The sequence below is a fragment of the Panicum virgatum genome, chromosome 8K (assembly GCF_016808335.1).
Source record: "Panicum virgatum strain AP13 chromosome 8K, P.virgatum_v5, whole genome shotgun sequence".
NCBI classification, from domain to species: domain Eukaryota; kingdom Viridiplantae; phylum Streptophyta; class Magnoliopsida; order Poales; family Poaceae; genus Panicum; species Panicum virgatum.
The window spans coordinates 17,806,489-17,878,577 of NC_053143.1; the positions used below are offsets into that span (position 1 = coordinate 17,806,489).

Genomic DNA, 72,089 nt, shown 5'->3' on the forward strand with positions numbered 1-72,089 from the left:
ACTATTGCAACCCTCTAGTTGATCATATTGTTGCAGAATAAAAGGAGAATCCTGATTTGAACAAATATAAACTCGGTGTACCTTGTAGTCTCCTTTACAAGTATACTTGCCAATAAAATGATATGTACATCTATATAACCATGGCAATTCGGCGCATACAAATTTCTCTATCAAAATATTTAGAGCACATAGAGTATCAAATTCTATATAACCCAGAGTATTTAAAAAAGACGATACTTTCATTTCACCCTTTTTAGAGGCAATGGGAAGCAATTTCTTATTTCCACCACTATCACACAACTCTTCTTTATCACATAGATCAATAAAACATTCATCATCTAACAAAGAAAAATCAATAGACAAATTCAGCACATCAAGAGAGCTCTTACCTGAAACATTGATATGTTCCTGTTCTGTTTCATACACATTGTTGTCCTCTTCTTTATATACAGGCTGCAAGTTGTTAGTTCCAACAAGAGGCAAGACAAAATTATCTTGTAACAATTCAGTTTTTTAGATGAAAATGTTGCAACATTTGAGATAGCATATTCTCTCCTAAACGGTTCACTCTTTCTTCTCTCAGCCCTTTCAAGATCAGCATCTAAAATTTCAGCAGCGTTCATAGCCTTAAGAATAATTTTGGTGCCATTGTATTTAAAAGAGCATTTATTGACAACTATATTATGGAAAACATTGTTTATATCATTCCAAGGTTGACCAAACAACAAATGACATGCTTGCATAGGTATTATGTCAAATTCTGCACTATCCTTATAAGTACCAATAAAAAATTCAATGCTTGCAATTTTATCTACCATTATATTGTGGTAAGAATTTACCGATTGGATGTAGTACGGATATGGGTGTGGCTGTGTAGTCAAGCCAAGCTTCTCGACCAACTCTAAACTTGCAATGTTATGGCTGCTATCATGGTCAATGATCACACGGCAATGTTGATTACTCACAACAAAGTGAGTCTGGAATAAATTATTGCACTGATTTTTCTCTGCCTTCTCCATTTTAAACTAAACACTTGTTGGGCTACATTACTCATGTTGTCCTGCAAAAGGTTAGTAATGAATTACCCCTATCAGCTACTATGAAAGTGGATAGTGGAAACTCTCAAATAAGCAAATAGCAAATTCTTCACAAGCTCTTATAAGGTTCTTACTAGCAAAGCAAAGGATACCTGGAAGGCGTAGTCCGCGATTGCAAGGGTCAAAAACCTGTGCTGTCCAGAAGTAGTATGTGGAGCTTGGGAGGCCAAATATATGTAGCAAGGAATATCAATAAATCAATTCAAAAATTGCAAAACTGAAAATTAGTCCCAAGCTATAGTATATGTCGCCGGCCTAAACTCGTCTCGGATCTAGTTTAAGCAAGCAACAATACAACTCTGCACATGGACACAAAGGATGCAAGCATTTCTGAGTTTCTTTCTTTCTTTCTTTTATTTTCCTTTCTTTTTTTTCTTTTGGTGCGGTTTTTTTTATTTTTTTTAGCACCTCTTTGCCTTTTTCTTTTGATTGTATTTTTTTTCAACTAGAAGTGCCCCAAGAAGTATTTTAGAACTCAAGTACTCGAGATGTACTTGCACAACTCAAAAGCATTGGCGGCCAGGAAACATCTATGCACCCATAATTCCTTGACTTAAACAAATAATCTTGATCAATTCTCTAGCACAAATTCTAGTCAGTTATGGAAATTCTTGTTCTAGAATCAACTGAACGCAGGAATTAAGAGAACTTGCCCGTACAAAGCAAACAACGATGTAGAAACTTCTCTATCCTCAATTAGTTTACTTTTTCCTCGGCTCTTTCAATCGTGCATGTAACTGATACACCTGTTTGCAGTAACAAGGGAATGCACGATCTGCTCCAAATAGGAAAAATAATGGTGGTAGCGCACACAATCACCAGCCTTGCAAAGATTTTGCTCCCAACCTTGAAAACGTGTCGCATAGAGAAAAACCAATCTATGATGCACCAAGTCAAGAAGGCCAAACATGACACTAGAGATCTAGAAGAAGACCTAGACAAGACGAACACAATGACACCGTGAGGGACTAAAATTCAGAGAAGCAATATGAACTAAAAAATTCTGGGGCACAAAGGGGTTATAGGATATATATATATATATATATATATATATATTGGTTTTCGTGGACGGCGGGAAGAAGGCGAAAACAAAAAATAACTAGGGTAAGGACGAACCTGACGGTAAACCTCTCTCTAAATACCAACTAATGTGAACAAGGGTTCTCGATCTTCTGTTATGAGGATAACTATCGATTTGGTGGAGCCGCGATACACGTTGATCCGGCCTCCAAACAGCACAATTCGAAACCCCGTAATCGCAGCACCATGTCTCCTCAGGTTATTGACCGGTGTTGCACAGTCGACCTCGCCAAGAAGGCTAATTCTTGCCTGCGAATCGAAGAACACAAGCAAGAACAAGAAAGATTGCAACCAAATTTTCAGATGATAGATTAATCTCACGAGTTGGGGTCTCACAAACCGACACAGCAGCGAAACTGTTCTTGACAGATTAATCTAATCAAAATCCAAACTCTAACTAGGGCGACGGCTACTAAATATAGAGGGTAGGTATGACCTCAACCATCTGGTCGCGTCCCTAATGGACCCAATGACAATACATGCCCCAACAACACAAAAGACGGTGGCGCAGCACCCTGACAGATTCTGGACATCCAATTGTTTCAATGATTCCTGTTGACTCAGATATCATTTGGACGTGGGACCGGTGCCATTACAAGATCTATGAAATTATCTTTCCAACTATATGTGGATCATCGAAATCGGACTCCGTACGTGGCCTGGGCGTCCAATCTAAGGCAGACTGCTCCTGGACCACGAGGTGGACTCGAAGTTGACTTGGTTTGGGCCTCCACCTTGACTTGGGCGCCCTTGCTGGTCTTCTAAGGTGGTGGCCAAGGGAAAGAACGTCCTTGGCATCTTTGAAGTTATCTCCACATATGTGGGGCATGCTCCAACATGGGTCTGGTCCCATGTGTGAATAAAAAGACCGCGACAACATTGTAATAACACATTTGTACCTACAAACAAATAATGATAGGTACATGTGGAACCAAGTGAATTATACAAGAAATCATTATGCAAATATAAGAACGAACTCACCTTATAATCAATGTTCGTATCCGAATGTGTCGTATCCTCATCACCTCCCCTCCATCCCGCACGGCGCGGCCTGCAGCAGCGGTGGGGCGTGGCCTGCAGCGGTGGCGGAGCGTCCTATGGCAGCGGCGGCAGCCCGGCATGCGGCGGGACGGAGCCCGCAGCAGTGGCTTGCAGCAGTGGCGGCACAGGTTGGTCGGGCAGCAGCGGCGATGGGCTTGGCCGGCCCGTCGATAGACTCAGCAGGCTCGTCGACGGGCTTTTCTTTTTTTTATTTGATTAACCGAGGCGGGCAGCAATCCGCCTCAGAAAATAGGTCATTTATCGTGACCTTTGATCCGAGGTGATTGCAAAAAATGCATTGGTTAATCGTTTTTGCCCGTCTCGATAAAGATTATTGTAGTAGTGCATGTTACATAATATACAGTTACTACCCAGCTTTTAACCATTATAAAGTATCTATTGTGTAACAAAACTCGCAGACATAGCTAAGCTTTATAAATGTGAAGGCAACTGACTTGAATGGCTGTCCGTACGAGCAGCTGGCAGCATACCATTGTGTCCTCTAATTACAAGAACTTGATTTGCCACCCTGGTCACTGTATAAAAAAAAACGAGGGGAAGTAGAATTTTTAAGCATACAATTGCAGGATGAAATTATACTCAAAAGATAGGAAATAGCGATGCAAGAGCATCTTCAACAGGCTCACCATCTGTATTTGGATCGGTAAAAAAAAGAGAGAAAGGGCAGAAACCGGCACCCAAGAGGCTTGCCATCTACCTCCGCTCGGAATCCATTCCCCCTTTCTAGGCATATTTGTCGATGTCTCGCACTCGTAATCTTGGCCTCCCCCTCCCGCAGAGCCTCCTTTCCCGCACTGCTCGCCCCCTCCCGCCGGTGCGCCGTCAAGACCCGCAGCCCCCTCCCGCCGGCATGCCGTCCATGCCCCCTCCCGCCGATGCGCCGTCGAGCTGGCGCAGCTCCTGCCGGCGGCGCCGACGAGCCAGCGCCATGAGCCCGTGCCCCCTCCCGCCGCCCGATGCCGAGGGCTAGGTGCTGCGCGGGTGTGTGTCTCCCTTAAATTTTGGTGCTCCAGGGGAAGCGAGGCAAGGGAGCTAGCTCTGCTCGGAGCCATGGCTGCCAGACCTCAGTGGGAGGCAAAGGAGAGGGGCGCCAGTGCTGCTTGTGGAGGAAAGCAGAGGGGAGGGGAGCTGGGCTGCCACCACTGCCGCTGGCATGGATAGAGAAGAGGAAGAGAGTGGAGGTGAGCTTGGTGGATTTGAGGAAGAAGGGGTGGATAGCTAAGAATTTGGGAAATAAAATTGTATGCAGGAGGGCACTGCACCTATATATCACGCGCACTGCAAATTACCAATCTATCACCTGAAGCATGCGCGTGGGCTGCAGAATAAACATTTGGCCCACTAATTAGTTTAGTGGCATGCAGCCGTAGCTTGCAGCTTTTAGCCCAAGCATATATAATTTTGGGAAACTGTGCACATGCAAGTTTGCCAAACTGATAAGACTAGTGTAGGTTATGTTTTCTCTTGTAATTTATTTCTTTGCTAATGCTTAGTTGGATATTTTCCATCCTTACTTTTATTTCTCTATTTTCTTTTTTACTTTTTTCTTTCCTTCCAATTGTTATTTTCCTTTCCCTTTTTCCTTAGTGGTATTTATATTTTTTATTTATTTCCCTTCCTTTCTTTTTTATTTTAGATCTCATATAGAATTCTTTTGGTTCAAGTTTGTATTTTTCGTATTTCATATTATACATCTTTATACTGTAGAATATTCATACCTAGTGTATACTAATTTGTTCCTATTATAGATATATTATCTGGTGATGTAAATTGATTTCTGACTTATACATAGGTAATTGCTTGTTTGTTTCGGATAATTCTTTTTCCTAATTGCTTGTTTCGTTTCTTCTCGTTTGTTTTATTTTCCTTCCTATTTTTTCGTTTTAATTTCTACTTCAGTAATTCTTTTGTTGATATTTTTTCTTTGTTTTCTTAAATTTGGCATGATAGATTCTAAGACGTGTATTGCATGTACAAAATTTTTTGAAGTCAACACCCAATTCGACTATCACTTTCACTTGAAATATCAACAGCTTCTTCTCAACTCTATAGATTTTCTTTGAAGATACTTCGGTTTATAAGTAGTATATGAGATAACTTGTGCTCAACATTTTCAAATTTTTTCCATAGCCTCCACTTATAAAATCATGATAGCATAACAAATCTTGTATTTTTCAGAGTAAGTTTGCTTTTTATAGAATTTAAAAATTATTGGGGCACATGGTTCATGGCATGGCTCATGAGCAAGATCTTCAAATTTTGTATCCATTTTTTAGATTAGAGCTCAAATGGGAAAAAATGATGTGAACAACATTTTTTTGCTTCATTAATACTCTATGCACAATTATTGCAGTTCAAAATTGACTTATTCTCTAATATTCCTTTTCACAAAATAGAAATGTTAAATATAGCAAAATGACCGAGAAATTTACCATAACTTAATGTAGAGTCCCACGTACAATATAGAGATAAACAAAAAAGTTTCAAACGGAGAACTAATTTTTTAAAGTCAAATTTGCCGTGTGCTTAACAAAAACACACGGCAAAGAAGACTCTTTTGCCGTGTGTATATGTTTACCGTGTGCTTTATTGCTCGGCATACGGCAAAGATGGTGCTATGCCGTGTGTCCATTTGTTTGCTGTGTGCTAAACACTTGGCACACGGCAAACATCCTGTTTGCCGTGTGCCTGTATATTTGCCGTGTCCTACATGGTAGGCACACGGCAAAGAGTCTGTTTGCCGTGTGCCCGACAAAGTGCACACGGTAAAGCTTCTCGCACACGGTAAAGGTGGCGTCTCTCGTAGTGTTGACGCAAGAAATACAGCGGTGCATTCAGAATTTATTTTGGATATTCGCAGTGGGATTTATGAATTTTTCTTATTTCAAACTTGTTTGGATGTGGGTGATTTAATTGTTTTGTCTTTTCTGTATGCATGCACGTCTTCTTTCTCTCTCCGTGCACTAAAAATAAATAGTGGGCCGTACCTAACATACAACTTATTGAGCTGGAAAATGACCCACCACGCGCCATGCAAAGCTGCTTCTTCAGGCGATGGTGATACATTCTGTCCCCTCCAGTGATATACAACCGCGCGCACCCCTCCCTGCAGCACCACCTCAGATTCTTGCCGCGTGGCCCTTTGTGAGATCAGACAGGAGAAGGCAATCAGACGGGCTGCTCGGCTCAGGAGGGCAGTCTTCTCCGTGCGTGACGGCTCAGGCTCGTCAGGCTCAGCCGCGCCGCTCTCTAGCTGGTCCCCTTCCACGTTTCCTCTCCCAGATCCCAGCCCCAAGCCTCCGCCGCCACCGCCGCCGCCACGAAGATATCGCCGGGCCCGCGCTGACCTTGTCGAGCTCTCTCCTCCTGCGATGGGAAAAGGCCCCCAACCTGTATGTCTGATTGTCTGGAACCTCTACTGCCATGGCCGCACCTCCGATGCCGCCGGCATGCTCTACGCCGTCGAGGGCTCCGGCTCCCCCGGCAACATCGTTGCCTTTTACAGACTTGTGGCGGGATGCTGATGGAGTGACGGTACAGCCATTTCGACGCCGCGTGCGGGCTCGTCAAAGCAAGGTGCCTCTTGCTTTATCTGTGTCTTGTATGTTATCTGTCTCATTCATTCAAAATCTTTGAGATTTTGCAAGTATCGCACTAAGCTTTCGCAAGATAATGTCATGTTTGCCGCCAAGACAGTTGTAATGACCAGTTGACCACCCAGAGAAGGAGATGGTTCGTCAGGTCAATTACATTATGGCCAGCACTAAGCAGTAAGCAACTCATCTTTTCGTTTGAAGAGCTAAGGAACATTTGGAGTGTAACTGTTTCCCTGCTTGCAATTGCAGGTTGCCCAGCGTCACTTTCAATAGAAGCACCTTGCAGACTGTAAGCAAGGAATGAGCTCGACTGCGTAGAATGCTAAAGAACTCCAGAACTGATAAGCTTCGACGCCCATGAATGCGATTGCAGCTCGAAAGTATTGTAGTGATCAAATTGTAGAATGTATATGCCGATAGATTTCTATTGAATGGACCAAGTGTCAATGTATACCTGTAATCGGTAGTATTTTTTTATCTAAAGTACATATGGTCTGATGTGGTCGCAAATATGCAATATGATCGATTTGTTACAAAACTTCAGATTGTTTCATGGTCCCAACTGTCACAGTGAAAATTGAAATAAACTTCAGTGTAACACAGCTAGATTACATGTTTTCTTGATTTGGAATTATATCAAAATTTAATTTCTTAACAGCTGGCTGCAATGTGGCAGCTCGATCAACTCCAAGCAAGAGATCTGTATAGCCTCCTTGGATGTAAGCAGCTCCCATGGTAGAAGAACTGTCATACATATTAAAGTGCGGCATCTTGACATTACATCCTTCTTGGATCAACGGAGCAGCCATAGAAGAAGATTGCACATAGACATCATTTGCAAAGTTTGGCATTGTACTGTTACCACCAAAGCTACTAGCATTAAAATCCTGTGTCAAAAAAATTGAAATTGTTCATAAACATTGCATATCAACAAATAAAATATGAAAGGTGAATATAGTCCAAGTATGGCTTACAATAAATTGATCTGTATCAGCACCTTCATATCTATTTTCTGCTGTATTCTTTGAATTTTTTCCTATAAATCAAACAAATTAAGTTAACTTTACAAGCATAGAATGGGGAAAAAAGTAGTCTGGTTTAGTAGGATCAATACCTTTCTTTTTACCACTTTTCTTTTTCTTCTCTATTTTCTTATCTAGGGAGATGGTTCCTCGTTTACTCTTTGGGCTTTTCACCACCTGAGGAACTCTAAATGATATTTTGCCATTTAATGTGTCTGCAGCACAGTCAACCAAAACTAGAGGAATCTCACTAGCTTTTTCCTCAATCTTGCTTACAGAAATATCTGCTTCCAAATCTAACTTATCTATGGCTTTCTCCAAATCATCAAGTTCTTTTGACAGTGAACACTTCAATGCAACAGATGTCGCCTTTCATGAAATACATGCAGCATGCGTTTTCAAACTCTCTTTCTCAGTTCCCAGCTTCTCAATATAAAATCATCTCTTTGCATATTTTGTCCATCTACTCAATATATATTGTGGTGACAAAATATAAACATCATTGATATTGAAAACTTTGAGGGCATGCTTGCACAATATACCTATACGATGTGGATGCCACATTTCATCAAATTGTATTAGGAACCATATTATTGCCATTTAAAAATATGTATACATACCTATGGATTCATACTTTCTGCAAGCACATGTGATGGCCATATCTGCTTTGTTGAATACAACTATTGCTCCATAATAAGAGTGCATATGCATACCTGTATATGTCAAGATTGACCCCTCATTTTGTAATAATTTACAAGAGAATGAAAATTGTTCCTTAAATTCCTCCTCAAACTATGAATACAGCCGTCTTGTATATGACTCAGCTGCAGTCTTCATTAGAGGTAAATTTGGGTCGTAAGTACTTGGATTTTTTTCGACATGATTTAAAATCTTCATTGAACTCATTTTTCACTAATACTACGTGAAACCTTCTCACATTCTACAAGGTGCTCTTTAAGTCCAAGTTTCCTACGAAATCTTTTCTTGAATACATTGTTCATACCTTCGCTCCTTTGAGTCGAATTCATATTAGCTGTAAATGAGTCACGGTAGACAGCAGCCCACTTTTTTCTCAAATCGTATAAGTTTTTCATCTACTCATTATACTCAAGGTTGTACTCATGCAACAATTCAAGCCACTTCTTGTTGAAGTAAAACTCCGATATGTCTTCATAAACACATCTCTTAAAATCAGGTAGAAACTTCTCTGCATGCTTTTGAATTACATGTCCGAGATGTTTAGCTGCATTGACATAAATATTCCACAAACATAGGTGATGGCTTGTATTTCGGAAAACATAAGCAATTGCTCCTGCCATGGCGGCATCTTGATCAGTGAAAATTGTGCTTGGATGCTTGCATGCCATTGCTGTTAGAAAGATTTCAAAGAGCCAAACAAATGATTCAATAGTTTCATTAAACAGCAGTGCAGCTCCAAAAATAATTGTCTGCTTGTGATGATTAGTTCCAAGGAGTGGAGCAAAAGGCATTTCAAACTTACACGACATCACCAAAGCATGCGTAATCCGTGATGGATTGACCATCTGCCCAAAAGAAATTAGCGATCCTACCATCTTCCTGATCTATTTGAATAAAAGAATGATGGGTCTTCTAGTTGCTTATTTTTCAGGTACTCCAGCAGTGTTTGCGCGTCATTGGATTCTAAGTACTTCTTGCGTTGACGACCAATCACATTATTGCAATCCATCCTCGAGAATGGCACTTTGTCAGCTCCTCCATAAAATTCCTTCATAAACTCATAAACCTGTGCTGGTTGCATCCCGCCTTCCCTTAATAGACCAATTAGTTGCATGTCGGCCTCTGTAACATTTTGTTGGGACCTCAGCTTATGCCTTTTATTTGGACTAACATGGTAATGATCACTACTAGAAAACGGCACATTCGTCCCTACATGTTAGTACCGGGCGCACTTTGGCCCGGTACTAAAGGTCAATTTAGTACCGGGAGGTACGCATAGTGTCCTGAGAGTCGAATAGTACCGGCTGAAACCACTACTGACGTCAAGAAATAACGATTTAGTACCGGCTGGTAGCTCTAGCCGGTACTAAATAGCACCCACAAAATTTAATACCGGGTAGAGACACCGTCCGGTACAAAAAGTATTCTATTTGTACCGGACATAACCTCCGTCCGGTACTAACCATGCCAGCAAAAAAAATCTTCCGTCATCCTTAAAATATCCACTCCACCACTCACCAGGCCGAGTCTCATCCTCATCCTCTCCTCTCCACTCCGTCGTCCTCTCCACTCAGTCCTCTCATCCTCTCTCTCTCTCTCTCTCCCTCTCCTCTCCTCTCCTTAGGCAGGCCGCAGGCGGCATCCCGGCGGCGCGCGGGGCCAAGGCTGGCGGCACGTGAGGGCCTGGCCGGCCTCCCGGCGGCGCGCGGGGGCCTGGCCAGCCTCCCGGCGGCGCACGGGGCCAAGGCCTCCCGGCGGCGCTCGGGGGCCAGGCCGGCGTCCCGGCGGCGCGCGGAGCCAAGCCAGCCTCACGGCGGCGCGCGGGGGCTGGCCGGCCTCCCAGCGGCGCGCGGAGCTGCCTGCTCTGCCTCCGATGATTGTGATTGTATTCTGTGAAATTTGTGATTGTGAGATGTATTCTTCTGAAATTTGTTATTGTGAGATGTATTTTTCTGATTGTAAAAGGTATTCTTGTGATTGTGATGACTGGTGTGGAAATATATTCTTGTGCTTGTGATGTGATTTTTTGATTGTAATGACTGTGTGGTGGAAAAGGAAAAAGAAGGAAAATGAGAAAAGAAAATGAAAACGAAAACGAAAAAAAGGAGGGAAAGGAAACCTACACGTTTGGACACAAAAGATCTTTTAGTACCGGGCAACTTGACCGGTACTAAATGGCATGTCATTTAGTACCGGCCAAGCGATACCGGTCGGCTGCCCGGTATTAATAGGGGGTTGCAGACGGTACAAATGGCAATATTTCTAGCAGTGGATTGTGATCAAGTACAACCTTTTGCACTGTCAAAATCCCCTCCCTGCTAACACTAAACTGAACACGAGCATTGCAGCCTGTTCTTGTGCCCTTTGATATTATGACTTGCTTTGTTGATTGCCTTGGCTACTGCAAACCATATATTTCAGATATATTGTATTATCTGCTCGACGCTTTGCATCGCTCTTTCTAATACTGAACCCAACTTTGTCCGCATATGTATTATACATATCAAAAGCTTTCTTCTCTGATTCAAAATCACACAAGAAACAATTTATGATGTCTAATGCTTATACAAAAAGTTTTGAAGTGAAATCCCAATTCGACCATCATTTTGACTTTAAATCTTAACGAATCCTTCTCAACTCTAGGGTTCTTCTTTGGAGATGCTTCGTTTTGTAAGCAACGTATGTGACAACTTGTGCAAAACCTTATCAATTTTTTTACCAAAGCCTCCATATCTGATATCATGATATCATGACAAATCTCAAAATTTTCAAACTTTGTTTGCTTTTTATAGAATTTAAAAATAATTAGGCCACACGTTCGTTCGTGGTCATGTTTCGTGAACAAGATGTTCGAAATCTCCTTTCATTTCCTAGATAAGGTCTTACATAGTCACATTGGACTTAGTAACATGAATATTATTTTTCCATTCATTATATTCCATTATACAAATCGCTTGCTGTTAAATTTAACTTGTCCCCAAAATTTTTTTTAATAAAATAAATTAACTAAATATAGCAAACAAACCAAGAAATATACAAAATTTTAAAATGGAGTACCATGTATAGTATGGGGACAGGGAAAAAAGTTTGGAGGGCAAAAGGGAAATATTTTTTTTAAGTTTGCCGAGGGCTAAAATATACACTTGGCAAAGTTGTGTTTTTGCCGAGTGTGTAAAAAAACACTTGGCAAATAGTATCTTTGCCGAGTGTCACTAATGGGCACTCGGTATACACTAACGGCAGGCGCTGAGCTAGACGGCGTGCGGCGGCCATTGCACATGGCAGGCACGTGCCATGCTTTGCCAAGTGCATTTCTGGTGGCACTCAAACATAGGGGCTGTTTGGATGGAGGCCACAACTCGCCATGCTACAGTGCCATGGCGGGTGTGGCGCTCACAAACCCCGCCACAGAGCTATGGTGTGGTGAGGTGTGGCCTCGATCCAATCGCGCCCATAGTCTTTGTCGAGTGTCTACAGCTTCCTGCACTCGACAAACGTAGTCGTTGCTGAGTGTATATTGTTGCCGTGCATTTTTTTGGATACACTTGACAAATAAATTATTTGCCGAGTGCCCGAAAGAAAGCTCTTGGCAAATACCTAGGCATACGGCAAATAACCAATTTTTGGTATTGTTAGCCTTGGGCCTTCGGCTGAGGATTGAAAAAAAAATAAACATACATATAAGTACAAAGGGGCGCAGTATGGGCCCTACTGGGCTAGGCCCTAGGTCATCGCCCATTTCACCCAAGCCTGATCCTCGATCGTGGCGGCAGCTATGGAGATGGTACAATGGGAGACGACGAGATTTAGGATGACTTCAATCAATTATATTATTGGATGAAATCATAAAGGAAAATACCAAAATACCCGTAGCATTATTTTTATGAGTGGTTTCTGGCCCACAAAATATTAGGCTTTGGTCCACATCTTAGGGGGTGCGTTTAGCAGAACTCCCAAAGTTGATTATTTGCTGAATCCAGCAGGAGTTCTGCCGAACAGTTTTTCAGAGAGAAGCGATTCTCTGCTGATTCTGTGAAATGAACTAAGAGACTGGGAGCCGAAAAAAATAATTTCTCCTGATTCTGTGAAGTGATTCCCTATCGTGATTTTAAGAGTTTATGCTGGAGAATCACCTTCAACCACAGAATCACTTCTCTAAGAATCAGCTCTAATAGAGAATCAGAATTAGATGGAGCTCTACCAAATGGATCCTTAGGGCTCGCTTAATCTAGTCTGGTTAGGATCTGGAGCCAGACTAGTTCAAGCCTGTCGCCACTAATACATTTGATTCATGTTTGGTTGCATGTACAAGTAAAGCCTGATTTCATTTTGCTGTGTTTGGTTTGCTTGCATTTGCGAGTGGTATCACCCCATCTATGTAAGCGGTGAGCCTTCCATCCTCTCACCTCCTCTCTTCTCTGTACCCGCTCCAGCTCTTCTCGTCACATCTGCGTGCAGCATGCAGCTCCGCCGCCTCGTGTGTGAGCTCCGAGCGGGCGGGATGCAGGAGCCCTGCCGGCGGTGCGGGTGAGCAAGGGCAGCGCACGTCGCCGGCCGTGCGTGCGCGACCATATGCGTGCAGGTAAGCTCCACCGCGCGAGCGAGCTCCGCCGCCGCACGATTGCGGGAGCTCCGCAGCCCCGGTACGGGCGAGCTCGCTCCGGCGGCCGCGCACATCGCTGGCAAGCTCCATGGACACCGTCGGGCGGAGGTAACGAGCGACGAGAGAAGAGGAAGGTGAGCGCACAGTCACCGCGGAACGGGAACGTAGGGGCCGTTCCCGTACCGGAACGTGGGAACATTTTCGTTCCTGCAGTGTAAAAATGCATCTCAAATGTCGTTCCCCGTTCCTCGGGAACGCGCGGCGTGTGGGGCGGCCGGCGGAAGAGCTATGTGGCGGGCGCGTCGGCGGCCCCCGAAGGTGATGGCATGGCAGGGTGAGCCTTCCGTGGCTGCAGTTCCGGCGGCAGTGGCGCCACCTGTGGCGCGTGCCAAGAACAGCAGCACGCGGCGGCTGCCCATCATGGAACCACAACCACCGCCGCTCAACGCCGGCCATGAGCGGGGGCTCAGGTACGGTGGGAGCTGTCATGGCGGCAGGTGAGCTTGGCCTTGTTCGTGGAGATGGTTGTACAGTTGGCTGGCAATGAAAAGAGAGATTCTAATTTAGATTATTTACATGCCATGTAACGTTAGCAGTCAGTATGTTCATATTGACGAGATTGCAAAAACTGGCCGTTTTCGTTGATGAATCAGTGAATTGTTTTGATGGGTGTCACTTCGTGGGATAGTAGTTTCATTTATATTCAGACTCGGCCGCTCTAATTGTCGGATTTGTAGAGTCAATCAAGAAACGAAGCAAATCAATCTGGTCTGGCACTAGTCATCGATCATTGATCCCTCTTGAGTTCCTTTTTACTCCGTTGCGCGCACAAATTATGCTGTGAAGTCACAAGAAAGAAGGAAAGTGCCCTTATTTTGCACTAGCAAAAAGTTGTTGGATTACGTATCGCAAATTTCTGCTGTTGAGTAACCAACATCACACAGTGCATAGATCAACCGGGATTTCATTCATCTTTCCTTTTTCCATATGACAACAAGTCCTAGATCTATAAACGAGAACAGAGAGGAAAAAAGAAAACAAACAGGAAGAAGAGAGAGGACCCTCGCTGGTGGAGCTCGAAACGCTTGCCATCCGCAGCCACAGGCGCCGCCGCAGCCATGCTCGCCTGCAGTCACACGCCGCGCGCCACCGCGCATCCGCAGCCGCAGCGGGAGCCCCGCTGCTGCGCGGCTTCGCCCCGCCGCAGCCCGCACCGGCGGGGAGGAGGAGGAGGGAAAGGAGGCCGGAGATGGGGATGGGAGGGAGGAGAGGGGAGAGGAGCTTGGAGGGAGCGGTGGGGAGAGGATAAGACCCGGTGGGGAAGGAGGAATAAAATCTAAGGATGGGAGAGAGAGGGTGCGGAGAATGAAAAAAAAGGCAGCGAAGGCATCACCGCCGGGTCGTATTACGATTCGGCGGTGATCCTCACATATCACCGTCGGTTCGTATTATGACCTTGCGTGGGCGTCACCACCGGTTCGTAATAGAAAAAGCGTTTGTAGCCTAGTGATTATAAGAGTCTCAGGAGCATCTCAGATTCTAGGTTCGACTTCGTGTTGGAGTAAATATTCTAGGATTTACCGGTATTGTGCTTTTAGTGGTAGGCGACATTTCCATCGACAGTGAGACGTCTGTGGTGACTTCGTCAATATCAAGGATTTGCCATCAGTTTTCAAAGATGCTCATATAGGTAGGATTTGCGTACGTGCGTAATAAGAGTGAGCGTGCGTACGTTATGAATGTCTAACTTGTACTGTATAATCCAAAAAAGTGGAGCACCAAGATACTATAGAGGGGTAATAGATAACGCAGTTTGCAGTCACGAGGACGGCACAATTGCATGCCGAGGTACTCACGATCCTATCCATCGGTCTCTCGCCTTTTTTTTTCTTCGGGCCACATGTTCCAGGAGCAGCTCTATCGCTGGCTATTGGGCCAAGCTCTTTCGGGACCCACCTTTCAGCGATGCAGAGATAGCAGAGGGGTCGGAGCGTGAATTGAAACAGTGAGAAGCGTCGTAGACTTCCGGTCAAGGACTCCGTTGGACTCGTGAAGAATGAAAGAAAAATGCTAACTGACCGGTGGACCATGGATTTAGTAGCCCCACTGTCAGTCGCTTGGGTGAAGGAGCAGGAACGATGGCTGGGCCGTACGGGCTCGGGGCAGGAGCACCAGCTGCGGCTCCAAGGGCTAAGGATGAATTAGGATAGGATAAGAATGAAATCAGATCCGGATACCATCTTTTACTATATTTTAATTTAAATACAAATACGGATATGAATCTTAGCGGATACGAATACAAAATGAATAGTTCGAATTCGGATTCAGATCCGGATATCTTGTCAATTTGAAACATAGTGTCATCACATGTATCAATTTACTTTGTCAAGAATTGTATAGTAGATTGGAATCATTGTATAAGTAGAGAGTAAAGGATTAGAAGATAGCTAATAAAAAATAACATACTTATCTACGCATAGCTTTTATAATTAAATATATCAAACAAATTTTAAATGTAAAGTAAATAAGTATTAAATACTTAATAATTAGTATATATATATAAATGATTTCACCATCCAATAAATAAGTAATTTGACACATATAAAATAATTTTTGCATTAAATAATTAAATTAAAATAAATAAACTTAATTTTTATATCATTAATAATATTAGAAATAATATTAGTAGTATCTAGCTTTTAAATAATTTAAATGGTGTACATCATTAAATAATTAGTTATATAGATAAGTTTAAAATGGTTTCACTAGTCACTTTTTTTGCGGACACGGATATGGTCGGATATTCCATATTTATTTCGGATACAAATATGAAATCAGATGGAGAAAAAAATCTGAAAATCGGATTCGGATACATCTATATGACATCTATATTGAAATCGAATACAAATACGAATATTCATAGTGTGTATCCGAATTATCTACCGGACCGGACCCCTCCTCATTCGGAACCACCGAAAAATTGCAACACCCCGAGCTTGCAGGCAGCGGGTGGGGTGGGGACTGGGGCCACTAGCATCCCCGGCTGCACTGCACTGCAGGGTCGCGTTGGTGCTACGCAGGCAGCTTTGACTGGGCCCTGCCTTGGGCGACGCGGGCATGCGCCCGTGCCGGACCGGACGGGGAAAATGATTGGACTCCTCGGCGCCCTGCTCCATCTACCGAGTACGGCTGCTCAGAAAATCTCTTCTCTACTTCTATACTCCTAAATCTATCTATATATCTATATACTCCTAAAAAGCCCGAAATGGCGACTCGTCCGTCGCTTCCCCCGCTTCGTCGTTCTGCCGCTCGGTACTGGAGCCGTCCGATGGATTGTTACGGCGCAAACAACGGCGGCCCGTAACAATCGCAGCTCGTGATGCCACGGGGAAATCGTCATTCTGCCGGTATCGAACGGGAGCCGTCCATTTTGGACGTCAGACGGAACGAACGATGCGCATTAGCCCCTCTCTCAGGTGCCGTTCTCCGGTGGTTTCGCCTCGACGCCGGCTCCTGTCAAGCTCGAGTGCCTTATGGTAGCCTCGGCTACCACGGCCAAAAAACAGCTTATTCGTCTCTACACGTTAGTATAGGTCGCACTTTGATCCGATACTAACGAATCAATTAAGTACCGGGCGGGACGCACAGTGCCCCTGGGAGCCGGTTAGTACCGGCTAGAACCCCGAGCGGTGCAACGGCTAGCGCGAGCCGGTACTAAATGGTGCCGAGCTCATTTAGTACTGGCCAGAGGCTCCAGCCGGTAAAAAATGTGGAGCTTTAGTACCGGCTTGAGCCACCAGCCGATACTAATGCTCTTACTATAAATCAGCGCCCCTTCTTCCTATCTAAGCCCGAGCCAGCATTTGACCGAGCTCGGGCTTTTCTTCTCCATGGCGACATAAAGAGGCGTTTAAGTTTTGTGGGGTACTCACTCTTCTAAGTGCGCGAAGGGTTTGCAACTTCACCCTCTCTACATTGATGGTCTTCATGATTTGTTTCATGCTCCATAGTTAGAGAAATTTGTGATTTTTAGAAATAGTGAGAATGAGCAAGATTTCTTTGATTTATACATGGATTTGAGATGTATAGAACTCATTACTTGAATTTGGAGAAGGTCTATTGGATAGGTTCAATGTGGGTAATTTGTAGTAATTTTTTTCAATTATTTTTAAGTGGCATGGTTAGTTTGGTAGTTGTTATGCATTTAGTTACACTATTTTGACACTCTAATGATGTATTTATTCAGGCTCATATGGAAACCATCGAGAAGTTTAAAAAATCTTTATTTTCGGATCATGGATATGTCGTTAACCTTGATCCTGCGGTACTAACATTGCTATTCAGGGTAATATCGATATCCACGATGTGGTGCGGTATATATGAGGACGTGATGCAGGAGTTGTACTTCTTGGTCCCAATAATGAAATCCTCACCTTTGAGCGAGTTGAGAATGACATTATTCGGACCAAAGCCATACTACTTCATCAGGTCCTATTGTACTGTACTGTGTCGTGGATATCTATGCTAGCCCCGAATGCCAGTGTCATTACCACCGGGTCAAGGTTAACGTCATAGACATATTTTAAAACAAATATTTTTTTCTTCTCGATGATTTTAGAGAAAGTGAGCCTGAAACAAAGCTGCGAACATTGATTGCGCATCCCTTATGGCGTGGAACGACGTGTTCGCCTTGAAACTGAAGAGTGTCAAAATAATTAAGATTTACGATTTATGTTTTCATTTTAATTCAAATAATTTGTTCAGTTTTTTATATTTATTTGATAAGTGTACTAAAATTAGTTTTGTTTCTTAATGAGACATATAGACATATAATTGACCTGTTATTAATATTATTTCTTAGAAATGCCTTTGCAACATGATGCCTTTGAGCGTCGAGCTGCGGCTCGAGCGGCAATATGCAATCAATTGGAGCGCACCGGTCTTTCGCTTGAGTTCCACCCTGCAGAGCATGTTGGTCTTATTAGCGGTCATATTCATTGTTTGATTAAGAAAGCTTTTCATATATTCTCACTTGGCAAAGAAAGTCGTAAATTTCATCGTGAATTTGATGTCGAGTTGCATGGTACTGATGATAATCGTGAGTTGATGGCTCGATATAATGCAAGACGAGAAGCGTCGGGATGGCGGAATATGACCGTTCCGTGTCAAGACCTCGCGAGACAGTTTACGAGGCATTGGTCAAAAGATGTCATGATGAGTAGTTTGTATTAGCTAGCTAGCATGTAGTTTAATCTATATTTTAACTTAAACCTTCTAATTTATCATGTTGTGTAATTTAAGCATGTTATGTAATTTTAATTCGCAGAAATGGTGCATGCTTCGTTATGTAAATTAATTTGGACCTTTTAATGTTTAATTTGCAGAAATGGTGCATGCTTCATTATGTAAATTTTATAGTGTGAAATTTGCTAAATCATTGTAAATCGATGGACTGACAATGGATGTATGGCGACAAGTGCACCATGGCATGGATTAATGTTCTAAAGTTTTGTCTTGATGCGGCGGAGGCCCACAAGTCATCGAAAGGTTTTATGTGCTATCCATGCCGCCTTTGTCAAAAGAAGAAAGAATACTCTAACAAACACACTCTACACATCCACATTTATGAAAAGGGTTTCATGAATAGCTATACGCTTTGGACCAAGCACGGTGAACTTGGAGTTCTGATGCAAGAAGGTGAAGGAGATGATGATGACGACAACAACATTGCAGATTGGGCTCATTTATATGAAGCAGGTGCTTTTGAAGATGAATTAATGGACAAGGCTGAAGAAAATTATGCAGAAGATCAACCACTTGACGAACTAGGTTAGTTTTTAGTCAATTGACAGAGAGACAGTGAAACTTTGAAGGAGTCAAAGAAGTTAGATATGATGTTTGATGAGGATATAACAAGTATGTATACGGCCAAACATGGTGAATGGTGTGAAGATGAAGGAGACCAACAAGATTTTTTAAGTCGAGAAGAAGGCCCAAAGCTTATCCGGTTCGAGTCCTCAACGTGGAGGCCCAAAACAACTCAAGTTCGAGTCCACCTCGGAGTCCAGGAGCAGCCCGCACTAAAAATGACACCCAGGTCGCATACGGAGTCCGTTTTGGATGTTCTTTATATGAATGGAAAGATAATTTCAAGGAGTTTACAATGGCTCCAGTTTCAGGCCCAAATTCATTAGGAGTCAACGGGAATCGTCAAAATAATATGACGTCCAGAATCTGCTAGGGCGCTGCGCCGCCGTCTTTTGGGCTGTTGTCCCATGTATCGTGTCGGGCCAAATGGCCCCACTGGTGGACGCCCCCTTGGCTACCACCGGCAACCCTAGGATGTCCCTTAGGGTATAAACTCAGTAGGCTCCGCCTAGAATGATCGGGTTTTGTTTAGTCTTGAGTTTTCCTTCGAGGAACAGACATTGCATCGTTGTATCTGTAGCGACAAGTCCTTATACATTGATCCAGGGCCCCGTTCTTGATCTCCTCCACTGTGTCGATTAGTCCTTTGGAATTGAGTTATTGAACCCCTCTTGTGATTCGCTTCATCCATACTTGCAATATCAGATTGCGTGTTTACATCTTCTTGCTTGTGTCCTTCGATTCGCTTGCAGGAAAAGCCTTCTCGGCGAGATCAATCAAGTTGTGCTTGGTTGATAACCAACGGAGCAGTGGTGTAATGGTTGCTTGACTTCGAATCGTGCTGATTAGAAGCCGGATCGCCAACGTCACACACTCTACCAATCGAATTTACCTCTACCTCTCGGAAGATCGAGGATCACAAAAAACTATTGTACCCAAATTGCAAGCAGGGGCTTAAAAAGTTGGGTACCACACTGGAAATGCTGCAATAGAATGCAGCCAATCGTGTTATCGATAAGGGATTTGAGGAGCTACTAGGTATTGTAAGGAACATACTTCCAGAGGGGAACGAACTGCCCTCTACAATATATGAAGCAAAAAGGTTGTTTGCACTCTTAGATTAGATGTACAGAAAATTCACGCATGTCCTAACGATTGTATTCTCTATCGCAGTGATGAATATGAGAAATTGGATGCTTGTCCTGTCTGCGATGCAAAACAGTATAAGATCAGGCAAAATGATTCTGGTGATGTCGACGGGGAGCCCGCCAAGAAAAAAGTTTCCGCTAAGGTGATGTGGTATTTTCCAGTAATACCATGTTTGAAGCGCTTTTTCAGAAACAAATCCCATGCTAAGTTGATGCGGAAGCACAAAGAAGAGCGTAGGTAATATTAAATGCTGAGACACCCCGCGGATGGGTCCCAGTGGAAAAACGTGGATACAGAATTCCCAGATTTTGATAACGACACAAGGAACATAAGGTTTGGTTTAAGTATGGACGGAATAGAGAATTCCCAGGTTTTTATGCATTTGTATAATAATTTACACACAAAACACATTTTAAACACTAATAAAAGAAAATTTGGACTCAATATGATAAATTAATTACATAAACTTATATTCAAACTAACAAAGTGATATAAACTACAAAAATATAATTTTGTATGGCCAAAACAACATATGTTAGTATTTTTAACGAATTAATTTAATTTTTTAGAAACCAGACACATTTGAAACTCATTTTGAACTCAATGTGACGAGTTCAGAGTGTAAACCTATATTCGATTTGATGCAGTTATGTAAAGTACAAAACTATTAATTTTTAATAGTCAAAATAGCATATTTTTGCATATTTATGCATTTGTATATTAATTTACACACAAAAACACATTTGAAACTCATATAAGGAAAATTTGGACTCAATATGATAAATTAAGTGCATAAACTTATATTCAAATTAACAAGGTGATATAAACTACAAAAAATATAATTTTGCATGGTCAAAACGATATATGTTTCTATTTTTAATTAATTTATTATACATAAACAACATTTAAAGGCAGTTATTTTTGGCTCTTTAGTACCGGGCCGACTCATTGCCCGGTACTAAAGTGTCTCCACGAAAATTTCCCGCCCGTTGGGGATATTTAGTACCGGGCGTAGCCACGGCCCAGTACTAAATGTGCCAGTTTAGTAGCGGACCTTGTTTACGGCCGGTACTAAACTGCGCACGCGCCAATTTAGTACCGGGCACAGCCACAGCCCGGTACTAAAGTGGCCAATCTATATAATGCTGGGACTTAGTGTTCGCCGCCATTCCCCCCCGACGAGATCGATCCCTCGGACCGGCCGCCCGTCGACGCTGCCACCGCCGTCCTCCTCCACGTCGCCCTAGCTTCTCTGTGCCGGCAAACTCTGTGCCACCATCCTCGCCGTGCCATCTGCGCCGCCCTCCACCGCTCCAGGCCCTTCGCGCCACCCCCTCCCACGCTGTCCCTGCGCGCGCCGCCGCACGTCGTCGTCCCCTCAGGCGCCGGCCTCCTCCACGCGCGAAATGACCTCCGCAGGTCCTGCGCCGCCCTCCTCCGCGCCAGCGGACACTCCCCGGCGTCCTCTGCGCCATCCTCCTCCGCCCCGCCCCCTCCACGCCGCCCTCCCATTGACGTCGTCGTCCTCCGTGCGCGCCTCGTCGTCCCTCCTCCAGCGCCGCCGCCTCGCCCTCCCCGACGTCGCGCCGACTGAGCCCTCGGGCTGACGTCAGCACGACTCCGTGCTGACATCAGCCATTTTTTTAATTAGGTTAAGTGATTATTAAAATTTGTAGAAAATTTGTTCGATTTGATGAAAATGATGAAAAATTGTGAAAAATTCTATGAATTGGTGAATATTTGTAGAAATTGATGAAAATAGTAGGAAAATATAAGGAATTGATAGTAAATAGTGAAAATTGGAGAAAATTTCAAGGCACCTTGTAGAAATTGTGGAAAATTCTAGGACACATTGTAGAAATTAAGTAGAAATTGTAGATATTTGTTCGAGTTGATGAAAATTTGTTAAAATTGGTAGATATTTGTTCAAATTGATGAAAATGATGAAAAATTGTCAAAAATTCTATGAATTGGTGAATATTTGTACAAATTGATGAAAAAAATAGGAAAATATTAGGAATTGATAGTAAATAGTGAAAATTGTAGAAAATTTCAAGGCACCTTGTAGAAATTGTAGAAAATTCCAGGGTACATTGTAGAAATTATGTAGAAATTATAAAATTTCTATGAATTCTATTAATTGATGGAAAATTCTCGTGAAATTGTTTGCCATATTGTAAAAAATGTAGAATTTTGTCCATAAGTTGTATACATTGGTATTGTTGATTGTCTCCATGGATCAAACTTCATGTATATGATGTAAATTTTGTGTTGTATTATATGTGTTGACTTATTTGGTATTGTTAAATTATGTTTTATATGAAATTTATATGATGTAAATTTTGTGTTGTACAGCTTCATCTGTTGAACTTGTAATTTTTTTATACGATGTTAACTTGTATAAAATTGCATATCGAACATACGTTGTTTCACATATGGATTGAAATGGAACCCTTTCGTCATAATGACGACGAGGACTTCCTTCAGGTCATAATTGGTCAAGGTAGTGATGGCGAGTATGATGGCAGCGAATACCTGAATGATACTGGTGATGGCGATGCTAATCAGCCAGAAGAAATGACTGTGCAAGATGTTAGCACCGAGGTATATAGAATTCATGCTTATATATATAAACATCTTCATGAATTCTGTATGTATGTACAATGTGTATTAAATAGATATTTTTCTAGGCATCCGGATCGAGTAGGAAACCGAAACAGAAACGAGGGTCGAAGAAAATTATGGAGGGGCATACTATCATCACCTCATTGCACCCTGACGGTGAACCAAAGTCTCCAAAAGGTGTAAAGACGATAGTGGTCAATCAATGTGGATGTTATGTCAGGGACCACACTCCCATTAGCTTCAAGCTATGAAAAAAAGCAAAGCCACAGATATTGATGCTGACATTGTCCCCTAGACCGAGAAAGAAATGTTATGGGCAAATGTGAAATGGCACTTTAGTTTTCCAGAGGACAAAGAACAACTCTTTAAGGATTGGGTCATGAAGAAGATGGCTATTGCTTTTCAGACGTTCAAGAAAAATTTGAACAAAGACTACGTAAAAAAGGAACTCACACCTAACTTCGAGAAAGACTTCAAGAATCAACGTCCTTATTGGGAGGCATTCGTGCAGTACAAGTCATCCGAGGATAGCGAGAAGAAGACAGCCCAAGCCAAAGAGAATGCGAGTAAAAAGAAGCACTTCCATCATCTTGGGCAAGGAGGACATGCATCAGCGATTCCAAAATGGCAGAAGATGGAAGATGATCGCATTTCCAGAGGAATCATACCGGCGACTTTCAACTGGCCGTTGCGAGCAAAACATTACTTCTACGCTCATGGAGGCACATTGAATATGGAAGATGGGTCGTTTGTCACTAGCGATGCCATAAGGGAAGCGGCCGACAGGCACGATGTGGCACTAAAGGCCGTGTCCGAAGGCAGCTTCAAATCAGACAGAGAGAAAGATGAGCTAACGTACACTCTTGGGACACCGGAACACACAGGACGTGTGCGAGGCATGGGCATAGTTCCATAGAAGCATGGCTTCAATACCGACATAGAGACGTATCGAAGCCGACAAAAAAGAAAGGCTGAACAAGAAGAGAAGATGCGTGCCCTAGAAGAACGGGTAGCTTTGATTGAAGGTGCAATGGCAGCTAGCCAGCAGCAACAACCAGAAGCCAGATCAACGGCTCATTTGGAGAGTAGCCCCGCCGGCTCGCAATGTCGTAGCAGTATCGCTTCCATGGAACACCCAGCTGCAGATCGAGCCGAAACGGTTGCGGAACATTACCTCGTGGACGACATCACCGTGAGGACCCCTGCGAGCTTCTATATCAGCTGAGGAAAAAACTCAAAGTAGTCGCTCACGGGATTGCTGAAGTCCCTGTTCAAGGCAGGACAATCCATGGCATGACAATTCCAGAAGTATATGCTAGAGTCATGGTTGACCGTGTCGAGAAAGGATGGGAAGACCTCGACCTCGAGATCCTTGGAGGCAATGGAGAAGAGGAACTAGGACAGGCCCTCCACACTTGGATTCTGTTGGAACAAACAGTACATAAGATTTCCGCAAGGAACCACAGAGTTCGCACAAAGGGATCCTAGCCCGGCTCCGAGGTCACCGGCCTCTCAAGGATACCCCAGCGTGGAACCGTCGTCACCGGCCGCTGCCGGGACCCCAGCGTTAGTCCATCGCCGTCATCGGCCGCTTCCCGGGACCCCAGCGTTACACAAGAGCCTCCGCCACCTCGACCTCTGGCCCCCGCGAAGAAGAAAAATCTGATTGAGGCCCGCCATCACCACCTCCAAGGCCGAAGAAGACCCAACAACGCAAGAATAAAGAGAAGCCCCCGCCAGAGAAGTCAGGGTACGAAATGACTGATGAGGAATTGACAGCGCATGTGCAAAAAGAAGTGCACAATCACTTCTGGCCAAAGAAGCCTAAGCCGAAGGAACCAGTGGATCCAGCAGGGATGAAATTCTTTCTTGGAATCATGTGCCAACCAAAGCAGAAAGAACTCCTATCGGACTACGACTGTTCGATCACAAAGTCATGGGAGAAGACGAGTAACCGTCGAAAAAAACAGACAGTTCCCCAGCTCGGAGAATAACCCAACCAAACGGTACCCCTCTAAAGGTGCTTTCAAAAGTGGATGAATCTACTGCTCAGTTTGTTGAGGAAACCCGCCTCACAAAAGGTCAGCTCCAAGGTGATGAAATCGCGATTCACCCAGGGGCAGGCAGAAAACCATTTGTAATGAGGCAACCTTTTATTTGGCCAGAGTTGATTGACATGCTACCAACGAGAATGCGTGAGTTGCATCAATGGTACATGAAAGCATCGGCAGAGGGGTATGTAATGCTTCCTGCTCGAATTAAAGATATCTATTTCCATCGAGGGATGGATGACGTATGGATTGATTTTGACCATCTTTGGTTTCTATACCATCAAGATGCCCTAGACAAGTCGCTTGTCAGTGTATGGGCTATGTAAGTGTTTCCTCTCATTTCTATACTCTAGCTCTACTAAGTCTGTTTGCTTTTTCATCCCCTCCTTTTATTTGTAATCGTGCAGGATGAAAATGCAAGAATGCCGGAAGAATGGGATCTACAACATAGGCTTCATGGACCCAAATGTTATACATGAGGAGAGTGTACGCAGCTGGTCAAATCGGACCGAGAATAATATATTCATGGCCTTGAATGGGCAGCACGATCGCACATTCATTCTGTTGTCGTACAACTTCGAGTGAGTCCTTTGACTTTTTTAATCACTTCAATTTGCTAATAATATAAGTATATATATATATATCCAACATTTCTTTTAACCATGTGTACCAACAATTTCCTCTGGATCCTACTTGTAATCGAGATCGATCGGTCCCGAGTCACAGTGTTCGACTCGTTGAGGAAGGCAAAAGAAAAATATCAAAATCTCATAAACATCATGCAAAGGGCATGGTCTCGGTTCCTCAAAAAACAATTAGGAGTCACGTCAACGCCGAGTGAACTTGAATTCAAACTTGACAAGCCAGTACGAATATAATATATATCGCACATCTACTTTCATTTATTCAAACAACATGAATATTTCATAACCCATATATATATATATAGTTATATATATAGTGTTTGAGACAGAAGCAGGGAACCAACCTATGCGAGCACATGCATTATTTTTGCAGAGACACAAAGAGGATGACACAACATGCATTCGATGTACTTATAACATTAATAACAATTTTTTGCATTTAATTCCATGCAGGTACTAACTGAAAGCATTGGTTTTTATTTGTACTTGACAGATTTGGTGTATGAAAGAGGACCTCATCGAACCGGCAAGAGTCAGTGCAATACAAGAATCACTCTATGGATTTCTGTTGGATGAGGTGATAAACCCAAAAGGTGAATTTTATTCAGATCAAAGGATAAGCGTGGCTCGAGCTGATCCAAAGAAGCGCAGCAACGGCGATGACGAAGACGATGACTAGAATTATTTAAGAATTTGTCAGAAAAAACTTATGAGCATTCATACTTGTAAATATTTTAGTAAACCCAAGTTCTCTATTATTAGAAGTAATTGTAATATTTCAAGTGCATATAAATATAATATGTATATAATTTCTTTTATTTGCTCGATACAAGCCCAAGCAGCCAGTCAAAAATTCAGGCAGCTCCGTAAAAGGCATGTGCATGACCACAACTTGGGTCCAGTGGGGTATGATAGCAAAATAGTACGGTGGGAGAAAGAGGACAGAGACTTATCTTCAAAAGGTATCCCTAATCCATGGGAAGAATTCCCTGAAGGGCGGTCTAGGAATTGGCTACGAGCTAGGAGTGAGCTAGCAGTGTCAGATGGTACAGCTGAAATCAGGTGGAAGAAAGAATCAACTCAAAAGGTGTCTCAAGAAGTTAAAGAGAAGAATGAGAACGCTCTGTCTTCAGGCATGACTTGGGAGAGGGAGAATGATCTGCTATCTGCTTGCTTGGGCCCTGAACAACCAGGTCGGGTTCGTGGTTTGTCCAGCTACCATGGCTGGAAGCGTGCATGGCCTGAGTGCTCCGGTGTGTCCCGGAAGAGGAAAAGGGCCAGCTCAGTGGATGTGGATGCGATAAAGGCTGAACTCAGGGCTGAACTGACACAGGACATTCTCTCCATGCTAGCATCACCGGGAATACAGCTGCAGCCTTTTTCTAGGGGCCCAAGCCCCGCACCTGGACGGAGGAGCAGTTGTGCATCCGCCTCTGCAGCAGATATCCGTGCATCCATGCCACCAATGCCGGAAGATGCATCATGTTTTGATGATACTATAGATCGTTTGACTGAGCCAACACCATGTTCCCTTGTTACCACGCGTGGGGGTTATCAAATGGAGGTAGCAAAGGGTCTGGTTTATCCACAACAAACCATACTTCATTCAGTCCTAATTCTCTTTGGGTATGCAGTGGTCAAAGTGGAGATGGTTATAGATGACGCTAAAGATATTGAGCTTGTACCACCTCCTAATGATGAGATCAGGACACTAGGAGAAGCTATCTTGCAGAGGATCCAGTGGAAAAGGAGTTGTATTGTAGTGAACCGTATATCATCAGAAAAGCCTTCAGAAAGAGTGCCAGGCACAGCGTTCCTCCCCTCCCTTACTACCCAAACCTCCTCAAGACAGCAGAACGAGTCCATGTGGTGCAGCCTTCAGTGCTCCCCTGCTTCAACCAGAGCAACCTGTAGGTCCACCCAAGAGTGCTTCCATCCTTCCTGCAGTAGAAGCTCCTGCTGGAAAGAACTTAGAGATAGCTGCTTCTGTAGGCGCATCAAAGATGTCTGATGCAGCAAAGACCTCTAAGAAGCCTGCATGGAGTTCACAGAAACAGCAGGAACCCACCATCTCATCTCGCAAGGCTGCTAATGCCCGATCTCCAAAGAAGCAGCAGCCGGCCATATGTTCTCAAAAGGCTGCAAATGCTTCATCTCCTAACAAACAGCAGCCTGCCATCCCCTCTCAGAAGGATGCTGCTGACAGTAAGAAACAGCAGCCCGCCAATGGACCTCAGAAGGCTGCCATGTCCTCTGAAAGGGCTGCTGCTGCTGCCAGCTTGATGAAACAGCAGCCCACCAAAGGATCTCAGAAGGAGCCCACCAGAGGTGCAGCAATAGCATGTACCAAGCCAAACCTAGTATTTAAATATGGAAAACCAGTCCTTACACGTGCTGAACTTGAGAGGTCGGGACCTGCAACAGCTGCTCTCCATGGTCACTACTTGAAAATGTGTAAATCAAGGGGAAAATGATATAGTGGTCAAGTTCCAGCGTCTCCATTTTTTCCGATCGCATGATGCTGAGTGTTTTCTGGTGGGATTCGATGCTATATGCAATCTCTTGAAGAATGTTGCATTGGATGTGTCACTTCTACGATGCTTCACACTGTAAGTTGCAAATCCTTATTCTCCAATTCATGATTTATTTGACCAGATCAGAAATATTCATTGGATGTGTAACATTGTGTGCTTTTCCTCTTTCATAGATGCATGATTTCAGAAACTAAGGCACATGGCCTTCTTGTGGGGTTCCTTGATCCTGAGATGATGTCTCTGTCCACAATAACTTGTGACAAGTCTTATGTAGTGGACTACCTGACAAAGGCATTGATGAAGCAGCTTGTTAAGGACTGTGCTATGTTTGCCCATGACACAGGTGACCAGTGGATTTTAGTGGTACTCATTCCAAGGTGGGGTAAGGTCTTGTACTTTGATTCTATGAGGTCCGAGAAGCGTGAACATTCCTTGTTGAAAGATGTCATTAATGAGTGAGTTATTTCCTAATGTTCCTTTAATTCCTACTAGATAAACTTTGTACACTACCATAACCAATATTGCATGATTTGCAGGGCATATCTTTCAGTCTGCAGACTCAAGAAGCGTGAAGAAAAGATGTTGGTACATGTCACAAAGTTTCCAGTAAGTGCATGAGCAGCACTGTTACCTTGATGTTACTTTATACTTTACTTGAAGCAATTTTTTGTTGTGAGTCAGACCATTGAAAAGCATTCTATAATTGAATAAAGGTATGCAAATTTTGTATGAACCTAGAAAAGCTCTCAATTCTTTAATTATACTGTAGATCAGAATATCATAAAGGTTATGATAATTGGCTGGTGCAAATTTTCTCTTAGATTCAGACAAAACTGTGTTGCTGGAGCATTTGTAAGCTTAAAGGGCATCACCACATATGCTCTCAATTCTGATATTTTTTTCCCCAATAAGTGCATGACCATGTGACTTTACTATTTTTTGCAGTGCCACCAGCAACATCTTGGCATCACCAGTGGGTTCTACACAGCCAATCATATGCTGGAAGCTATGCGAATACTAGATGTGGAAAATCCCAAGGTACCTATGTGCTGAACATTTCTAGTGCTCTGTCAATCATATGCTAGGGATCAGCTTGTGCAGGCCATTTGAACTTGTGCATGTAGCTGTAGCACACCAAAAATGCAGCAGAAGTTAGAATTTCTGAATGTTTGTTCTGGATAAAAAATAATTGCACTCTGGTTGTTGAAGTGTTGAAGCTGTAGCTGCTTGTGTTTATGGACAATGCAGTATAACCTTGTGCAGGTAGCTGTAGCTACATTTTGTGTTCAAGCTGCATTTTCCATCATGCCTGTGAACAAATGTGACTAGATTTGCAATGTACCTAGATCTTGCACCTTCTCCATATTTTGTTGATGTGTTTAATAAAAACTGATAGCTAACTCTTGTTGTATGTACATAGGATTTCGAAGTATCAACTACTCCCCTTGACACCGATGAGTTTGTCAATATTCAAGAAAAGATTGCTTCATTCATCATGGACCAGGTCATCAGCAGCAAAGGGGATCACCACTACCAGAATCCACGGGTTACAACAAATTAGGTAATGACCTGTGAAGTACCAGAACAAGAGATCAAGCTATGTGATGCAGGGAGGTTCTGGAGACCGGGATCTCCCGTTCATCAGCAAATCCTTCTATTCGAACCTGTTATGTTGTCTCTGTTATTTGGAACCTGTTATGTTTTCTCTGTTATTTGAACCTATGTGATGCTACCTGTGTATGACTTTATGTGAACCTATGTGATGAATTATGTGATGGAATCTATGTGATGTCGTCCTGTGTGATAATCTTGTGATATATGGAATGCTTGTGTGATAATCGTGTGATATATGAAATGCCTGTGTATGGAATGGAACGTCTTGCTGATGATGAAAAAAAAACATTGACATTGCAGGCGCGTCTATACAACTCGTGTCTGTTAATGAAAATGTTACCGGTGACACTTTAGTTTGCCACATGCGTCTCTTATACACAGTACATAAGAGACGCGGATAACAAAACTGCGTCACCAACGAAAACTGTCTGGAGACGAGTGTTGTCATGATCGGTGACTCAATTTGAAATAACGCGTCACCAATATGCACAAATTGGAGACCCGGATTATTAAACTAGCATCACTGTTTACCGCGTCTCCGATATGAGATAATTGGTGACGCGGAATTTCCACGTCACCAATGTGATTCACATCGGTGACGAAAATTTAGTGACAAAAATTTTTCTCGTCACTAATTAGCTTTTTTCCGCGTCTCCAATTAGGGATTCTGACATAGTGAGTGCCCCAGACGTGGAAACTTATTACAGTATTCTAAAAGCACCAAAAAAAGGGTAGTCAAGTGTCAGAGAAACAGATGCCTCTGGCGGTATATATGTGGCAATGTGATGCTGAACACAGAGCTTGTATGCAATTTCACCTACCAAGTGAAGACCTACAAATTTTGAAGGTATAAGAATGTTAATAATGGTAATATAATATTGATAATAGAAACAGAAAATGCTTGCTTGTTGACATCTTTCTTGATTTCCATACCAATATTTTGTTATCTGGAAGGATGTTTTGGCCTGATTTTGTAGTATCTTCTGCAGTGTTGTTATCTGCAAGTCTATTTGAAACCAATATTATAAATGTATATTAAAAAAATTAATGTAGGTGTGTTGAAGAGAGTAGTACTCAGGTCTTTGACATTTAGGAAGAGTCTCGGAAGTAGTCTTTTGCTGTTCGTCACTGCATTCTATGTCATGTTGGAAATCTAATGATCTCTTTGCCTTTGAGCTGGGAATTAAGGGAAAAATGTCATAATTTTAGGAACTTAGAAGTTGTTGATTTGGGAGTAGGTGTATTACCTTTCAGATCTTGTGTTTGGAGGTGGAGAAGGTAGTGCTTTAATGACCGGTGTTGCCTAAAAAGGAAATACCATATGTTATATAAGACATATAGTATATATAAACTTTGAATAAAAAATAAATACTAAATAAGAAGATTACCTTTGGATTTGGTACCTTTAAACCTGAAGTTGAATTGTCTATTGGAAAACTCTTCCTCAACACATATTTGATTGAAAAACTTGAGGACGAATTATTGCTCATTCCTATGTAAAAGAGCCTGGTTTTTCCAATTGTTTTTTCTAGAGCAACTACATGTTCTGTTGCGTCAATTTTCATGTTTTGGGAAGCATGGTATGCACTACGTTCTACCAAGTCTTCAGCTATGAAAGAGAAAGCTATTGTGTCTATGCTTCCAGTATCATCTGTAATTGTAATAGGAAGTTTCTACCTGTAGCATTTATGAAATGTTAATTGCGTAGAAAATATGGTGGATGAATTAAATAAAATTTTATTATAGGATAGTGAGGCAGAAGGAAGTTTTTTTTTACATTGGCATGGGCTGTGGAGCTGGACAATCACATCTTGGTTCTTCTGAAATACTGCCATATCCCACTTTACAACTTCGACATGCTTTGTAGTACCATTTTGTGCATGGTACTATGACAGATATTTTTGCAATGCTGCTGTATGTAGCACCTCCCTTTTGTTTGTGAGGAAACAAAACTGTCAGAAGCGTTTGTAGTGTATCTTAGCATATAGAATGTGAAGAATTGAATATATTTTTAGAGGAATGTAAGGGGATTGGTACCTGGAAAGACGTTGCTGGTAGTTCAATTATTTTATCAAGTGTGTATATTTGGCCAGCTGCTTGGATTGGAGATAACTGAAGTACTTGAGGTGCATGCTGTTGCAGAGATGGAGCTTCCCATTTGTAGCTGTAAGAATTATTAGCTATGAGTTGTTTGTTGCAAAAGTAGACAGAAAGCAAAGGTAATATTTTGTTTTATTGAAAGAAACCTTGTACAGAATTCGGTAATTTGAGGAATGTCTAAGTCAATTAATATTTGTGTTGCAGAACTTGATGATGCCTGTGTTACTCCTGAAAAGTTAAGGTTCTATTAGAAAATGAGTAGTCACATTGTTGATATTTAGTTCAGAGAGCATAGATAGGATTTTTATTTACCTTTAAAACTTCCTGCAGTTAAGCCAGCAAATATTGCAACAATGATCCCCTGCTTAGTTTTTTCAAGGAATTCAGCCTCGTTAAATGTTTCGCCATGCTCACCCCACAGCTGTAATTCCTGTGTTTGTTCCCCGCGACCATTAACTTGTTAGGAATTATTTATAGAAAAAATGTTATCAAACATGAGTAAACTCTATGAAGGTACACACTCTTGATCTCGAATCTTGACTTTTTGGAGTTTTGTACTTGATGTTGCGGTGGCAAAATCATAAAGTCCTATATGGCTGATAACTCCTATTAAATCTGTAAGGAGTGTGTGAGATATATATGTATATATATAATATTTTTATTAAAATAAATAGACGAAAAACTTGGAAATATCTAGGAGTGGCTTCGATGTAATGTCTTTTGATGACAACTGATCAAATGGGCAACAATTGAATGCATAGCGGGGGATCTTATCTCCACGCGAATCAAGACGATGGACCTTCGAGTTGGGCTGGAACTGTAGCATGTAGTCTTGATGGTGATAGATGTTTGTCCTTTGTTTGGTGTCAACGGCAATAAGATTTGTGAATATATAGACAGATCCTTGGCCTTGAGCAAGTAAAGGTCGAAACTGTTTCGCAAGTTTCTTTGGGACAGTAATTTTGCACCATTGCGCACTGTTATAGAATAGAACTGAAAGGCATGACTATTTTACTCAAGAAATATGGAGTAAGGTGAAACATGAAGAAAATAATACTTTCATTTTCATCAATTATTATCCCATCAATACTGATGAGCAGATCTGCAGACTTGGATCTCATATTTTTGGAATCTCATAGTCTTGTAAGGCGACCTAGGATCTTGCAGTCTTGTTGGCCTAAAGTAATGTCTTGAAAGTTTTTTGTCGAGGTCATGATTTTGGCTTGTCTGCAAATGAGACAGTAGAGTTTTAATATGGAGCATAACATTAAAAGAGCACGCCATAGCTGAGAAAAAAATAGCAACATGGTAAACTGAAGATGGAAGAAAATCTTGTATGTTGAAGTATCAAAGTCTGAAATTTAATAACAACTGCTACAGATACATGTGAGATTCCCATTTCGCTTTCCTGCCTTATCGCAAATTGGGAAGAAAAAGAACAGGTAAATTAATCACTCTTTATTCAAAATTCTTTTCACCGTTTGAAAAAAATCCAAAAAATGATGGAACTAAAAATACAAAGGTATGCTGGAAGAAAGAAGACTGTCTTCCAGGTTTGTGAGCTTCTTAGAAGCCTGTGCTGCCTCTAGAATATTTCCAGTTAGGCCAACACCAACAATCCCTGGCAGTGTCCTAGCTGAGATAACAAACTCAATGGTGTTCAGAAGCTATGTTGTCTTAGTAACAGACTGTTAGAACAATTGAATCATCTAGGAGTAGATCGAGTGGTTAAAGTGTTCTCTGTTGGTGAAATTACCTTGCTCGTAGCCCCTCCATGGCGTGTCCCCGTCGAGATGCGCTCAGGGGTAGAGACGGCGTGGTGCAGATCTGGTGCAGTGGCGACGGCGCGGTGGCATGGCGCAGGGGCCGACGGAGGCGTGACGCAGTGGCGACGGCGGGCCGGTGGCGCTTCCCGTCGCTTCAGCACATGCCTGATCGGCTAGGGTTTCTATTGGTGGGGCAAAGGGCGACGATCTTTTGACTGTGTGCCACTGACCCCCACCTCTTTCATTTATATGTGTGCTGTGCGACGGGGGCCCACCAGCCTTCCACGGGCTGGGCGCCCCCGATCAGGGCGCGAGTCAAGGCCCGTTTGGTCCGTTGGGCCCAAACGGTGGAGATCAACACTAACATTCTCCCCCTTGATCTCATCTCGTATTTTAACTTATCTCAATCTTTACTTTCTTCATTCTTGATTCTTTATCTACCTACTCCATTACGGATTAGTGCATATGAGCATGCCTCATCGTCACGGTCAATAGCCGATGGACTTAATAGCTACAACACACCTCTCGGTTCTGAAATAGATACTTTAACTTTGGGCCCTTTATCGTCCGGAAAACATAGGCTATACTATAAACCCATGTCGATTGTGTGTTCTCTGTACACACTGGGCGGCAAGCCTTTAGCAAGCGGATCCGCAGACACTTTCTGTCATTTATACTCACAATGCATTTCATCATGATTCCGGACTTTCTCCTTTACAACATATAACTTTGTGTCAATGTGTTTGGCACCACACTTGACTCGTTGTCATAGGAGCAAATTACTTTAATGGTTATTGCTATTGTCAACCATTATCAACTCCGGGTACAGGTTCCCTTAACCATTTTGCCTGTCCCTCGGCCTCGTATCATGCTATACCATGTCTTTGCATCACATTGATGATAATTGTTTCATTTTGGAGCTTTTCCACACAAAACCTCCAAGTGTGAAAGTTAGCGACAATTGTGGATTTCGCTACACATTTCACATGTTCTACTTTTGTACTCACAATCTTTTGAGAGTACTTGATCTTTCCAACTTAGCATGAGGCCGACATTCTCAATTTTATTCCAGTGATCTATATCTGGATTGAACTTTTGCCAAAATAACCTGGATACACAAAATATGTCAGGGTAAGTTCTTTACTTGCGCGCCTATAAAGCTTCCAGCAGCTGAGGCATTTGGAACTATTTCCATTTCACATTGGTTCCTGGAACACTAAGGTTCCCAAAACTATTACCCTTGATGATAGGAACAGGCATAAGTTTATTCATATGCATACTTCATTTCTTTAGAATCTTTTCCAAGTATGCCTTTGTTGTAACCATAATACCCCTTCCTTTTATCTTGATGAGTTTCAATTCGTAGAATGAAAACCCATCACCGAGATCAAAATTTGAGGACAAGAATTCTTTATCTATAACAATATTTTAACACCACCACTAGAAAGTAGGATGTTATCTTCATTTAAGATGTGGAAATCAGATTTCCCATTCTTTTACTTTTCCTTAAAAGCTATTGTCCTCCCCAATCTTTTGGAAAACCCAAAAAAAATTTCATATTGTTTCATTTAAACTTTAGATACCACCGTTTCGTGGCTTTCTTCAATCTATAAATGAATTTACTATTATGGTATCCTGTATGTTCTTTCTTCTCTTTGACTAAAACTTTTGTCACAAGTTTTGCTTTGTTTCTTTCAACATTCCCTCTGGAGTCACATTGCGTTTGTAGGTCCAATACAACCTACTGTGATGGCTCTTTCAGGAATCACTTCTTTTTCCATGACCTTAACCCATGGAATTCTCGTAACTCTTTCAAATGGGGTGGAATCAACATCCATGTGATTTTCTTTAGGCTGCTGTTGCTCCTTTTTGCCAAATGGCTATGGACAAATGAGATCCTGCATAACAAGATCCTTCTTTACTTTATTCATTTTCTTTGAGAGCTAACAACATGTGTTGTATACAACATCAGCACGTATGAGAAACTTGTTGTACTTGAATCATCGAAGTGGGCACGCATTCCCACTTCTCTTCAAGTCTTAGGTATCTACATACCATGCTCCCCCAGATTTTGCCATCTTTTGTAAAGATAGCGTATCAATAAATCTCTTTGTTTGGGTTCTATCTGTTAAAAATTTTATATGTGCTCTGTAAGCACCATCTTACTATTTTTGAGTGTCATCAAGCATGAATGCTGAAATTTAGCTATTTCTTTACATAGGGGTATCAGTCTAGTGACCGTTGTACTCCCCCTGACGGTCACATTCATTCTTTAATAGATCATTTCTTGCTTTCAATGCACATTACAGGGGAGTATCTGTCTTAACTATCTCATATTTCTCCCCCTCGAAATATGGCTTGAACTTTTCTGCCACAATTTCGAAAACTATTCACAACTTTTGTGAATGAGGAAACTTTAATTACTTACTTCATCCACATGATTACGTCATGCAGAACAAAATAATTCTTAGTTTGTATGGGAGTACTTTTTACTCATTTCACTTTAAGAACTCAACAGAGTCCTTTATTTCATATGACAGTTCTTTTTTCCTTATTTCACTTTAAGGACTCAACATAGTCCTTTATTTAAAACCTTTTGCAAGTCACACTCGCATATCATTCTCATATTGAGGTTCGTATGTAACATTTCATTCTTTTTAAACTCATTGAGTGCTTAATCAATATGACACAATAGAAATGCCCGACCAATTCTAGAATAGCTTAAGAGCTACTCCAAAACTTTTCTCCCAGTGTGGGATAAACCAGCACATGAGTCATCACAACTTTCTCCCGCCATGCAGGATTAGCACTATGCCAACTTTACCCCATCATGCGGGTATTATTTCATACTTTTGGTTCATATCAAATTCAGAAATAAATCTCAATATTCCATGACACACATGCTTAATCCGACGTTAGTCAAATTAAACATATATGACTTATCACAACTTTGACTGAACTCAAAATGAATTATTCTTGATCGAGAGAACATAAGAGAATTTCCTGAACTAAGCTCTTATTGCTCTATCTTCTTTTCTTGGATCAATATCCATGAGTACTTTTCTTTTCAAGCCATTCTTTACAGAGATCATATTCTCTCATGCAATGGCCTTCTTTCTTTCCGAGTCATAAGCACCCAGTACATTTTCTTTCGTTCTTTCAAGAAGAACAACATGGAAATCTTTGTCTGAAAAAAAAATTAATATAAGTTCTATTCTATATCACCGTTGGGCAGAAATAGAATACAACATTTTTTTTACATTAATTCCATATCACCGTTGGGCAGAAACGGAATTAACGTATGGAAAAACTCAATGAACTTTAAAATCATATATCTGCTCCTCAAAATTAAATTCTCTCGTTGGTTCGAATTTAATTAGAGGATAATCAAATTTATTGTAGTGAAAACTAGAAAAATACATTTCTTTAGTTTAAGAGTAGTTCTTTATCTATTCTCTGAAAAAAAATCACTATGATGCAACATTTACCATGGACTTTAAGCTTTAAGCTATAACTCATAAAAAATTATAATATTGTTATCATCAACGTTGGTCAGAAAATAACAATACTATAATTAACTTTAGATTTCTCTCCTTTGAGAATTATCTTTATAATTTCAATGATGCTCAACCTTGAGACCTTAAATGGCATAAAAATGCCAAAACTTTACTTTGACTTTAAACAGCGGAAGCTTTTCTATCTTTTACCCACAGGGAAAAACTCATTTAAGAGCTTTTGGACTATTCTTCCAATTAAAAGTTCACGTTGGTTCCGATTAATTGTAAGATAGCAACATTATAACAACAGAAATCTTTTCTTTTCTTTATGGCAGCGGAAAATACTTCTTTCTTTTTGGAAATAGTACTTTGTATTCATTTTCTCTCTAAACAATTTATCTCGTTGGTTTAAAATTGAATAGAGATAAAACTATACAAAACTTACTCAAAGTAAGTTCTTTAATCATGCTCTCAAAAGTAATTCTCTATTGCTTTCAATTAAAATTAAGAGCAATAACTTTTAAACTTTGCAACGGAAATATGAAAAAAAAAATTGTTCTATATTCCGAAGTATTATTGTACATTTGCTCTCTAAACAAGATACACGTTGGTGTAAATTCTAATAGAAATCAAATCCATCAAAATGGCCTCTGAATATTGAGAAATTTACTCTTTCTTTACTATGCACTCGGCCCGGTCAAGGAAAATGGCCCATGGCCCACGTTCGCGCGGCGCGCTCCCTGACCCATGCTGCAACCTGGGCCTGGGCTGGAAATTTGGCCCGCGCTCGGCTCCCACCTGGAACGAATCCGGCCCGATTACCGCCGATCGCCCTTGGCCGTCGGATTCGATCCGACGGCCGTCCGGCCTCTTCGGCGGATCAAAACCCGTCGGCCGCATCTTGCTCCCCAAAACCCTAATCCATTTTGCTCCTTTCCTTTGTCTTTCTTCACCCGAGCGGCGGTCGGCCCTTCGTGGCCGGAGATGGCAGCGCCGCCGGTCCCCTTGCCAGTGCATCGGAGCTCCGATCACCGGAGCAAGGGCCATTAACCCTCGAGCCTTTCTTTTTCTTCCCTTCTTTCTACTCGAGCAGCGGCGGCCACAGAATTGCGGTCGTGGCCAAGACGGCACGCCGGAGTGGAGGCTCAGCGCCACCTCAGGCCCCCAGGCCGGTGCGCGCGCTCGCCCGAGCGTGAGCGCGCCGCCGTCTTGAGGCTCTGCGGCGGAGCTCATGGCCCAAGCTCGCGAGTGAAGGCAGCTCGCTCTGTCCTGCGCGCAGGCGGTCATGTGCCGGTGATTCGGCGCCGCAGGAGCCTGCCCGTGCGGCAGTGGCCAGCGGAGATGCTGGCAGCGAGGCCCAGACAAGCTCCGCCACCTCTTTTCTAGGGTTAGGGTTTGGCGATTCTCTGTCTTTTTCGATTCAAGATCGAGTTGATTTTATCTCTGTTTCTTTTGATTCATGGTCGAATCTTTTTTTCTTTCTCTGTTTCTTCCTCGATCCAAGATCGAGATCTTTCTGTTGTCTTTCGATTCGCGAACGAATCCTCTTTTTCCCATCTCGATCTACATCGCTAGATCAGCTCTTGATACCATTGTTAGAACAATTGAATCGTCTAGGAGTAGATCGAGTGGTTAAAGTGTTCTCTGTTGGTGAAATTACCTTGCTCGTAGCCCCTCCATGGCGTGTCCCCGTCGAGATGCGCTCAGGGGTAGAGACGGCGTGGTGCAGATCTGGTGCAGTGGCGACGGCGCGGTCGCGACAGTGGCGGCGCCGGTGGCATGGCGCAGGGGCCGACGGATGCGTGACGCAGTGGCGACGGTGGGCCGGTGGCGCTTCCCGTCGCTTCAGCACATGGCTGATCGGCTAGGGTTTCTATTGGTGGGGCAAAGGGCGACGATCTTTTGACTGTGTGCCACTGATCCCCACCTCTTCCTTTTATATGTGTGCTGTGCGACGGGGGTCCACCAGCCTTCCATGGGCTGGGCGCCCCCGATCAGGGCGCGAGTCAAGGCCCGTTTGGTCCGTTGGGCCCAAATGGTGGAAATCAACACTAACACAGACATGTGAAAGTATGAAAATATAAGAAACACATTCATGGTATCCAGAATTGAATTTGCAGACATATAAAATACCTCATTAGTTTAATTTTTACCACTGGTTATATGAGAGAAAACTTCTGCATATACTACATTATGTGTACAGTCCTCAGATGAAGGAGGACTATTTTCTATCAGAACTCGCAACCCCTTTGGTGAAGTAACTCGTGAGAAGGCAACATATAATTGGCCATGCGAGAAGACAGGAGATGGCAAATTTACTCCAACTGTGCTGAGTGTTTGCCCTTGGCTTTTATTGATGGTCATGGCATAAGAAAGTCGTATAGGGAACTGGCGGCGTCTCAATTTGAAGGGCCATCTTGATTGAGTTGATGTTGTAACAATGCGAGGAATGTATGCTTTTGTCCCTTTTGCTTTTCCTGTGATTATTTCGCCTTCAATTACTCTAGTTGTAAGTTGCGTCACAATTAATCTGGTCCCATTGCAAAGGCCTCTGGATGGATCAAAATTCCGTAGGAGCATTATCGGAACACCTATTTTTAAATGTAAGACATGTTCTGGAAGCCCATTGATTGATAATGTGTTCAGGAACTCAGTGGGATATAATGCCTCCAAAGTAGAATGGTTAGCAGAACTTTCATCTATTGAGTCTGAGCTGTAGTATGACATTTCGCTAGTTGTCAGTTGTTCAATCATTTTGCTGTTTATGTCTAAAACCACTTCATTTGTTGGAGCTAGAATTGCAAATCACAAAAATAGGATGAATTATTATTAGTTGGATCACACCCAGATGGGTACACAAAAGAAATCAAACCATCAAGATCTCTGCACTCTTGTGGTAGAAGTAAAGACTGAGGAATCTTTATATAATAAGGCTCATTTTGGATCTGAATGTAGGGTTCTGTACCACTACCAACTCTAAGTAACCACTCTGCAAACATGCATAGTTCCTCTCTCTCTCTGAAGGTGAAATGTTTCTTGAATCTAGTCTCATATTTTCAGTTAACTGCAGGACATTACACTTCCGCCATAAATAAGAATTGACAATGCAGGCTTTTAATATCTGCTACTTTGTTGAATTTTGGATTACTGGAAGAGTTTGGCGAAAATCTCCACCAAGAACAACAGTTATACCACCAAATTTTGTATCCTGAGCAGTAGGATTGATATCTGAAAGTATATCTCTAAGGGTGTGTTTTTTTTATGCTGCACATAGAATTCTCCCGTATGTCCGGAGGGATCTTGAAATGGGAGTGTGGCGTTCGGCCACCTGGAAGTAAGAGTGCTGCAATCCCTGATGATGCAACGGCTAGCGCAATCTTTCCTTTGCTTCTTATAAAGTTCAGCAAAGTTGTCCATAAGAATGTCTTACCAGTTCCTCTGTACCCGTACACAAAAAATGTACGGCCTGCTTTACTGATGACAGAATTGCTAATGGAATCAAAAACATTCTTCTAGCTGTTATTTAGCTTAGGAATATCATTAGCTACAGATGCTGCTAAGGTAGTAACATCATATGTAAGCTCATCTAACAAAAGTCTATTGTGTGTGGAAGCACTACCAATATTATCTGGGATTGGTAAATTGAAATGAGATAGACAATATCCAGCATCTCTTTGCAATTTGTCCAACTCAAAAAGGAGGGAAGAATTCACAAAGAGGTCTGCAGCTGAGCTGTTTGGAATGGAAGAGTTTCTATTCATGCAGTATCTAATATCCTCACTCATCTTTGCTGCATGGTCATGAAAAAGGTTTCTAGGATTTGCTACTTCACAAAATAACAATAATGTGATAAAAAGTAGTCGTAACTGGTAAGGGGAGGCCCATTGTGCAGCATCATTGAGAGCAAGGGACCACTCTTGATCATCACCAAGAAGACTTAAAGATTCACATGAAGAACGAAAGGTAGGATACTCATGTCCTGCGATAGTTCGAATTTCAGAGAAAGATGTTGCACCTTTGACAATGTGGAGCAGCATGCGCAAATAATAAGTGTCTCCCTATGCAGGGTTAACATGAGATATACGGCTAATCTTATTGTGAGACCCACGACGTATATCCCAATATTTTCCATTTGAATGCCACGTAAAGTGCTCAGGAAATTCAATATAAGTATACTCTCGTGCTGTAGGAAAATTGTTGTTGGCCTCCAGCTAGCTAGTCAGTTTAGTCCTTAAATTGCTTGGGTTTTAAATGACTTCTTCTAGATCATCTTCTTCTGTAAAGACAACATTATTTTCAAGAGGTAGATGGACAGGTAGATGCTCTACGGATGAGTCTGTATAGTGAATGTCATACTGAGGCAATCTCCAAGCTGCATCATTTGGTGTTACATAGCGACAATCCAGATAATTATTTATCTCATTGATTGTGTTACTTGATGAGCCTGGAGCAGAAGGATTAATTTGGAATCCAATTCGAGCACAATCGAACCCTTTTGTGACATACTTGAAAAGATATTTGTGCATACCATCATGGTTAACTCGCTCACATTTACATGAGCTTGATACTTGACTAACAAATCTACATTGTGAGGAACAATAAATCTGTTGTCAATATCAACTCCATTTTGAGGTCTGCTCACAAAATTTCTTAGGGTGAAATTTTGAGCATTTTCCTTTAGACATACATGGTGTATATGTGCTGAGAGCCCGCAAGGTCCATGGACCATGAATGCTGAAACACCATCATATCCAATTGGTTCAATTGTAGGATCTGGCAGTTGAGCAGAGATGAATGTATACATCATTGCAGCATCCCAGGGTCCTTCTTTTGCTAACCATATAATAATATGAGCATGTGGTAGGCCATGTTTTTTAAATTCTATTATGTAAACAACTGCAAAAAGGTAGATATGCTTTTTGATGGGTATAATTAATAGTAAGTAATATGAGTGAAAAGATAGGTTAGTTGAGTTATTACCTGCATTTATAGGGCCAAAAAACTTCTTTTTCTTTATATCATCCATTAAAATATTCAGTTTCATTTTGAAGACCCAATCAACGATTTCTAGTCGGTCAGAAGGATGCAGCCCTGGAGGTAGAGCCTCCACAATTTCAGGCCAAGCAGCATTAGACGTAAATGTGACAAATAAATCTGGGCAACCATATTTTCTGCAAATGCCTATGCAGTCGTGGTACTTTTGATACAAATAGCGAGGGCTTCCAGTAAATGAAGCTGGCAGAATAATTCTTTGGCTAGCTGAAGATCCAGACCTAATTCCACTTGAAACATTGCTGGCTAAAGAATGATATGTTGCTGACCTATATTTTCGTTGGAAACTTGGTGTTCGATAGTGGTCTATTCGTTCTCTTTCAACACAGCAATAACCATCGACCTCATAAGCTTGTGTTTCTCTTCCACAACACAATGGAGTGTTAAAATCATTTGGTCTATTATGCAATCTATATCCAAAGTGTTCTGCCATAGTTGCTTTCTGACGGCGCATAGATGCAGAAGTTGAGGTCTGATTATAGAAGAGTGCATCATGGAAGCCATCTTATCCATATGGAAATAAGATAGGATATTGCATGGCCATGAACTTGCGGTGTCTTTCATCAATCTGTTGTAAGCTTGAAGAACGATCCTCTATGATAAGATCCCTTCCAACATCAGTGTGGCCAATATCCCCAACTACTAGGCCTACAACCTTTGATGCAACCAGAAAACTGTAGATGTCACCATGTGCGTCCACATCACCAAATAGCCTGATGCTGTACTGATCATATGAATTCTTTGATAATCTTTGATGAGGTCTAGGCCCGATCTTCTGAGAGGTAGGGGTAACTTTGATTGGTGGAGGACTCGACGTTGATGATCCGGCTTCAAATCAGCACGATTCGAACCCTGCAACCACTACACCACTACTCCGTTGGTTATCAACCAAGCACACCTTGATTGACCTCGCCGAGAAGGCTATTCCTACAAGCGAATCGAAGAACACAAGCAAGAAGATGTAAACACGCAAGCTAATAATTGCAAATATGAGTGAAGCGAATCACAAGAGGGGTTCAAGCACTCGATTTGAAAGGACTAATTGACACAGTCAAGGAGAGCAAGAACATGGGCCCTAGATCAATGTATAAGGACTTGTCGCCACAGATACAACGATGCAATCTCTGTTTCTCGAAGGAAAACACAAGAACTAAACAAAACCCGAGTCTAAATGGCGGCGGCTGCTGAGTTTATAGCATCCTAGGGTTGGGGATGACCAGGGGGCACCCACAACATGGCTTAAGGCCCGACCTGATATAAGGCCTGAAAAGGCCCAAAACAAGTGACGCGGCACCTTTCTGTGGTCACACAGAATGATCCACGAGGCTTCTAGAGCTAGGACTAGAACCAAAAGAAGCTTCACACAGAATGTCGTTATGATTCCAACACATCCAAGAACGCATTATTTGAACGCCATATGAGAAGATATCGCAATTTCATTATTTTTAGCATCAGCAGATTCATTGCTAGTAGGTGTATTTGCAACATTTTCAGCAAACTCTTTAAAATGTTTTCTAATATCAGCTGGCGATAAATGAAGCAAAGTAATTTTCTTGTTCTTATGCACGAAAGTATATGTATTAGTTCTACCATGGTGTGCAGCATCATTATCAAATTCCCATGATCTTCCTAACAACAATGAAGATGATTGCATATGTACAACATCAAAATCAGCATAGTCATGATAAGAACCAACTGAAAAGTATATGCGTGCTGATTTAGTTACCTTAACATTACCACAATTGTTGAACCATTCTAGGTGGTAGGGGTGAGGGATAGAACGAGTGGTCAAGCCAAGCTTTCTGACCAAATCTGAACTCACCAAGTTGCTGCAACTCCCGCTATCAGTTATGGTGAGAACACGACAATCCTTAACAATGAGAAACATGTGGAACAAATTCTTGCATTGGAGCTTCTCCTCATCCTCATGTTCCGCTTTAGAACTTAACACACAATGCACAAGAAGGCTAGGAAGACCCACTGATGCAGCCACGGAATCAATTGTCTCACCCTCTTCTTCCTCTGAATCTGCAACAATGTTAGCTGCAAGAACCAAATCATTCTCAACATCACTAGCACTTACATATCCATTACCATCAGGTGCAGTGATGAAAGCGCAAGTACTTGGGCAATCCTTCATGACATGGCCCATTCCTTTGCAGCGGTGGCACACGATGTTTGTAGATCTACTCGAATACCCCTTTTCAATAGTAGTATGCTTCTTATGTTGTTGGGCCTGCACAATAGACACATTGCTTACCTCAGAAGCGGGCGCAGGAGCTGGTGGTGTTGCTGGTGGCTTAGCAACAGGTGCCTTGGGCTTCTCAACGTCAGAACACTGCTGAAATGATCTCCCAGTGTTGGACCTGAAAGAAAGTTGGTCTTGGCGGCGTCCCTGTACTTTTTGTTCTGCCTTAAGAGCAAGATGATACAATTGGGAAAAACAGGTCCAGTCTTTGTAATCAAGAATGTTCTGTATATCACGATTTAAACCACCAAAGAATCTAGCACTACTTTCATCATCATCCTCACGAATACCACAACGTGCAAAACCAATAACCAATTCCTGATAATATTCCTCTACTCCTTTATTACCTCATTTTAAAGTTTGTAATTTTAAACGTAAATCATGTTGGTAATAAGGAGGAACAAAACGAGACTTCATGCGCTGTTTTAAAACAGGCCAAGTTTGAGTCACAACAGTAGCATTACCAGCATTGCAAAGATCATTCCACCAAAACAGAGTAAAGCCAGTAAATTAACTAGTAGTAAGTCTAACTCTATGCTCAGCAGGAACTAAATGAGAATTAAACTTTTGTTCAATAGCAAGTTCCCAATCTAAATAAACCTCAGGATCAGCAGTACTAGCAAAAAGAATCATGGTAAATTTAGCTTTAGCAAAAGGATCATTGTTACCACGATTATGATTACCTCCCATACCTTGACGATTGCGCTGAAGACGGTCTGCATCACGAGCATCATCATCAAAGTCGGCATCGTCATCCTCTTCCTCGTCACCATGAGGTCATCGTCAGTGCCGCTATGGAGGAGGTCGTTGTTCAACATGTTCAATCCGGTTGACCAGGCCATTGATAGTGTGCATTAGTTGATCAAATTTCTCATCGATGTAGGTGCGGTGGTCATCAACAAGTTTCTGAAGCTCGTCCTTCAAGACACATTCATTGAAGGCTGAAGGGGACTCCCCTCCTTTCCCTGACCCTGTCATGGTTAGAAGACAACAAAAGACAACACCAAAGTATTATCCCTATCAACTAACAACTACTGGGTGGTAGTGAAAGTGGAGTGCAAAATCTCAAGCGGCTTACCACCGTCTTGCAAGTGTTCTTACCAAAGCCAAATAGAATGGTACAATCTGTTGTCGAGCTGGGTGTAACAGTTGCAAGATGAACATGTACTGACCGAAGTATATGTGGATTTTTGGGACAAGCACAATATTTAGCAAGGAGTAGCAAATAACGAATGCAAAGTAGTAAAGTTCAATAAGTATCCAAAGAACAAGTCACAATTGCTGGCTAAGACATGTCCTAGACGTAGCACAACAATTTGGAACAAAGGACGGTGGATAAAACTCATAGAACAAGCAAAACAACACTCTATGCACTTGTTTTTAATCTTTTTGCCGAATTACCTCCAGGACTAGTATGAATCAAGATTTCTTTTTTTTTGAACTATTTTTTTATATTTTTCTCCGAACAGATGTAACACAAGCACCAACTATAAAAATTTGCAACTTAAACAAAGGTGGGATGTGGTCTACAGAAAATCAGGCACGTTTCCTGAAAAACTGAAAACAACTTCGGAGCCTCAAAACTCTATCTTTCTGATTTTTTTAAAAAAATTCTGAGATCGGCTCCAAACAGCAAAGCAGTTTTATGGTATGTGCAGAATTTCCTTATCTTTCTGCTGTAAAAAATTGAGCCAAAACGGAGCACCGAGCGAAAAGTTATGCCCATTTTATCGAAGGTAACTCAAGTTATGGTTTTGTGAGGGCACAACTTGGCAGATAGGGCGGTGGCGGCTAGAGCAAAGCTTCCCTAAACCCCGACACAGAACACGGCTGAGCAAAACTTCTCAGCTAGGGCAAAGGATCCCTGGTGGATGCAGCAATAGGATGTGCAAGATGAATCAAGGGGGCTGCGATGCAAGGCGAAGATACAAAGCGGCTTGCAACCTATCTAGGGCTGGCGTGGCAGTAAGTCACACAAGGTGGCTTGCAAGGGCAAGTCAAGTAATGGGGTGGATCGACTTGTTGTTTGGGTAAAGGTGGATGGGATAGTGGCGGGAACAAACACACTAAACCAACAACAAGACTTGACCACGGACGCAAACTCAACAAAGCGAATCTGAAACAAAATTGCAAAGGCTAAAAAGGTTCTAGGACAGCGGATTTTTTTTGTAGGCTTTTTGTGGACTCTAGGTATATGACACAAAACAAAACTAAGGGGATAACGAAGGGTAATACCTCATGAGAAACCTGAATATCTGATACCATTTGATGAGGACTAGGTCCGATCTTCCGAGAGGTAGGGGTAAATTTGATTGGTAGAGGACTCGACGTTGACGATCCGGCTTCAAATCAGCATGATTCGAACCCTACAACCGCTACATCACTGCTCCGTTAGTTATCAATCAAGCACAACTTGATTGACCTCGCTGAGAAGGCTTTTCCTACAAGCGAATCGAAGGACACAAGCAAGAAGATGTAAACACGCAATCTGCTAATTGCAAATATGAGTGAAGTGAATCACAAGAGGGGTCAAGCACTCGATTCGAAAGGACTAATCGACACAGTCGAGGAGAGCAAGAACAGGGGTCCTGGATCAATGTATAAGGACTTGTCGCCTCAGATACAACGATGCAATCTCTGTTTCTCGTAGCAAAACACAAGAACTAAACAAAACCCGAGTCTAAATGGCGGCTGCTGCTGAGTTTATAGCATCCTAGGGCTGGGGGCGACCAAGGGGGGCGCCCACAACATGGGCTTAAGGCCCGACATGATACAAGGCCTGAAAAGGCCCAAAACAGGACGCAGCAACTTTCGGTGGTCACATAGAATGATCCACGAGGCTTCTGGAGCTAGGACCAGAACCAAAAGAAGCGTCTTGTCGTCACGATTCCAACGCATCCAAGAACGCATTATTTGAATGCCGTATGAGGAAGATATCGCCGTTTTGGTACAGGCATGTCGGCTGAATCCGAACCGAACTCGCTGTCCAACTTGGCGACGACTTGAAGCTTGGTGATGAGGCCGGCTCGTGTATGTCCAGCGTGGTGATGTCCTCATCAATCATTCCCGTGCAGTTCTAAATAGTTTGACGATAGGATTATGTGTGTCCAACATTTGTATTAAAGAGCGTACAATGTCTTCGTTAGCATGAAAAGGAGTACGTGAAGATGAGGCTACATCAATTCTATTTGAGACTTCGTGGTCTGTATCAAAGATGTAAAGCTACGCATATTCTGGTTGGCGACCTTCAGATGGTATCAAAGAGCCTACTCTATGGCAAACCTGGCCACTGATCTTGAAAACATATGGATCATGACCATCATTTATGGAATCAATGACCTTTGCTCCCATTGAAGCCATCGCAAACATGGAATTGTATTGTCGAATGTGTTCAAAGAAGTGTCTTGAAAGAGGCGTGCTATGTGAAGTCAACAAATTGAGAAGCGGCTGATGAGGTGGCTGGTAAGGTGGCAGCAAGATTCTGCCCCCTTTACAGCACAAATTATATGATGGATTTGATGTGTTCCTTTCTCGCCGAGCACGTTCTTCATACCAAAAAAAAGCACCACAATATCTACAGGAAAATGTAGGTGCTCCCAGGTTTAGTGGATTAAAGATTGTTTGTAGAAAACATAAAAACAGAGGAGATTGAGTGAAACAAAGGAACAAATGGTTGAATGGTGATACAATGAGAAAATGGATCTTACTGCGATGGTTAAATGTTCGATGGGAAGAGGAAGCAGTGAGACCAAGTGGGGTGTGGGATGCACCAGAGTTTGCCCGTTGGTGAACAATGTTTTGTTGGTTGGATGACGTAGCTGGAAGTGAAGAAAATATATGAGGTTGGTGAAATTCCAAGTTCGTCAGGGAGGATGATAGCGTGAAATCTTTACCGGATTGGGAATTGGTAGCAACTGGTTGGGTGGATATTGATGGTTGAGCAGATTGTATAGGCACAGAGTCTGGAAGAAGTGATCATGCATATATGAAAATGAGCATGGAGGAATAGATGATTTGTAGAGAAGTAAAAAACTTGCAAAAATGTGACAGGGAGGGGTACAAATTGGTGCAAAGCAACCTATGCCAGTGCTGCCATCCATTCGTGCTCTGCGTCTACGTCGGTTCTCACGAGCAGCGCCATGATCAAGATGAGGAGTGAGAACATGGAATGCACAATGTCGTGGCCGTCCACAACCAAGTGGAGAACGTGAAGAACTCTCACCAAGATCCATTCTACTTATTCTTACAATTTAAGAATGGAAGTAACAAAACAGAGGAATTGCCAAAACTACCAGAATGAGGACAACTGTAGATTTAGGAATACAAATAAAGATGAATCACAGTTTGTTACCTGAATTTCTCAAGAAGGCCAATGTTGTTGCTACATCTAGAAGCGAGATCAATTTATGTGAATCTACAGAGAGAAAATTCAAAATAGTTGGAAAGAGGCAATAGATCAAAGGAGGCAGCAGAAATATGCAAGAGTTCATAAGAGGCAATAGGTCAAACAGGTTATGTGCATCAAACCATGGGCATGTTTACTCACTTTTTGCTTTGATCAGGAAGCCATCCCGTCCCTCTATACGAACTCCATGAATTTGGTGCAGCAGCAAGGGAGGTCTAAGCCAAAGCAACAATCAAGTAACCACCAATTGAGAAAAGGAGAAGACAAATAAAAAAAAAACAAACCTTTGGGGCTTCGGGATTCCGGCTTGGGGATGCAGGCAGCCGTAGCCACGCTCTTCTGCAACAATAAAGTGGCCAATGGGTGGGAGCTGAGTGAATGCTGGATATGAATGCCAATAACGGCTCCACCATGGCAAGAATGGCTCCACCACGGGCAGAACGGCAACAGAGGGCAGAGGCAGTCAAGGAGGCGTAGCATGAATGCGTGCCTGGAGGGGGCGTGTGGGAATTGGAGAGGCAACACACGGAGGCTTGGCGAGACATGGAGGAGGGGCACAGCCCCAGCAGGTGCGTGGCCGAGGTGCAGCGGGGAGGTGAGCGGGCTGGTCTGGCGTGGCGGGAGCCGCATGGCACGGGCGGGCGTGGCGGGAGGTGCAGGCAGCACGGAGGCGCGGCGAGACATGGAGGAGGGGCACAGCCCGAGCAGGCGTGCGGCGGAGGCGCATCGGGAGCACGCACGGGCGGGCGTGGCAGGGGCGTGCTGCGACTGGAATCGTTGGATCAAAGATCGGGTGGTTAAAAAATATTAGGGTGATGTGGTTGCACGACATGCTAGAGAAATAATAATTAATGAATTGTAGTGGGGATGTTTTTTTATAAGATTTATAGATTAATTGCTCACACTCTAGGTGGACCCACAATATATATGTTTGCAATCTAGATTAAACAAAAAAAATCAGTTAGTCAACCAGTAAGATTCTAAAAAGCTGATTGAGCGGAACAAGATTATATGGCAATCCACCTCAATGCTAAATTGACCTTATTCTGTTATTTTATATGACGCATAAGAGCATGCTAACCTCTCTTTCTTCCTCCCCATCATCCTCCAAGGCATCTAGACTTGCTATGTTCCTACTTCACGCCATGGGTTCCCGGCTCTGACCTTCGCTAGCACAACTGAACTTGTTCCCATTTTTTGCGGCATGATATGGATCAGCTTTAGCTAGTACACAGAGGAGAGAGGATGTTTCGCCATCCTCCCCCGGGTCGTCCCCTCGGGGCGACTCTGCAATTCCCCCATTGATTCTTCGTCTCGAGCTTTCCATAGATCTCATCTGGAGTCGCGATTTCCCGTCGAGAACCTTGACGGATCATCGGTGCAGTTGAAGCACACGCCGATTCGTCTCCAGTGGCGTTCTCACGGAGAGAATGAGGCGCACGCTGCGTCGAGTTCGGTGGGGATCGGACGCTCGGTTCACCAAGCGCCGCTAACAGTGGATCCCCCCACCGGACTGGTTTTGGTCAGATCCCGGTCACTTTTCGGGTGCGATTACCACCACCTCCTTGCCCGATCCGGGCAGGAATTCTGGGCGTTGATCCATATCAGTGGACACGCGGCGGGATCGCGAGAGATGGTACCGATGAGTTAGTGCGGGAGGACGGTGATGGCACTCGTTTCGATTCAGCTAACTCGCCGAAGCGGCTAGGGTTAGCTAATCCATCCCCAACCTCTTCTCCACCAGCCTTCCGTGGGCTCGGTCGATTTCTCGGCTACTTCCACAACCAAAAGGGAAAGGGGATCTGCAACAAATCCTACGCGCCCAAGCAGTGAGATCCAGTCCTGCAAGGATGGAGGATCGTGGGGGTGGCGGCCGACGCGAAGGCTTCGGGGCTGGCCGCACTGGAAGGGGAGCGGGAAGAACTGGTGCCCGGAACGTGTGGCAGCGCATGGATCGCGAACGCGCCCTTGAAGGCCATGGTCAGAAGAATGACCCAGCTGAGCGCGAGCGAAACGCCCGTGGATTCCGGGGTGATGGTGACGGCCGAGGTAATTCATGCGATTCTGGTGCTACGGGTTTGAATTTGGGAAGGGCTCCTTCTTCAGATCTGATGGGGGGTACGGGTGATTCTGCTGCTTCCTTTGGTAATCGGGATGATCCTACTGCTGCTGGGATTGAACAATCTCAGGATTTGACATCTGATAGATCCAAGTGGGGACACAGAGAGGAGTTGCATGAGCAGAGGAATAATCGTGGATTTGCAGGTGGAGAGATGGCTGCTGGTGAGGGTACTCAGAGGGGCGCTCATCAGGAGCGTGTAAACTACTTCAAGTTGGGGTGTCAGTTCTGTGGTGTGAAAAACCATGCTTCTGAGGATTGTCGCAGGAGACAGTTTTGTGAGCTATGCAGGCTTTGCTAATCATCTGACTCTAGATTGCAAGAGAGAACCTCTGTGGAATGCCTCACCTGAATTATGTGCTGCTCAAGTCCTTGACCAGAGTTTCTTCTTCATAGAGGAAAACATTGACACCAGAGCTTCGAGAGAGATGTCAAGCACTGCAATCATTACTGTTCTGAGTGGAGAGATCTCAGCCAAACAGATTGAAATGGAATTCAGAAACATCGTTAGTGGAGACAAATGGAGATGGACAGCCAAAAGGATTCCTGACAATAAGTTTTCTATGAGATTCCCCACTGCCAAGATGGTACAAGATTATAGCAACTTCAAGTTGGGTATGAGGAATGTTGATGCTTTTATCTTGATTGAACCATGGAATTCTTCAATGGGAGCCAAAGGGCAGCTTCAGCAAGCCTGGTTTAAAGTGAAAGGCATACCTACTGATCAAAGGAATTTAAGGACAATTGCAAAGATTGGTGGCTTTGTGAGGAGAATTCAGGATACAGAGATCGGGGAGGCTTTGAAGAGGATGAAGAGAGGTAAAGCGATGGGCCCTGATGGTATCCCCATTGAGGTGTGGAGATGCCTAGGTGACAGAGCGATAGTATGGTTAACTAAGTTTTTTAACCTTATTTTTCGGTCAAACAAGATGACTGAAGAATGGAGGAGAAATACATTAGTACCGATCTTCAAAAACAAGGGAGATGTTCAGAGTTGTACTAACTACCGTGGAATTAAGCTAATGAGCATACGATGAAGCTCTGGGAGAGGGTTATCGAGCACCGCCTAAGAAAAGTGATAAGTGTGACCCCAAATCAATTTGGGTTCATGCCTGGAAGGTCGACCATGGAGGCGATTTTCTTAATACGACAATTGATGGAGAGATATAGGGAGCAGAATAAGAACTTGCACATGGTCTTTATTGACCTCGAAAAGGCGTATGACAAAGTACCGAGAAATGTCATGTGGTGGGCCTTGGAGAAGCACAAAGTCCCAACTAAGTACATTACCCTCATCAAGGATATATACAAGGATGCGATGATGTTTGTCCGGATATGTGATGGTGACACCGCTGACTTTCCTATTAACATAGGCCTACATCAGGGGTTAGCATTGAGCCCTTATTTATTTGCTTTGGTGATGGATGAGGTCACAAGGGACATACAAGGTGATATCCCTTGGTGTATGCTCTTTGCTGATGATGTGGTGCTAGTTGACGAGAGTAGAGCAGGGGTTAATAGAAAGTTAGAGCTGTGGAGACGCACATTAGAAGCGAAAGGGTTCAGACTTAGTAGGACCAAAACCAAGTACATGATGCGTGATTTTAGCGCAACTAGGCATGAGGGTGGCGATGTTAGACTCGATGGGCAAGTGGTGGCCCAGAAGGATATTTTTCGGTATTTAGGATCGATGCTACAAAATGATGGCGACATTAATGAAGATGTTAGGCATAGAATCTCAGCTGGCTGGTTGAAATGGCATCAAGCTTCTGGCGTCCTTTGTGACAGGAGGGTGCCACAAAAGTTAAAAGGTAAGTTCTATAGGACAGCGATTCGCCCGGCTCTGTTATATGGTGCTGAATGTTGGCCTACAAAAAGACGACATGTCTTGCAACTGAGTGTAGCAGAGATGCGGGTGTTGCGGTGGTTTTGCGGGCACACAAGAAGTGATAGAGTCCGAAATGAAGTTATTCGGGAAAGAGTAGGGGTGGCACCAATTGAAGAGAAACTTACCCAACATCGGTTGAGATGGTTTGGACATGTCCAACGGATGCCTCCTGAGGCGCCGGTGCGTAGTGGGGTTCTAAAGCGTGTCGATAAGGTAAAGAGGGGGTAGAGGTAGACCTAAACTGATTTGGGACGAGTCGGTTAACAGAGACCTTAAGGATTGGAATATCTCTAAAGATGTAGCTTTGGATAGGAGCGCTTGGAGACTAGCTATCAACGTGCCTGAATCGTGACCTTTGTGTCTTTTGGGTTTCATCTCTAGCCTACCCCAACTCGCTTGCGACAAAAGGCTATGTTGTTGTTGTTGTTGCTACTGCAAAGATTGGTGGCTTGGTGGGTAAAACCCTTGTGATTGATGAAAAGACCAGATTCAATCAGGACTTTGTGAGAATTAAGATTGCTTGTAGGGATGTTAATCTGGTTCCTGAGACTGCTGAAGGCAATCTAGGGATGTTCATGTATGACTTCATTTTTGAGAGAGATGATGAAGAAGTCCCACAAGTAGATGGTCTGAGTGATGTAAAGATTGGTGACCCAGCTTAACCCAGCCCAAAGAAAATGGGAACTGAATAGAGAGGCCCCAATCCCTCCATTTCTCACAGTAAATCTCCACCTCCAAGCAACTCAAGGCAAGGAGAAAAAGGAGTTAACTGTTCTGTTGGGAATTCTGACCTACCATTAAAACTCTCTAATTCTGCTCCTGCTAAACTTCACTCGGCCCAGGAAAAAGTGCTGGACAAAAAGATCTTCCAGGGGAGTTCTACTAAATCTCTAAAACTTAAACAGATTGATGAACTCAGCTCTCAGGAAGAAGGGGAGATGATTCCAGCAGCAATATATGAACCAAGTGGAGATGTGGAGGTTAACTCTGACAGCGATAATGATAGCGGTGACTTTGCTTCAAAGATCAAAAGGGTCATGGGTGGTGATGTGGCCTCCTCCCAACGCAGAGATGGGGTCTGGTTGGCCGGTTGCGACTCCATTGACTTGGCTACAAGGACCAATCAACCCCTTCAGAAAGATGAGAGCAAAAAATCGTCCATCTCCATATCTGAAATTCTGGATGGTGACAATCAGATAACTTCATCTGACTTGCTTGACAAAGCTGAAAGGGAACCTGTTATGGCTTCTAAGGTTGAGCTCTCCGGTAATTTAGTGCCCAAAGATATGCCAGAAAAGATGGAATTGGTTATTGAAGGAAACAAGACTGCTGGTATTGATTTACATAATTTGGTCAATCCCAGTGAGATGATGAAAGCCCTGAGAGAAGAAAGAAGAACGAGTGACAGGTTGCAGAAGGTCCTGCTGACATCGAACTCCACATCTCAGACTCAAGTTGCAAAGAAGAGGACAAGCGAAGGCAACCATGCTCCCCGACCCAATTCTTTCTCTACCTTAGATAATGAAGAACTCACTGATACGTCATTTAAAATGGGTGTTTTGTTGAATGATTCCGGAAATGCTATTAACATGCTTAAAGACCTTGAATTGGCTAGATGTGCTTTAAACCAAAAAAAAAAACATGTTGCATCCTACACATGAATCTACCTCTGTATCTAATATGGTCACTGATACTAGCTCCAGTACCCCTCATGATAATTTGCTTGCATGGTGTGAGGAAGAAACCTCGGATTGTGATGATTATGATGACATGGAGGACTTTATTCCCGTAGCTTCCAAAAGAATCAGGAAACCCCCTAAGAGACTGAGTCTGTCTGGCAAAAAATGCCCAAAGAAAGGCAAGGAAAATCCTAGCCGGAAAACCCTGGGTAATGGCAAAGGCCAAGGAAACCATGGTCTGGCCAAGCCTTCCTCTAAGAATAAGAAAAAATGTCAGTCATGAATGGCCTCAGTTCGAATTGTAAAGGCATCAAAAAAACTGGTGTCTCTAACTTTCTCAGAGATCTTATCTCAGAACACAAGTTCCACTTTATTGGCTTGCAAGAAACCATGCAAGCAGATATTGATGATAGGTTTTTAAGAGAGATTCACGCGTCACAGTGTTACCTGTGGAAATGGATCCCATCTAGAGGAAAATCTGGGGGTTTGTTAACTGGCATTAACATTGATATGCTAGATGTTGGCTCCTTTTCTGAGGGTAAATATATGCTTCAAATGAATCTGTGGGATAAGAAACTCAAAACAAAATGGAATTTCCTCAATATTTATGGGGCTGCCCAGGATGAAAACAAAAATGAGTTCCTAGCTGAACTGGCTAACTTTTGTGCTAAAAATAACAATTCTATGGTAATAGGTGCTGACTTTAATGTCATCAAGTTTGCCTCTGAAAAAAATAAAGACACTGACCTTTCGAGATTCTCTGGTCTATTCAATCTGCTCATTTCCTATCATGAACTAATTGACCTACAAATATCTAGTGGAAAGTATACCTGGTCCAATAATCATGCAGACCCTACCCTGGAAAGACTTGACAGATTTTTAGTTACTAGAGAGTGGGAGGCTATGTTCCCAAAAGTATTTGTATATAAGTTGCCTAGAGAAATTTCAGATCATGACCCTATTATCCTTTCCAGCAAAGAGAGCCAGGCTTTAAAGAATCTTTTGTTCAGATTTGAGTTATCTTGGGTGAAACATCCTGACTTCTCAAATCTGGTGAGACAAATTTGGGAAAAACCTTGTCATGCTGACTCAGGATTGTCAATAATACAATCCAAACTCAAAAGATTCAAGTAATACTTTAAAGGTTGGGGCTTTAATGCTAAGGGGGAGCAGAAAAAGCTGAAGCGACAGTTGAAAGAAGAGCTGTTACAGCTGGAACAACAGGAGGAGGAATCCTTAATTTCCCTTGCTGGTATCCAAAGAAAGATTGAGATTAAAAATGTACTCCCTCCGTCCCAATATATAAGCACTCCAGGGACTCAAATTGGAAAAAAAGGAGGAGGGGGAAATGACGATTTTGCCCTTAAGTGGATGAGCCTTGGCACGGCTCCCGTGGACACCAGCGCTGAGCGGCTCTCGCCGCCGCCGCTGTCAAGGAGGGCAGCACGGCAGGCCTCCACGCGGCAGCCGGGCAGAAGGGGAGTAGCGCGGGTGGGTGTGCCTCGGCCGGCTGGAGCCGGGAAAGGAGGGGGCCCTCGCGGTGGCCGGAGCAGGGGGAGGTGGCCGCCCCTGGCAGCGGCCGGAGCAGGGGGAGCCGGGGAGGAGGGGCCCCTGGCGGTGGCCGGAGCGCACGGCTGCCGGAGCAGGGGAGGAGGGGGCCCTCGCGGTGTCCGGAGCAGGGGGAGGAGGCGCCTCTTCGCGCCTGACAGAGCAGGGGGAGGAGGCCACCCCGGGCGGCGGCCGGAGTAGGGGGAGGACGGCCATGTGGTGCGGCGGCCGGAGCAGGGGGAGGAGGCGCCCCCGCGCGGCTGACGGAGCAGGGGAAGGAGGCCGCCCTGGGCGGCGGCCGGAGTAGGAGGAAGACGGCCGCGCGTCGTGGCAGCCGGAGCAGGAGGGGAGGATGGCGGCGCGGCGGGGCCACGATGCGGCAGTCGGAGCGGGAGGGGAGGTGGGTGGGACGGCGGCCGGAGCTTGAAGGGGCGGCGGCGGGCGGGTGTGCCGGAGCTGGGAGTGCGGCGGCGGGCGTGCGGGCTTGGAGATCCAGTCATCCAGTTGACGCGAGGCAGAAGGATAACATGGTGGGACCCACATGTAGGAATGCTTACATTGTGGTAAAAATTTTGAATGCTAGAAGTGCTTATATTGCGAGACGGAGGGAGTACTATATAAGACGTTGGAGGAAGAAGAACTTTATTGGTTCAAAAGATTTGGCACATGGTGGTTGTTGGATGGAGGAACATGGCGTAGACCATAGTTGTGTGAGGTGGGAGGGCAAGGACCAGGGCCTCGGCATTTGGGCGCTGTCGGCAAGGTCAAGTGCGGCACAGGGAGTGGAAGAAGATGGGAAGTAGGGGTAGGGGAAACTAGAAATTAATTCCTTGCTTAAAGTTTTCCTGAGTACACCAATCCCCTATTTAAGCTAAACAATATCTTCCACATATGGAAATAACTAAGCAAATCTGATTACAAGGTACTAATCCCCTCCCTCGTGAGCTTCTATCTCCTTCCTTTCCTTCTTCTTGAACCGTTGATAATATGTTCCCGTCATAACATCTCTCTCCCCTAGAGCAACAGCTCGTCCTCGAGCTGGAAATCAGGATAAGAGCGACGAAAATCTTCCAAAGACACCCATGAAGTGGAAGCAGCATCTTGATCATGCCACTGGACCAGCACCTCATAACGACCACGAGCAAGACGCCCACGCAGCACCTTTGCTGGAAGAGGACAAGCGCTCCCATTCTGGAGCGGAGGAAGGGCCGGCGGAGTCTCCGGTGGCGAACCCTGAAATGGTTTCAGTAACCCCACGTGGAAGACATTATGCAGTCGAGCCCCTGCTGGAAGTTCCAGTCTGTACGCCACCTCACCAACCCATTCTGCCACCTTATAAGGACCGAAGTAATGAGGTCCCAATTTGCCCCGTCCTTGGATGCCAAGCGAAGCAATCGGCCGATGCAAAAGTCAGAGCCAGACCCACTGTCCAACTTCAAATGACAACTCGCGATGCTTTTTATCATACTGCACCTTGGCTTATTGCTGTGCCTATTCAAGCCGATCCCTCACCTCAGATAGGAACTCATCCCGTTCAAGCAATTGTTGTTCCACAGCTGGAAGTCTGGCTTCACCCTGCTCATAGGCCCTAAGAATCGACGGGTCGCGCCCATAGACCACCCGGAAAGGCGATGTCTTCAAGGAAGCTTGATAGGACGAGTTATAGCAGAATTCTACCTAGGGCAACCATCTGACCCACTGGCGCGGTCTATCCCCTGTCAAACAGCGCAAATACATAGCAATGATCTTGTTGGTAGCCTCTGATTGGCCATCGGATTGAGGGTGGAAAGCCGAGGTGAAATGAAGGTTGACACCCGCCAACACAAACAGCTCCTTTCAGAATATGCTAGTGAAGACCGGATCTTGATCACTGACAATAGAAGATGGCATCCCATGGAGATATACAATATCTTGAAAGAATGCCTTGGCCACCAATGCTGCGGTATAGGGGTGACTCAATGGAATGAAGTGCGCATATTTAGAAAATCTGTCCACTACTGTGAGAATGACTGTCTTGCCGTTGACACGAGGGAGCGCCTCGATGAAATCCATGGCTATATCCGCCCACACTACCGATGGGATATCTAGTGGTTGTAGCAAGCCCCTCGGTTGCAGGTGTTCAGTCTTGTTTCTTTGGCAAACTTCACAATTACGGACAAAATCGATAACCAAATGATGATCACCTGGGATATGAAAGTCGGATCGCAAGCGATGAAGTGTCTTTTGGATACCTTCATGGCCCATGCCATGAGCAAACTCTAGCAGCAAGGAGACAGCAGCATAAGATGCGGGCACAAAAACCTTCCCGTCCTTGAGCAAGAGCTGATCCACGATGGTCCAGCCGTCCTCCCCCGTAGTCGCCTTGGACCGGACGTCCCCGAGATCAGCGTCACCCATCAATTGTTGCCGCAGTTCATCAAAAAATGAGAATGCCAGTACAGACAAGATTGTGAGCTCCCCGGACTGACTCTCCTCCCGGCGTGATAATGCATCTGCCACAATATTGGTGGCGCCTGGTTTGTACTCCACACAAAAATCATACCCGAGCAACTTGGCAGTCCAATGATGCTGAGGGATGGTGGACAGACGTTGATCTAGTAGAAACTTCAAGCTATGATGGTATGTGCAAACAAGGAATTATCGGCCCCAAAGATAAGGCCGCCAATGCTTCACTACTTGAACCAACCCAATTAATTCTCGCTTGTACGCAGCGAGTTTGGCATGGCGCGGCGCAATGGGATGACTGAAGAAAGCGATAGGCCCGCCGCCCTGGTGCAAGACTGCTCCAAACCCCGAGCCGGAGGCGTCGCACTCCACAATAAAAGAGGTGCTGAAATCTGGCAGATGAAGAACCGGTGCCGTAGACAGTGCTGTTTGGAGCGTCCGGAATGCTGTGAGAGCTGTGTCATACCACAAGAAGCCCTCCTTCATCAGTAAGCAGGTGAGTGGCGCTGCAATGAGCCCATAATTCTTGATGAATCGCCGGTAATATCCAGCGAGACCGAGCAAGCCCCTGACTGCCCGGACTGATTTGGGAACCGGCCAGGTGAGTACAGCACGGACTTTGCTTTCCACAGCAATGCCGCGATCAGAAATAATATGCCCAAGATACCCAACAGATGTTTCCCCAAATGAGCACTTGGATTTCTTCAAAAATAGAGCATGCTGCTGCAAAGCTTCAAATACTGCCCGGATATGCAACAAGTGATCGGCCCATGACCGACTGTAAATCAGGATGTCATCGAAGAAAACCAACATGAACCTGTGCAAGAACGGCTTCAAGACATCGTTCATCAACTCCTGGAAGGTTGCTGGAGCGTTCGTGAGGCCAAAAGGCATCACCAAAAATTTGAATAAGCCTTGGTGTGTCTGGAACGCGGTTTTGTCCACGTTCTCAGCATGCATGCACACCTGGTGGTACCCTGACCGAAGATCCAGCTTGATGAAATACTTGGCGCCTCGCAACTCATCCAAAAGTTCTTCGACAACCGGTATCGGAAATTTATCTTTCACGGTACATGCATTGAGGGCCCGATAATCTATACAAAGTAGCCAGGAGTTGTCTGGTTTCCGGACCAGCAAGGCCGGTGAAGAAAACGCCGAGGAACTGAGTTGGATAATGCCTTGCTTGAGAAGATCAACACACTATTTTTCTAGCTCGTCCTTCTAAAGATGAGCATAGCGGTAGGGCCAGACTGCCATTGCCTCAGTGCCGGGCTTCAATCGATTCTTGTGCTCAATCTCTCGCTTATTGAGGCATGCCATGCAGCTCAAGAAATAGGTCCTGAAACTCCGAGAGCAGTTCCGACAAGAGTTGGCCGGCGACAGTGGACAGGGGCCGACAGGATACAGGTCCCCTTTTGTTGACGCCACACCACATAATTCTCTTATCAGCCACACGAAACCCAAAATTCTGCTCACTGAAATTCCAAATGATGTTGCCCAGTTGACTCATCCAATTACCATGTCCAACGACCCCATGGGCAGCGAATGGGATTCGAACCAAAAATAGTCACCCCCAACCATACCACGTACGTCCGCCAATCGCCCAGGGCTGCTCACCTAGTCCCCGTTGCCTACCGTGACCTGCAGGGCTTGATCGGGGTACAAAGGGATGTGTAATTCCTCCACCACGCGAGTATTAATAAATGTTTTGGATGAATCGAAATCAAGAAGAGCTGTGAGCCGGCGGGAACCCAGGAACACCCAAACCTTCATGGTTGGGACATCGGGCGACTCGATTCCTGTCAAGGCATGGAGGGAGATGAATGTTGTTTGTTCCTCTGTTTGACTGTGGAGTTGGTGGGGCGTAGAGGAAGTGTAACTCCGTGTGATGTGGACTAGGCCCCATCTTCCAAGAGGTAGGGTAAATTCGATTGGTGGAGTACGTGACGTTGGCGATCTGGCTTCTAATCAGACACGAATTCGAAGTCTGCAACCGTTACACCACCGCTCCGTTGGTTATTAACCAAGCACAACTTGATTGACCTCGCCAAGAAGGCTTTTCCTGCAAGCGAATCAAAGAACACAAGCAAGAAGGTATAAACGCACAATCTGAAATTGCAAGTATGAATGAAGCGAAGGTAAAATAGGGGTTCAAGAACTCAGTTCCAAAAGACTAATCGACACAGTGGTGGAGATCAAGAACGGGGGCCCTGATTCACAGCAAAAGGACTTGTCGTCACAGTTGCAATGAAGATGATAGTTTCTCGATGGAAAATCTGATCTAAACAAAACCCTGACCCTAATGTGGCGGCGGCTGCTGAATATATGAGGTTTAGGTCGTGGATGACCCCTCTGGAAATGCCCCTATGGGCTCCAAGACGATACACGGGAGAACGGACCAAAAGATTGTGTCGCGGCAACCTGACAGATTCTGGACATTAACTTGTTTCGACGATTTCCGTCGACTCCGAACGAATTTGGCCCTCAAACTAGTGCCATTGGAAGCTCCCTGAAATTATCTTTCCATCCATATAAAGATTATCCAAAACGGACTCCGTATGCGGCCTGGACGATGATTTTGGTGCTGGCTACTCCTGGACTCCGAGATGGACTCGAAGTTGAGTTTCTTTGGGCCTCCACCTTGGAGACTCGATCCGAATCAACCTCGGGCCTCCTTCTTGATTTGGACACCCTAGATGGCCTTGCGGGACTCCATGCCATTCTCCAACCATGACCGTATCCATGGATGTCATGTCCTCATCATTCTCCCCTTCTTGACGAAAAGCCGTCCTCGGCGTCGAGTGTGCTTGAAAGTGATTCTACACAACACGAAAACAAACGAGGTTGCCAAAATAATGGGAACTGAAACTCCAAGATGAAACATGACCATGTGTCCAATTGGTATGGATGCCAGCTAACTTGTAAGCGCCTCGATTATATGGCACATGATCTTTATCAATACTATCCTGCAAAAGATTAGTACTAACAAGAAACATATACTCCCCTTCTTTGGATTGAACTTGTGACTTTAAAGAAAAATTAGAGGCACCAGGCAAGACAAGATTATTTATATTGTAGTCCTCAATATGGTCACAATGTTGCACAACAAAAAGAGAATTTAAATGTGCACAAATATAAACTCGATGTATCATATAGTCTCCTTTAATATTATATTTGCCAAAAGCATGATATGTATGTCAAGAAAACCAAGGCAAATCAGCATATCTAAAAAGTCTCTCTTCCAAACAATCTAGATTACACAAGTCAGCAAATTCAATGTAACCCAAAGTGTGTAAAGAAGACAACAACTTTAGCTCATCGTTTGTGCTAGCAATGTGAATAATATGTTTTATTTCAGCACAAGTGTTTGGGTCCAAATCATGTAAAACATAAGAATTATCACATAATTCGTCATTATCACAAGGAATATCAAGCAAATCATCATGTGACAAAGATAAATCAAGAGAAGGTTCCACTAATAGTTGCTCTATAAAAGCATGATTGGTGGAAGAATTCAGCACATCAAAAGAAGCCTCACCATCTGTGAGTGCAGCACCATGAGCATTACCTTTGCTCTCAATTTCAGTGGGAGTAATAGGTGCATTGTGAAGTGATGGCTCTGAATTTTCACATGAGGATGTGAGCTCCTCATTTTTGTCCATGTCATCCTTGTCCCCTTGCTTTTGTTCAGAATCCTGCAAAAGGTTAGGTGGTGCAAGAGATACAACAATGGACTGATCCTCTAAGTTATGCACCTCATCATATGAATTTAAAGCAGGAGGTGTATTAACAAAGGTTTCTCGCATAAGAAGTTTCATATCATTCCAAGTTTGAGGTTTATCTAAAGAATCTAAAGAATCCCACCAAACTAAAGCTGAGTGTCGTAAAACACTTGATGCATTTTTTACCTTCCTTCTTGGACACATAAAGCGAGTAGCAAATATGTTATCTATGGAAATTTCCCACTCCATGTACTCACCAGCACCAATGCCATTATAAGTTGGTGGATATGAAGAACTTGTCATTGTTAGAAGATAGCAAAAGACAACAAAAAAATATTATCCCTATCAACGAGCAACTACTAGGTAGTGGTGAAAGTGGAAAGCAATATCTCAAGCGGCTTACCACCGTCTTGCAAGTGTTCTTACCAAAGCCAACAGAAGGCACAATCAGTTGTCAAGCTTGGGTGTAACAGTTGCAAAGTGAACCTGTGCTGACAAAAGTATGTATGTGGAGTTTTGGGTAGGCACAATATGATAGCAAGGAATATCAATAATTCAATTCAGAATTGCAAGACTGAAAATTAGTCCCAAGCTAGTCTATGTCGCTGGCCTAAACTCGTCCTGGACCTAGTTCAAGAAAGCAACCATACAACTCACCACAAGACAACAGAATGATGCAATCGCTTCTGATTTTTTTTCTTCTTTTGGTTTCTCCGTTCTTTTTTTTTTGGAGCGGCTCTTTCTTATCTTTTTTTTTGCACCTTTGTCTTTTTATTTTCTCTCTTTTTTTTAATCTGAACTGCTGCAAAAAAACAAGTGCTACAACAAACACCAATTCTGTTTAGAACACTACGACCTCAATATAATAGATGTATTTTTAAATTCGTTGCTCCTATTGATCTGAAAATTTTACAGATTAAACTAGATAAAAATCTTGATCTAACCCAACTGGAATCAAGTCAATTGGAGGTCTACAACTCCGGAAATAAAAATTACAAAATCGCTGTTCAGATTATGATATGACACTAGCACAAGACACGTTTTAAACAAGCAACACAATGACACAACATGGGACTAAAATTCAGAAAAGCAAACTGAACCAAAAAATTGTGGGGCACAAACGGGTTATAGGACAGCGGAAACAAAATTTTTTAGGGCTTTTTGTGGACTATGGGTGATGAACAAAACCGAATCTAAAGGAGGGGGAACACGATAATACCTCACGGACAACCTGTAATCCTGATACTACTTGATGTGGACTAGGCCCGATCTTCCAAGAGGTAGGGTAAATTCGATTGGTGGAGTACGTGACGTTGGCGATCCGCCTTCTAACAGACACGAATTCGAAGCCTGCAACCGTTACACCACCGCTCTGTTGGTTATCAACCAAGCACAACTTGATTGACCTCGCCAAGAAGGCTTTTCCTGCAAGCGAATCGAAGAACATAAGCAAGAAGGTATAAATGCGCAATCTGAAATTGCAAGTATGAATGAAGCGAAGGTAAAATAGGGGTTCAAGAACTCAGTTCCAAAGGACTAATAGCCACAGTGGAGGAGATCAAGAACGGGGCCCCTGATTCACAGCAAAAGGACTTGTCGTCACAGTTACAACGAAGAAGACAGTTTCTCGATGGAAATTCTGATCTAAACAAAACCCTAATCCTAATGTGGCGGTGGCTGCTAAATATATGAGGTTTAGGTCCTGGATGACCCCCCTGGAAATGCCCCTATGGGCTCCAAGACGATACACGGGCGAACGGCGCAAAAGATTGTGTCGCGGCAGCCTGACAGATTCTGGACATTCACTTGTTTCGACGATTCCCATCGACTCCGAACGAATTTGTGCCTCAAACCGGTACCATTGGAAGTTCCATGAAATTATCTTTCCATCCATATAAAGATCATCCAAAACGGACTCCGTATGCGGCCTGGTCATCGATTTTGGTGCTGGCTGCTCCTGGACTCCGAGATGGACTCGAACTTGAGTTTCTTTGGGCCTCCACCTTATAGACTCGAACCGAATCAACCTCGGGCCTCCTTCTTGATTTGGACACCCTAGATGGCCTTGTGAGACTCCATGCCATTCTCCAACCATGTCTGTATCCATGGATGTCATGTCCTCATCACCGTGTCCGCAACCTCATTGGTCAGATCCTCCAATTCGGCCTCATCTGGCTCGATCTCGATGACTGCAAGTTGCTTGCATTTGTGCCCAGCAAAATACTTCTCCGGGCAATTGTAGCATAGGCCGTCTGCCCAGCGCTGCGCCATCTCAGTTGGTGTAAGCTGCCGGCGAGGTAGGGCAGCGATGCGAGCTGCCGCAGGTGTGCGCACAGCCAACGGAGCAGCAGGCACTAGTACAGCCCCTTGGGCGGGAACATCCACTTGCAGGCCTGGAGGCCTGAACATAGGACGGCCCCCAGTGCGTCCTAGGGCCGGTTTGAGACGAGGCGCTGCTCGTATGCTCGGGCAAAACGGATAGCCTGGTCGAGTGTCACTGGCGAGTGGATCGCCACATCCATCTTCAAGGGATTATTGAGACCAGCGATGAAAAGCTGGACCTGCTGCTTCTCAGATAGCTTGGTGTCGCGACATGCCAACGACATGAATTGCTTGGAGTATTCATCCACGGAACCTGTGCGGCGCAACATAGCCATCTCGCCCAGCGGCGACTCTGTGAGACCAAGGCCGAATCGCCTATGCAGAAACTGCTTGAAGCGCCTCCACTCAGGTTCGCCGCTGACTGTCTCCAGGTGGTAGTACCAAAGCTGCGCGGCGTCTGTCATATGGAGGGAGGCCATCCAAACCTTGTGATGCTCCGGTGTGTTGTGGCCCCGGAAGTAAAACTCGCAGTGGTTCAACCACGGGAGCGGATCGCTGGCGCCATCGAATGTCGGAAACACCATCTTGGGTTTGAGGAAGCGGTCCTCCTCGTACTGCTCCCCGCGCGGCTGGTGCACTTGCTGGATTGGAGGTGGGGAGAATGACAGTGGCGGCAACCCCAAAACTCCGTCTTCCTCAGCAGCCACTTTGGCCTTCGGCTCCCGGAATGCTGGTGGGCGGTAATGCTGATTACTGGAGCCCGAAGAGCGGTTCCCCAACTCCAAACGCTTCACTGCGACGCTAACAGATTCGAGATGGGTTGCGGCCTCCTTCATGGTCTTCTGCAGAGCATCTACCGAAGTTGGCAGGGCCACTAAGGCAGACACGCTAGGCACCAGCGGAGCAAGGGCGGACACCGTGGTTGCCATCTGCTCCATGATCACCTTGAGATCGTTCATGGACTGCTGGAGATCTTCCATAGGATCAGAGCTTGAGCAATCTGATAACAGATTGTCACGTGGTGGGTTGTTGGATGGAGGAACGTGGCGCAGACCATAGTTGTGTGAGGTGGGAGGGCGAGGACCAGGCCCTCGGTGTTTGGGTGCCGTCGGCTTGAGTGCGGCACAGGGAGAGGAAGAAGATGGGAAGCAGGGGTAGGGGAAACTAGAAACTAATTCCTTGCTTAAAGTTTTCCTGAGTACACCAATCCCCTATTTAAGCTAAACAATATCTTCCACGTATGGAAATAACTAAGCAAATCTGATTACAAGGTACTAATCCCCTCCCTCGTGAGCTTCTATCTCCTTCCTTTCCTTCTTCTTGTGCCGTTGATAATATGTTCCCGTCATAACAAGATCACATGAGAATTGGTTACTGAAGGGGGACAATAATACATATTACTTTCATAGAATTGCTAATGGGAGGAAAAGGAAGAATACAATAATTTCCTTGTTGGATGGTAACCAGGTCATTGAGGGGGATGAGAACTTACTTAAGCATGCTACATCCTACTATAAAGATTTGTTTGGACCTGCACCTGGCAATACCTTCCCGCTGAACCCCTCCTTGTGGAAACCGCAGGAGAAGGTAATAGCTTTGGACAATGAGATTTTGTGCCGCCCTTTCTCTGAATCAGAGATCAAAAAGGCGCTGCTTATGATGGAAACCAACAAGGCTGCAGGGCCAGACAACATTCCCATTGAATTTTTTTTCAATCCTGCTGGGACATTGTTAAAAATGACATTCTTGAACTTTTCGACGACTTCCATAAGGGGACATTGGATGTTAGCAAATTAAACTATGGGGTCATAACATCGTTACCCAAAGTTCAGGATGCCAAAAAAAGTTAATTTTGAATACTCAATCTGCCTTTTTGAAAGGTAGGAATATAATGAATAGTGTATTAGCCTTGCATGAGGTCCTACATGAAACTAAGAGAAGGGGCAAGGAAGGTGTGATTCTAGATTTTGAAAAGGCATATGACAAAGTGAACTGGGAATTTCTCTTCGACTGCCTCAAGATCAGAGGTTTTTGTGACAAATCTGGGCGGTTCACAACCAAATCGGTTTACGATCATTTAACATGTGTTGAAACTGGTGGGAGTTTCAGTCACATCTGGAAGGCCAAACTTCTCTATAAAATCAAAAATTTTACTTGGTTGCTTGAGAACAATGCTGTGCTGACCAAAGAAAATTTGATTAGAAGAAAATAGGTAGGAGATCCTTCTTGTTGCTTCTGTGATGCAGTGGAAACCACTGATCACCTTTTCTTCCTTTGTCCAGTGGCAAGAGTAGTGTGAGAAATAGTTGGTCTTAGCTTGGGGGCAAGAACTACCCCGCAAAACTGTCTCCAATATAAAACCTGGGTGGGGACCCTCCTCCCCCATGGGATGATGGCGCATACCTTTGGGTTTGCTGCCATTTGTTGGGCCATATGCAAATGTCGCAATAGTGCTTGCTTTGACAAAAAATTGATTAAGAATCCTGCTGAAATTATTTTTCACGCATGCTCTCTAATGACTTACTGGGTAGGTCTCTACAACTCGGATCTGCAAGTGCAGCTGGTGAACGGAATCAAGGTGTTGCTGTCCACCGCGCACAAGGTGTTGGCCCAACAGAATCTGCCGCTTCGCATCATACCTGCTGTCCCTGGAGACTCGGAAGACGACGAAGAGTGAAGGTGAAGGCTCATGCCTGAAGTCTTCGAGAGGGGTTGTTGCTCCTGTCTGTCTGTCACCTCGTTTAATGTTGTTTGCTGTCAGGACTCGCTTAGCCTTCTTTTGTAGCTAGTTCTGTGGACCCTGGGAATCCTGGGGCTTTAAACTATAGGCTGGGCTATCTAGCTTGACTCAGGGTAGATAGCTCACCCCCTCTCCTGGCTAGTAATGGAAAACGGTTGAATTTCCGTTCTTGTAATGGAAATGGGGTTTGGCCTCTGTCGGTACCCTGTAGCAGGGGTACCCACTCTTACCGCAGCAAGACAGGACCCTCGTAGTTATCCGTAACTACGCGTAGGGACGGAGTAGCCAAGCTCCACCGGACAGGCTCTTCCCTCACCAGGCCAACGGCCCCGGACCCGTTCCCCGCCTGGGGATGGGTCCGGAGACGCCACGTGTCTCTAAGGGATGGAAGCTCCGAGCTGACAGCCAGGCCTCGGACCCCCCATAGGGGTCCGGGACCTCCTGCGCCGACCGGACCCCCTTACCGTGCGGGGGTCCGGAGACACCACGTGTCCCGGGGGCACGGGCGCGGGCTCATGCGCGAGTCCTCCGCAAGGGGGACTCGCCCACCCACCACATTTAATGCGGATGGTTGACGCATGCTCTGCCGCCGCAGCACGCGGGACAGCTTTTGACAGGCCCGGCAGTGCACCGCGTATTACCAAGGCGCACAGTGCAGCCGCCTGTGCCGCGCCCGCGCAGAGCCCGTCAGCCACATTAAATGGATACGACGGCACGGCACTTTTCCATCATACCGCCTACGCCGCTCCCTACATAGCCGTTCAGCTACGTGACAGGCGACGCCGCTGGCTACGACAGGCGCCGTTCCGACAAGACAGCACCTAGACATGCTGAACGGGAAACTCCAAGAGCAGGCAAAGATATCCAGAGAAAGATCTCCTTTGCCTGCAACGCCATAATGATGAACAGTACTATATTTTATACCGCATCGCTGGGCCCACTTGTCGGGGTCCCGGCAGCTATGTACGCACCTCCCTTGAGATATAAAAGGGAGGCGCTCGCTGCGCACAGGACAATCCAGACAGACTCAAGCTCTTGCAACCTTCTCGCTCTCGTGGGAAGGCAATACAACACACAGTGGACGTAGGGTATTACGCTCCGGCGGCCCGAACCACTCTAAATCCTGCTGTGTTCATCGTGTTCTTGAGTGAGATCGATCTAAGACCAGCTAACCCCCGAGTACACACCCTCAGGGCTAGGGCGGGTGCCATCCGCCACCCGGCTGTGGTTTGCAGCACCACGACATTTGGCGCGCCAGGTAGGGGTCCTCTTTAGCTGGTCACAGTTCACCTCCTCATCGTCCCCATGGTTCGTGTGGACGACGTAGAGATGACGGAGGGTGTGGCGTCCTCTACGCCACACGCTCCTCGTGTTCCTGCTCCAGGGGCAACTGTGCCTGTGGAGCAGCCACCGTCGGCAGCAGCGCGCGCTGCTCGCCGGCAAGAGTCAGGGCGCCCATCAAGGGCCCCCTCACAAGCTGCGAGCGGCGGGGCGCTGGCAGCGGCTAGGGAGTTGCTTCGCAACCCCCCGGCTGGGGCAGCCTCGCCAGACGCCCTGAAGCAGTGGCGGGATGACGTTGACCGTCTCCTCCACCTGGCTCAGGCTTCCCCCAGTTCTGCAAGGACTGGGCAACGACCTCCGCCCGGCAATGCTGTGGTACCTTACCACCAGCGTCAGGGCGGTGCGTCGGCGTCCGTGCGCTCCCCTACCGTGAGGGGTGCACGAACAGAAGACCTACGGGCGGAGCTCAACCGCCGGCGCGCGGGAGAGGATGCTCGCGTCTCTGTTGAGAGGGCGCGGGAGCGCCGTCTTAACATTGAGGGCCGTAACCTCAACGCCGACTTGGATGTGGTGGCACCCAAACCCCCGGTGAACGCCCGAATACAGCCAGGCGCACCAGTTGCCGGGGTGGGCTGCGCTGCACTGGCGGACCACCTCCGAGCGGTGGCATGGCCATCCAAGTTCCGCCCCCATCTGCCGGAAAAGTACGACGGTACCACTAACCCGTCGGAATTCCTGCAGGTGTACGTTACTGCCATCACAGCTGCTGGTGGTAACGGCGCCGTCATGGCAAGCTACTTTCATGTAGCCTTGTCTGGGCCAGCCCGGACCTGGCTCATGAACCTCACGCCTGGGACGATCCAGTCCTGGGAAGAGCTCTGTGCAAGGTTCACAGCGAACTTCGCCAGTGCGTACCAGCAGCATGGCATGGAGGCGCACCTCCACGCCGTGAGGCAAAAGCCCGGAGAAACGCTCCGGGCCTTCATCTCGCGCTTGACCAAGGTACGGGGTACCATTCCTCGTATCTAAGATGCATCTATTATCACTGCTTTCCGCCAGGGGGTACGTGACGAGAAGATGCTCGAGAAGCTGGCGACGCACGAGGTGGAAAGCATCACTACGCTCTTCTCCCTGGCAGACAAGTGTGCCAGGGCCGCTGAGGGTCGTGCATGGCACTCAGCCCCCCAAAGCGGAGACGTCAAGGCTGGCGGCTCCAGTGCTACCGCTCAGGGCGGTGGCAAGAAGAAGAAGAACAAGAACCGGAATTGTGGGGAGCTGCAATCTGGTGGACCAGTCGTTGCAGCGGCGGCGCCAGCAGCGACGCCGGCTGCGGCAGCGGCAGCTGGGGGCCAGAATGCACACGGCAAACGCCCTCGCCCGCAAGGTGGGAGCGGAGGTTCATGCCCAGTGCATCCCACCGCTCGCCATAGCGCCGCTGACTACTGTGAGATCCAGAAGCTCGCGAAGCGGGTCAGTGGGCGGCGTGAGCAGTCCTCCAAGGACGGTTCACCCCCTCCTCGCCAGCGGGCCGGCAAGGAGAAGGCCTCCGACGGCGGGGCCGCAGCCGGAGAGAAGGAGCTGGGGTACCAATCCCCCGCTCGAGAGCTGAAGGGCGTTTACCACGACGACGACTCCGATTCCGACAACGGCGACCGCCGCAAGAAGCTGTACGTAATGTACGGCGGGAGCTGGGAGCTTGTCTCCCGACGGGACGTGAAGACCCTTCGCCGAGAGGTCCTCTCGGTGAAGCCGGGGGTCCCGAAGGCGGCGCCGCACCAGAGGTGGATGAACACCACCATCTCTTTCGGGCCATCCGACTGCCCGGAGAATATGGTCGGAGCCGGTGTGCTACCTTTAGTCACTGCTCCTGTCATATCCAACGTGAGGCTCTACCACGTGCTGATTGACGGAGGGGCTGGCCTCAATGTCATCAGCTACGCAGCGTTCAAACAGCTGCAGATCCCGGAGTCCAAGCTGACTCCCTCTCGCCCATTCTCCGGAGTGGGCCCACACCCGGTGTTCCCTCTAGGGAGCATCACATTGCCGGTCACGTTCGGGACCGAGGAGAACTTCCGCACAGAGAGCGTCATGTTCGATGTTGCGGAGGTGAACCTTCCGTTCAACGCCATCATCGGCCGACCGGCACTCTACCGCTTCATGGCCATTGCCCATTATGGGTATTTGGTCTTGAAGATGCCTTCCCCTGCCGGAGTCCTCACCGTGCAGGGCGACTGCACTGCTGCCGTCGCTGCAGTTGAGAGATTGCATGCTCTGGCAGCAGAGGCTGCACGTTCCGAGGAGGATCCGTCCACCTCGCAACCTAAGGCGCCTGCAAAGGCTCCCAAGGTCCAACCGTCCGATCCGGACCATGTTCCCGTGAAGACGGTGCAGATTGGAGCGGACTCCACCAGGACCACCCGCATCGCGGGGAACCTGGGGGAGAAATAGGAAGACGCGCTCATCGCTTTCCTCCGGGCAAATGTCGACGTGTTCGCCTGGGAACCGTCACAGATGCCCGGGATCCCCAGGGAAGTGATCGAGCACAATCTGAGGATCTACCCCGACGCCACGCCGGTGCGCCAGAAGCCTCGGAAGCAGTCCGTGGAGCGACAAAACTTCATCCGCGAAGAAGTCCACAAGCTCCTACATGCTGGCTTCATCGAGGAGGTCCACCACCCCGAGTGGTTGGCCAATCCGGTCGTCGTCCCAAAGGCCAACGGGAAGCTTCGGATGTGCATCGACTACACCAGCCTCAACAAGGCATGTCCTAGAGACCCCTATCCTCTTCCGCGTATCGACCAGATCGTGGATTCCACCTCCGGGTGTGACCTTTTGTCTTTCCTAGATGCATACTCTGGTTTCCACCAGATTCAGATGTCCAGAGAGGATAGGAAGCATACTGCCTTTGTAACAGTAGATGGGCTTTATTGCTACATTGTCATACCGTATGGTCTAAGGAATGGCTTACCCACGTTTGTACGAGCTATGAACAAAACCTTCTGTAATCTAATTAGAGATGTTGTTGAGGTTTATGTCGATGACATTGTGGTCAAGACTAAGGTAGGGTCAACACTAGTGGAGGACCTGTCCCTCGTCTTCGACCGGCTCCGCGCCACGCGCACGAAGCTGAACCCCGAGAAGTGCATCTTTGGCGTCTCAGCAGGGAAGCTGCTGGGTTTCCTGGTCTCACATCGGGGCATCGAGGCAAACCCAGCCAAGATCAAGGCGATCGAAGCGATGAGGCCGCCTGGCCGCATCAAGGATGTCCAGAAGCTCACTGGATCTCTCGCTGCTCTTAGCCGCTTCATATCGAGGCTGGCCGAGAGGGCCCTCCCCTTCTTCAAACTATTGAGGAGGTCCGGTCCATTTTCTTGGACCGAAGAGGCTGAGCAGGCCTTCCAGGAGCTGAAGCAGCACCTCACCTCGCTGCCAGTTTTGGTGGCTCCAGAGCCTGGTGAGCCATTGTTTCTGTATCTTGCTGCGTCTGCGGAGGCAGTCAGCATGGTGCTGGTCGCCGAAAGGGCGGAGCAAGCTCGTCAGGGGGACACCAGGGTCTCCCCGGCCAAAGATGGTGAGCCGGATCTCGGACACGGGGACCTGTCAGCCTCACCTCTGCCTGAAGCCCCGGACCCC

At 45.0% G+C, this 72,089-nt stretch overlaps 2 protein-coding genes and 1 long non-coding RNA gene across 4 annotated transcripts; 1 reads left to right on the forward strand and 2 right to left on the reverse strand.

The window, feature by feature from the left end:
• Positions 1-2,462: 2,462 nt before the first annotated feature.
• LOC120644101 lies at positions 2,463-4,472 on the reverse strand. The gene is made up of 2 exons (XR_005663399.1): positions 3,866-4,472; positions 2,463-3,754 (listed from the first exon to the last, which is right to left on the reverse strand). It is a non-coding gene; the product is annotated as an uncharacterized LOC120644101 (long non-coding RNA).
• Positions 4,473-13,480: 9,008 nt separating this feature from the next.
• LOC120645522 (formin-like protein 5) lies at positions 13,481-21,770 on the forward strand. The gene is made up of 3 exons (XM_039922304.1): positions 13,481-13,629; positions 20,201-20,318; positions 21,333-21,770. Exons 1-3 carry the CDS (start codon positions 13,481-13,483, stop codon positions 21,768-21,770), a joined length of 705 nt encoding a protein of 234 aa, XP_039778238.1.
• An 18,026-nt stretch (positions 21,771-39,796) lies between these two features.
• LOC120644102 lies at positions 39,797-44,019 on the reverse strand. 2 transcript variants are annotated; one of them, XM_039920654.1, is made up of 3 exons: positions 43,882-44,019; positions 41,988-42,986; positions 39,797-41,903 (listed from the first exon to the last, which is right to left on the reverse strand). In XM_039920654.1, the coding sequence occupies exons 2-3, from the start codon at positions 42,511-42,513 to the stop codon at positions 41,422-41,424; spliced, it is 1,008 nt and encodes a 335-aa protein (XP_039776588.1). In that variant the 5' UTR covers positions 42,514-42,986; positions 43,882-44,019; the 3' UTR covers positions 39,797-41,421. The 2 variants fall into 2 exon arrangements, with proteins under 2 accessions (XP_039776588.1, XP_039776587.1); XM_039920653.1 differs by having other exon boundaries at positions 43,786-43,923.
• Positions 44,020-72,089: the final 28,070 nt, after the last annotated feature.

What these genes read in the sequence shown, in the direction of transcription:
- LOC120645522 (XM_039922304.1), top strand. Translation starts at nt 13,481, where the DNA reads ATGGCATGGCAGGGTGAGCCTTCCGTGGCTGCAGTTCCGGCGGCAGTG. An exon ending in GGCCATGAGCGGGGGCTCAG is followed by an intron (nt 13,630 to 20,200) that starts GTACGGTGGGAG and finishes TCTCTATCGCAG; the next exon opens with TGATGAATATGAGAAATTGG. An exon ending in AGAAAAAAGTTTCCGCTAAG is followed by an intron (nt 20,319 to 21,332) that starts GTGATGTGGTAT and finishes GCTGGGACTTAG; the next exon opens with TGTTCGCCGCCATTCCCCCC.
- LOC120644102 (XM_039920654.1), bottom strand. Translation starts at nt 42,513, where the DNA reads ATGCGCCGTCAGAAAGCAACTATGGCAGAACACTTTGGATATAGATTG. An exon ending in TTTTGGCCCTATAAATGCAG is followed by an intron (nt 41,904 to 41,987) that starts GTAATAACTCAA and finishes ACCTTTTTGCAG; the next exon opens with TTGTTTACATAATAGAATTT.